Here is a 72089-nt window from a genome sequence, read left to right as displayed (position 1 = left end):
TCGCGCCACTCTTGGCGGTACACTCCCCCCCCCCCCCCCTCCAACATGGAAAATTTGAAAATCAAAGTGTATTAGGATACTGTGATGTGATATTTGCCTGTAAATTTGCCTGTTTCCTAATAAAAATGTTAAAAAAAAAAAAAATTAGGTAAATACAACCTCAGATGAACAACAACACATGACATATTACACTGTGTCATGATTTATTTAACAAAAATAAAGCCAAAATTGAGAAGCCATGTGTGAAAAATTAAGTATACCTTATCATTCAATAGCTTGTAGAACCACCTTTAGCAGCAATAACTTGAAGTAATTGTTTTCTGTATGACTTTATCACATCGTATATATATATACACAGCTGAACCATTTATAACACGGTGCTCGGGGTCCACCCGATGCTACCGTGTTATAACCGGGATAGCGGGGAAAAAATGATTGCTGCGATCATGGGTTCCGCGTCTGCCGGAGGGAGAGAGCTGGGATAACTCTCCCAGCTCTCCCTGAACCCGGCGTCGCAGCGGCACCCCCAAGCAGCATTACCCGGCATCTGCAGCAGCAGGTGATTTGTGTGCTGTTCAGGAGAAGCTAGTGAGTCTGCAAGAGGGGGGGAGCGGGGGGAGGATCTCCTGCAGCCTGGTGAAGCCGGGATGTCAGCTGCCTGTGTGAGTCCCCCGGCCAGGAACCAGCTCCCTTCTCTCTTCCCACCCAGCGGAGGTACGGGTGTGTGTCAGTGTGTGTATGTGTGTGTGTGTATGTGTGTGTGTGTGTGTGTATGTTTGTGTGTATATATATATGTGTGTGTATGTGTGTGTGTGTGTGTGTATGTATGTGTGTGTGTCATTCAGTAAGTCAGTTTGTGAGCATGTGTGTGTGTGTCAGTGTGCTGCTGCGGTGCACTCTCCCCCTCTCCTGACATGAGCTTTTAAAGTCCCTCAACCGGGAGCAGCCCCCCCCCCCCTCTCCTCAACTGGTGGAGCTGCTGCACTCTCTCCTGACATGATCTCGAGGAGATTTTGTAAGGTGGGGGGGAAGAGTACGTGGGGGAGGGAGGAAAAGGAAGCTAATTTAGCACTGAAAGCTACAGGAATCTCAGACAAGTGAAGGAGCAGAGCAGCATACATTACTGAGAGGGCAGACTAGTGACAGAGTGCTGTAACAGAAAGAGAGTGATTGAGTGAGTGAGTGTGAGTTGACATAGCATTGTTCATTTAACAGGCTTTTTTGGGTGTTGTACAGTATGTGTTTCTGATTCCAGTAAGGGCAGGTGGTGAAAAGCTCCAAAGCACTAGCACCCACATTTATTCTCCTTGTGAACTTTTTGGGGAGGTAGGGGGGAGGAGGTGGGTCTCTGTAATGTCTAGAGGCTGCACACATCTCACTCCACTGAGGAGGGGGAGGAGATCTTGTTGGAGTGGTGGCACAAAGCGTGTGTGTGTCAGCAGCAGCAGCACCAAGTGGGAAAAAAGGTACAGAATTACCTGTTATTAAATGACCCATCAGGCTGATATATATATATATATACATGCCCAAGAAGAAGTCTAAACTCAGAGGAAACTAGTAGGGTGAGGATCTCTTAGTAGATTTCCCTTTTTTCTGTTGTATTCAGTACTTTTAACTGTGTTTCTATTTGCTGCAAAGCCTTATTTAAAGACTATTGGGAATGTTATAGCAATCTCAGAATTAAGCCCTGTGGCTAATCTCACCGAGTGAACAGAGCCAGCGGTATCCCCATTAAGGGGAGTGATGTCACCATCAGAGGCCCCACGCAACTGCTGATCACAGCTGAGCAGTGACGCTTCCGCGTCCAAGCACACAGACAGAGTGAGCGGTTCCTGAGAATATCAGCCCCTTTGAATCAGCGATCTGAAAGCATTTTACTGATATGCCTTTTATTTCTGCTACATTGTAAGTATCCTCTGTTGCTTGCGCAATAATTTTATTCATAAACGTACTTCACCATATTGGTATCTTTTTCATCTATAGGTACATCTCGTTTTGGAATTCGAATATAGAACTTGTTCACGTATTTATTCTTCAGGTGTTGTAATCCATGCACCTGTGTCTCTGATTTGCGCCTTTTGTGTTTTTTTTGTACTTTGTATTTCCTTTGGGGTGGTGTACACCCATTACATTGTGGCAGCACTCATAGACATCATTGCACACCCTACACCTTACACTTTTTTCTTTATGTGTGTGTGTGTGTGTGTGTGTGTGTGTGTGTGTGTGTGTGTGTGTGTGTGTGTGTGTGTGTGTGTGTGTGTGTGTGTGTGTGTGTGTGTGTGTGTGTGCGCGCGCATTCCTTCCTCTCGGCAAATCCTGGAGGTTGCTGGAAAAAAAATGGAGCCACACTCACACTGCGTTAATGCGGATCCGCATTGTAGCGGATCATGCTAAAACGGGGTTGAGCTGTATATATATATATATACAAAACACGAGATCTTCAGGGCACTCAAATAGACCAAAAAAGTAGTACAAATCCCTTATCTTGAAATCAGGGTGCTCGCAGTGCAGCCAGGATCACCATCCAGCAACAAAATAGGTTGAACAAGAATAAAAAGAATCCACAGCACTCACTGGTCAGGTAAATAGTAAAATATGGTTTAATTAATCAGACAAGCATCAGGGGTAAATACAAGAGAGAAGGGAGCGACGTTTCGGACCTCCCTGTCGTTTATCTAGCTCCTATACCAATGTACATCACACTGGGTCTACATATAGTGATGAAATCAATCTATTTTGGTGCCAAGCCTACCTACCTACAGTATGGTGCCTCAGAGAGCTCAGCCCTCGTAGCTAATGCACATGTGCCAATGCATTTCCCAAGCCTACTGTGATGTCAGCAGTACAGGGTAGATGAACAGTAACATTTCTAGCTGAATCTAGCAGTTGTGTGTGCGCGTGCGCATGCCTCCATCCTCCAGCCTCCATCCTTCCTAAGTTTTTGTTGTGTGCCCCAGTGTATGCATGCGCGTGCGCAGTACCGTGGGAATCATCTCTAGCCGCTTCTAGTATACGTTCATGCGTGTGCACATGCGCAGTGCACCCTGCTCCAAACTGTATATTCCCCTAGATACTGTTATCTATGTTTATGTGTACATACATGTTTATGTGTGCATGCACAATGGGACACAAGCCTAAACGTGAGACCTAAGTCTCCAACGTAGTCTCATAGTGCTGTCAATCCTGTGTCAAGCCGTGGGGGACAAAAGCTGGAGCTTGTATGAATAATCAATGGCAGCAATTGCTGCCTGTGCTTCAGCCATCAATGTTCAACGTTCCAGATGGGAACACCCAGTGTAAGAAAATAGAAAGCGTCTCAAGCATCATGCAAGACCATGTATTTTTACCTATTAAACTTTCTGGATACAACAGTAACACTGAAAACTGGCAAACTAAAAACATCTATATACAAGAAACCTATAGACAGATGCAGTTACCGCCACAACTCCAGCTTCCATCCCACTCATACAAATCAAGGCATCATACGCAGCCAGGCTATAAGATACCACCGCATATGCTCTGACACTGAAGACAGAAAAAGACATCTCACAACCCTGACCTAATCGTTCAGACAGAAGGGATAAAAGCCAAAGACTATTGCCAAAACTATTACATCTGCTCTAAAAGCCCCACTTGAACTACTATACAGACAGAAAGAACCTAGCACACGCATACCACTAGTGGCCAAATACAACCCTACCCTAGAGGGAATAAGAAAAATAATCAAAGATCTGAAACCCATGCTGGCAGAGGATCTGACATTAAAAAAAATCTTCCCCAAACCTCCCATTCTTGCTTTCCGGCACCAACCAAACCTCGAACAGAAATGAGTCAACAGAAAACAATAACGAATTTAAAGACACTGATAATGGCACAAAACCATGCAACAACACACATTGCAAACTCTTCAAACATATATGCCAAGATCCCAAAGCCAGTCACAATCATGGAACATTCAATGTTAAAGGATCATATTGATGCACATCCAGGAATGTAGTATATATGATTGAATGTAACAAATGTGACCACTGGGACATCATTTCTCACAACCAGATCATTCCATAAATTATTTAAAAATCTAAATCCTCAATGGAATGTTTAAACGCACCCAAGAACGGAAAGCATTTGAACTCAGAATGATAAGACTCTTTGACACCAAAACAAGAGGACTTAGGGGGTCATACACTAAGCTCCGTTAAGTCACTTTTAGAGCGCAAAGTTCTCTTAGAACGTGATATTGCGCTGAACCCGATGCACTAAGCAACGCAAACAGGCACTTTGCGCTCTAAAACTGACTTTTTTCTGGAATTTATTCAAAGTCAAACTTTGCTCGTTAGTAACCCTGTTTGCGTTAAATTCTGCCCTTAAGCGGGATGCACTAAGCAACGCAACCTTAGCGTACGCGAAAGTTGCGTTGATCAGAACACGTCAGCTCAAGGTAGACGCAAAAAAAGCTGGACTTAGAAAAAATTATTTTTGCATGTGCAAAACCCATACAACAGGCCGGCGGGTGTCCCCGGCTGACCCCGCAGGGGTCCCAGAGGGAGCCCGGGGGTCGCGCGGGTGTCCCCGGCTCACCAAGCGGGGGTCCCCACGGGAGTCCCGGGGTACCCGCGGGCCTGCGGTACCAATGTTGCGCCTCCAAAAACAATAAACAATATTTATAACTAAAAACACCCCCCTAACACATTATACAGTAATGGGCAAAATTACTATTATCCACATAATAATGCATTTGCCCATTTTAAATACATATAACATTCAATAAATACAGTAAAAACATATTACACTTACCTTTTACAGACACCCACGATGAAGGCGTCTTCATCCTTATCTTCATCCTGCCCATGCCCCCTCCGATGCTGCAAAACATACACAAGAATAAAAACATCCAATGTAATGTCCCCATACCCCTTATTATTAACCGCTACAGTCATTAAGGGGTTAACCCACCCTCACCCACCACTCGGGAGGCCTACATACCCTCCTCCACTCCCCCCCACCCCGTGAGGCCTAACCACCCTCACACACTACCCAGCCTGGAGGCCTACCCACATACCCTTGGGGCCAATACCCCTTTCCCCACCCCCAGTACCCACATCAAAAACAATACACAGCCCCACAATAAACATCATTCTATTTATTAAATACATAACCCACCCCCTGTGCCCCCCCATAAATACATGATTTATTATTTTACAAACAGGGTTCATACCCCAGGCCCACGGAGTCCCCGGTGGGCCTGACGGGTCACCTCACAGACCTACAGGTTACCAGCAACTTATTTCATACAGGTTCTGGAGGCCTGTTGGTGGGTCCCGCCAGGCATCATGGCCCACCAGGTGGTCTCCGCGGGTCACCATGGGCCACAATTGGGTCCCCACGGTAGGCCCACAGATGTCTGGGGGCCCGGGTCAGACCCACAGGTGTCTGAGGGGCCTCGGGTGGTTCCCACGGGGGTCTAGGGACCCACGGGTGGTCCCTATGGGTCCGCGGTGCCCCCATAGATATGGGGCCACCAGTTCTTCCCCTGCAGGTGTCCCCCGTGGACCCGACAGCCTGTTACCCGTGAGAAGCCCGAGGAGACCTCAGGTGGTCTCCAGAGGTCTCTCGCAAACCAAAAGGAACCAAACCTGTATGTAAAAAAATAAACCGGCCCTATACATTAAATACATACATCCGCCCCCCCCCCCCCCAACACATACAGTACAATAATGTGTAAAATAACTATTATCCAGATATGGATAATAGATTATTTGCCCATTATGAAACACATAAGACATGCATAAATCAAAACATGAATTTTTAATCTTAAAATCACCACATTGCATGTTACAATAAATCCAGCATCAATTGTAAATATAAACCAACAAACCAGCAGCTACACAAATGTATATGAAATGTCACACAATTGCATGGAGTGTGTACATGATGCAATTAATCTGTGCATCATGTAACACTATGCAAAATATATGTAACAATAAAATACACTATGAACAATATCCCCTAACCACCAATGCCATCATGAAAATCAAATAGAAACTAAGCAACATCAATACATTTACCATCAATTAATTAATCCATTTCCTAAAACAATTACAATACAATACAAATCAATTATACAATTCCCTATTCAATTCCTAAAGCCAAACCATTGCCAAAAGAATTCTAATCTAACTACCAGAAAGAAGCCATTAAAAATAACCTGTAACTAAATATAAATTACATTATTCACACCAATGACAAAATAAAGCTGATAAACACATTAGCCATACATGAAAAGAACATAAACATTAGCAAAACAATTAATTATTATCCCTGTATGTCTATCCATATAGATAGATATACATAACATACAGGGCAATAATAGAGCCTAAAAAACAATGCATTTATATACAAAAATCACATAGAATACACCCATTCAGTGTCCGTGAATGTGTGTATATACATAGATACATTCACGGGCATTAAATGGGACTGAAAAAATAAAAGACATGAATCAAAAATCCAAAAAACCTGTAAAAGTAAAAATAATACACTTTTCTTTTGTTTACTTACCATTAGATGCCCACTCACCGAAATCCAGGCGACCCGGAACCACTGGAACCAATCCACAAGTAACCATAAAAAAATAAACTCTTACAATCCATAACGGTGTCTTCTTTCTTCTATTTGTAATCCTTCCCGTCTGTCTTGGGGTCTTCTTTTCTTCTTTGGGGTTTTCTCCGTCTTCTTCCGTCTTCTTCCATCTTCTTCTCATCTTAGGAGGGGAGGTGTTCCCTCCTCGGCGTCTGGCTTCAAAATGAGGCGACATAGGCTTTTATAGGCCTATGACATCACATTTTGGTCAAATGTTTCCCACTATCCTGATTGGGCCGTGATAAACATGTGATTTGGCCGTGGAAAAAAGATGACGTCATCAAAACAAAGATGGCCGGCGACACATGATATGGTAGCCAATCAGAGAGTGGGAACTCCATCCCAACTCTGATTGGCTCAAGCAGACCATTAGACAGAGGCTTTTCTTCAAATGTGACGTCATAGGCCATACCGGGGCCTGTAACTCGGGAAGCAGGGGGTCTCTGAGGAAGAAATCAATGCGGTTCAGCTCAGGTGACCCCATGCTCCTGCACACTAGTATCAAAATGTACATTAATGCAGCTTCATTGCCATAGCGGATAGCCGCTACGGTAATGAATTATTGTTTATTGTTATGTGTGGTTTAATACTAGTGTAGATGTGCAGGGGGTCTCCTGAGCTGAACTGCATTGGTTTCAGCCTCGGGGACCCCCTACTTCAGGAGATACAGGCCCCTTTATGGGGTGCCGGTATCCCCTGCATAATTTAAATGTCCTGGTCACGTGACACGGGAGCTTTAGAGTGCAGGGGATACCCGCACCCCATAACGGGGCCTGTATCTCCTGAAGTAGGGGGTCCTCGGACCTGAAACCAATGCGGTTCAGGTCCTGAGACCCCTTGCTCATGTACACTATTTTTAAAATGTATTTATTTAGTGTACGATCGCCTGTAACAGTCTTGCATGGAGATACAGAATCAGCTAGCGTACGGGAAGGTTAAGAACGCTAGCAGAGGGGAAAAAAGCATCACGTACGCTGTGGCTGTTCTGAGCTATTTTGAGCAGGTACGTTAAAAAATGGGCTGAAGGCCTTATTGAATCGCGTCCCTGGCCTCACTTTTTAATGAACCTGCTTTTTTGGAAAATTAGAACGCAAAGCCATTGAGCTTAGTGCATAGCCCCCTTGATGCGGATATGGGGTTTCTCACACATTATCACAATTGTTTGTAATTATCCTGCCTGCCTCTCTGCAAATGTTCTTATCCATACCTCCCCCCCTTACCACAGCATCCCCTTCCCCCCCCATGCTGTTTCTTGTCACCGTATTATTACCCTTCCAATGTCTTCAGACATCCTTTTCTCACCCAACCTTAGCTACATCTTTTTTTTCCTGCTTCCCTAACCTCTGTTTTAGCCATAGATTCCTTTGTAAACCAGTATTGCTGACCTGAGGAAGAGAGGAGAACTCTCGAAAGCTTATCCTATGGTATAAATTGTTAGACCAAATAAAAAAGGTATATATATATAGCACCGTTGGGGGCATGCCAAAGTTTTCCTAGTCAGTCCCACTCACTATGTCAGTTGTCTAGCCACGTCTTGCTTCAAGAAATTGCTTGAAGAGTCACCCTGTAGGGGATGGCTCTGTGTAAGTATGGCCACCCTTTAATTTGCTCAGTAACCGAGGAGGTGGGCAAAGGCTAAATAAAGGCAGGGTTCAGGCATTTTGCCTCAGATCCCAGGAGGTACCAAGGGGAAGGGGGTCTCCAGGCTCACCTTGCCTGTAAAGGGATAACAGTTTTATTGTTTTCAAGGTTAGGACAAGTTTACTAGTTTAGTGCCTTAGAGACACCGAACTGAGGACTAGGTTATCGTAGGGAACAGATTTCCATTGCAGGGCTTACAAGAGGACCTGAGTGGAACTTTCAGGAATTTCAGGGAGCAAATTCCTAGATCTGTCTGGTGCAGCAGCAAAAGCCTTGAGAATGAGCTGAGCTATCTGCAAACCTTATGGTGGAGAACACCAGCATGCACAGGGTCTATTACCATCTTGAAAACCAGTCCTGCTATCCCCTGAAGTTAAAGTTACCTGTTAATAAAGAGTTAAAAGTTTCTGGCACCCTCTATTTTTATTTACAGTACTCCTTGTCAAGAGCCTGCACAGATATTCAGCACCTTGAGATAACAAAGTAAACTGCTGAGCACCCACACCCACAAGCAAAATTTGCTTAAAGAGACTGTAAGATACTTTGGATTGTTTCTTTTTGTTGTGGCAGCTCATTTCTTAGCCGGGTAGAGGAGGGGGAGATGGATAGGGGTGTAATATATGTAAAATCAGTTCCAGTATATACACTATATTAAATTGTAGAAATTGTTTAAAATAAAATGTTAACAGATTAAAATAGCTGTTTCCTAAATAAATAAGAGTTTCATTTGTTATGTATGAAGAATGTAAAGTCTTGTTGCATAATCTGGTTTATCCCTGCCTAGTACTTTAATGAAAAAAAGTAAAAAAATCAAACGGGTTTTAACACTGCCCTATCTGAGATGTCACAGTCACTGATGCTTTCTACTGTACTGTACTGTATGTCACTCAGAGTCGAAAATGTGTGGAGAATCACAGACACCAAGCTTGCATCGGCAGTGCACATTACTGGCAATATTGTATTCTCATGTGACTTTAAAACATGCCCTGCAAGGGAAATGTGACAGCAAATTATTTAGGAGCAGGAGCAAGGAGGCTTACAATAGTTTTGTATAAGGGTGACATTATAAAACTCATGTTTTTGGTGGCATGCTGACAATCTTTCCAAAAACATTCTCAGCTAGTTACCAAAATGAAATGTGTGCTAGGCCCAGTTCTCCAAGGAGAATTGTAATTAGTACATATTTTTTAAAAGATGTATCTTTTCAGTCACGATGTCATCTTGTATAATGGGAAATCTGGTGCATTTTTACACCCCATTTAGCAATGTATCATATAAAGGCATTTTTACTAGAATCCTGGTTTTATGTTAGCACCAATATATACTGTCTAGTTCACTTCTGCTCCGCAATTAAATATGTTTATTAGTTTTAAAGCAACATCATCACATCAAACGATTCCCTTTGCTTGCATGTCATTGCTTTTGGGAGTACGCAAATAAATGATATCCTAAATCATATTTGACAGCTGGTGAGTATAGGAGTTTAAACTGTTAACATTTCCAACAAATATTGCTTTAATTGGCAGAAAGTTGATTGTGTATTGATTTAATATTTCAGTGAAGTGAGACATAACGCAGTAAAATAAATAAGGTTTAGCATGCTTAGTTAATCTTTAAAGAATTGACTGATTTTTAAATCATATCAGTAAATTACAAATCAAATCACAAATCTATTTTTGAATCTTCTGATACAGAACAACAATACAATTTCCAATTTTAAGCCTAGGAATGACAACTGTAAATTGTAAAATAGATCCATTTGTTGAATGATTAGTGAGAACCATAATCAAAAGGTGGTCTTGATTGTAGATTGCTCATTTTAAATAAGAATCGTATAGTATTATAAATGATTTTAGATATATACATAGATATACATAGATATATACATTTATATACATAGATGTAGTTTAAGACTTTGGAAAACCAGAGGGAGCCCAAGGGATCCAACACATACTGCTCTCCGATTATTACTCTGCAATGTACGTGAGGCATTTTAGATGTAGGGTAAAGAAGAACTTACAGTACAATTAAAATTACATAGTTACATAGTAGAGGTTGAAAAAAAAACCATACAGTATATCCATCAATGACAGATATTTATCCTATATTTGTATTTACCGTATATTGATCCAGAGGAAGGCAAACCCCCAAAAAACAGTGAAACATTATGCAAAAATGGATTGGAGGGTTTGAGGTCACTCCATTTTTCCAGTGCACCTTCTTCTCATTACAATTGGTCACTGTTTATTGGAGTGCTACATATACTCCATTCTTTTTTTTATTATGCAACAATGTCTCATAAGGGTAAAAAATACATTCCTTTCCAACTCCACTAATTGCAATCATATTTCTCCCTGGATCAACATCCATCCCATTTGTACTTATTTGGTATATCTCTGTATACCTTTCCTTTCTAAAAAGATGTCCAATCTTTTTTAAAGATCTCTATTGTATCTATAAGATATGTATTGCCACACACAGGCACAGGTCAGGCCTGGAGAGAGGCAAGTTTAGTGAGGTCTGAACAGGGTCTGGAACACAGCAAATGTAAGTAACAGAAGGAAAAAAAAGCAGGGCTGTGCATAGCATAAAGACTTGGCTGGTGACTTTTAAAATCTGCCTTTCTAAAATTGTAAGTCTTTGAATTTAACCGTGTAATAGGGTTTTTGAGAATTTATTTCAAATAAGACCATGTTATGATCCCTGTTACCCAAATGTTCCCAGACCGGAATATTTGCTATTACTTCTATATTGTTTGATATCACCAAATGAAGTAATGCCCTTCTCCTGGTTGGTTCCTCAATAATTTGGGTCATATCATTGTCTTTTAGCACCCTCAAAAACCTGTTTTCTTTAGTTGTGATGTTAAACTTATTGCTCCAGTCTAACTGGATAGTTTAAATCACCCATTCTGCAAACATTACCCGGTTTGGCTGCCTTCTCCATTGACAAAGTATTTTGGCTTCCTCAATCTCACAGATATTTGGTGGTTTATAGCATATCCCTACAAACATTTTCTTTCTACTTTTATCTCCACTGCAAATTTCTATACACAAGGTCTCAACATTTTCATCATTCCCTTCATATACATTATAATAGGTTTTCGATTTGATTTAATATATAAACATACTCCAACCATCCAAAAAAAGGACAAGCCCTCTAAATTTGCTGCCCAGTCATGAGTTTCATCCCACCATGTTTCAGTAATGCCTATGATAACATACTGCTTCCTTGTAGCTATTAATTCATGCACCTTGATAAAGGGCCACAAGCCCGAAACGCGTAGGTGGTCTGTTTGTCTTAGTTTGATCCAATAAACTTGTTCATTATGGGAACGCACCTCTGTGTTTTTTTAAGCTAGCAGTGGAATCAGTGCTTCGTTTTTTCTCTCCTTCTCCTTATTAATTCATGCAGCACTTATCATCTGAAATCTGACTACAAAAGACTGTTCATGGTCTCAAGTTTCAGCAAAGTATCCGGCCGCTCCTCCTTCTCTTACCGTGCACCCCAAAACTGGAACAATCTACCGGAGACTCTCACTTTCGCCACCAGCCTAAATTCTTTCAAAACTAAAGCTGTCTCACATTTTAATCTGGTCTGAAACTGTTATATATGCCTATAACATATATTATCTTTACTGTGCATGCAATATCTTCTATATAATATTTAACCCTTTTCACTCATTGGGGCCAATTCACTAAACTCCGTTAAGTGCCTTTAAGAGCGCAAAGCACCCTTTAAGCCCAATAAAGCTGCATTGTGATTCACTAAGCAGTGATAACGGCGCTTTATCGGTCTTAAAAGGTATTTTTTTTGCCCTTGGCGCAAAATGCGCACGATCAGCCTATTGCGCTGATTTTTGCCAGTACTACTGATTCACTAAGCAGTGCTAAGTGAATCGGCCTTAAAAAATGCGCCAGCAAAAGGCAGGCGCAAAAGAAGCTGGACTTATAAAAAATGTAATTGTTTACCTTTTTGCTGGCACACCATCCATACAACAGGCCCGCGGGGGTCCCCGGGTGTCCCCGCGACCGTCCGGAGGCGTCCGGGGGTCCCCGCGGGCGTCCGGAGGAGTCTGGGGGCCCCCGCGGGCCTGCGGTACCAATGGTGTGCCCCCAAAAATTAAACAAGACTGTAAAAAAATACCCCCGTCCCCTAACACACACAGTACATTAATGTGCAAAATTACTAGTATCCACATATGGATAATAATGCTTTTGCCCATTAAATATACATTAATACATTAAATACATGTTGTTCTCACCCTTGTCCGGCACCCACGATGAAGGCCAGCTGCATCTTCCTCCTCATCCATACACTGGGGTGCTGAAAAATATACAAAATAAGAACAAGTGCCAAACTAATGTCCCCTAACCCCTTAATGACCTTAGCGGTTATTAACTGCTACAGTCATTAAGGGGTTAAGCCACCCTGACCCGATACCCACTTATTTGTACAGTGGCTTCATCATGTATATATACATATATATATATATATATATATATATATATATACTGTATATGAATGATTAACCAATATACAAATAAATACTGTACATGGCCAAATACAAATTGACAAAGGCAAGGCCAATGGATATAGCCAATAAGAGGCAATAGGCATAAACAATATAATATGTCGATATTTGGGCACTTTACTAAACACTTAGGCCCTCCTCATACCCCATGGTTGCGTTACCGGTCTATGTATTTTGCTCCCCCTGCTCTGTATTTAATATATATTATTCAGACCTATTTTAACTATGGTGTCTATTTTTATAAAACTAATATTGTGTTTCTTTTATTTCAGAATGTTTTTAAATATTTATAACATGCTCCGTTTTTAGTTTATTTGTATTTTATCGTAATTGTTAATAAAGTTGTTGTTTTATAAGTAATGCTCACATTTTCCCTATCGCATTGACTATTACCTATCCCAGATGATTGGTCTAGCAGTTATTGGCTGACCAATGGGATACTTTTGTGAGGTATTTAAGACCTCTGGGTAATGGCTTAATTATTCCCTGAAGAAGTAGTTAGTACTACGAAACGCGTTGGATGTTATATTGTTTATGCCTATTGCCTCTTATTGGCTATATCCATTGGCCTTGCCTTTGTCAATATCACCTCTGTGTGCATTTTCGGGCTGTTTAGAGACTCTAACACATTCCTGCCGATCTCATCACTGCTGCGGTTACTGTGACGTCATCACACAGCGTCCCGTGACGGAGAGGCAGCGTGGCACGCTGAGTTTGTTCCTGTAAACAGTGGGCTTACCTCCATGTGCAATGAATTCAACTGCGGAGCTATACGAGCTGCTCCAGCACATTTGGAACTTTTGGTGGACCCTCTGAGTGTGATTACCCAGAGTGGAGCCCAGATGTTTGAAGGGAAACCCCCATTGGAGTTGCCGACCATCGGATGAGCAGTTCCCGCTGAGAGAAGCAAGCATCAGACCTCCATGCCAGCAGTCGACGAGTGGTAACCAGTGTTACATACACTAAATGCACTTTTTTACCTATATGATGTACGCAGAATAATTACCCTTTATTTTAATACACATTTGTATTTACTTGCTTCACTATTTGGCGTTGTGCGCTGTTTCTTTTGTCTCCATCTCTTTAGTGTGTTGGGGGGTGCTGAGCCACCCCCTGTGTTTACAGCAGGAGACGCCCATATCAGCTATTACACGGTTATGTAATATTTTTTTCATTTTTTTCACTGTGGTTTTTGTGGTTTTATGTGCCACGAATTTGAAAGGGTTTCAGTCAATGCACTGTATCACTTATATTTTAAGGGTTAAATAGTAGCGCACAGTATTATTTTTGTTTTTTCACAGCAATCAAGGGGAACCGGAAGCACTGGAGCAGCTAATCCAACAACAGGAACCACGCCCTGGTCTTCTTTCTTCATAGGAGGTCTTTCCTCCTCGGCATCACGCCAGAAAATGAGATGACATAGGCTTTTAAAGGCCTATGACGTCACATTTTTGTCATATGGTTCTCACGGCCCTAATTGGGCCGTGAAAACCATGTGTTTTGGCCGACAAAAAAAAATGATGACGTCATTTAAAGGCAATGAAAGCACAGCCAATCAGAATTGGCTATGCTTCAATTGCCTTTAAGATGACGTCATGAACTGAAAGATGGCCGGCCTCACATGGTACGGTAGCCAATCAGAGCGTGGGAACTTCATCCCAGCTCTGATTGGCTCAAGTAGACCATGTGACAGAGGCTTTGGGGAGAACGGATGTGACGTTCTTGAAAACCTGTCACATGGTACTTGAGCCAATCAGAGTTGGGATGTATTTCCCACGCTCTGATTGACTACCGTACCATGTGAGGCCGGCCATCTTTCAGTTCATGACGTCATCTTAAAGGCAATTGAAGCACAGCCAATTCTGATTGGCTGTGCTTTCATTGCCTTTAAATGACGTCATCATTTTTTTTTCCGGCCAAAACACATGGTTTTCACGGCCCAATCAGGGCCGTGAGAACCATATGACGAAAATGTGACGTCATAGGCCTTTAAAAGCCTATGTCATCGGGGGCGCATGCGCGGCTGGCTGGTGATGGACGCTTAGTCAATCAGCTCCACCAACCGCCGGCATAATAAAGATAATAAATAAGACTAAAACCGACTTCGGATAAAAGCAAAAAGGCAATACGTGAACGTAAATACACCCCGATCCGGCAAATCAGCCCTAGACCCTGATGGCGGCAACGAGGCAGAAAGCCCGACGCAAGTCGGATGTCAGGGCCTACTTCACGGGACAAAGTAAGGCAGGGGCCGCGGAGATGTCAGCGGTGTCGGATTCCGATTCCGCCCAGGATGCTGAGGGATCAAGAGCAGCGGCAGAACAATCTAAAATTATTAAAAAGGAAATCTCCAGGCTCTTGATGGATCTGAAATCCTTTTTCAGGGGGGAGGTGGAGGGGCTCCGGCATGATCTTATGCAGATCGGGACCAGAACCAACGACTTGGAGGAGCGCATGGAAGCTAGCGCTAATACACAGCAGGAAACAAACACCCGTATACAAGCCCTAGAACAGAGGGTGATGGAATTGGAGGCCCGCCAGGAAGACGGAGAAAATAGGGATAGGAGGAACAATTTGAGAGTCAGGGGGATCCTGGAGGAGATCTTGGACCCGGAGGCGCTGCTGACACGCTGGATGGCCTCCATCCTGCCGGATAAGCCGGAATCTGACTTCAGGATGGACAGGTGCCATAGAGCCCTGCGCTCTAAGCCACTGGCCTCAAATCCCCCTAGGGACGTGATCCTCCGCCTCCACTACTTCTCCGTAAAGGAGGAGGTGGGAAGGATAGCCCGGGCCACCCCCCATATCACCTTTGAGGGGGTCACCCTCACGGTATATCAAGACCTGTCTCCCCTCACTCTGGCTCGGCGAAGAGCTGTAGGCCATGTTACACGGGCACTCAGAGACAGTGAAATAAGATACCGCTGGGCTTTGCCCTGGTGGCCACGAAAAATGGAAGACCCCATGTTCTCAAACATCCTTCGGAGGGGGCATCCTTCCTGAAAAAGCTTGGAGTGCAGGGAAATGTGGCTAACACCACAGAGGGGGCCCCACAAGGTCCCAATGCGGACTCCCCGCCAAGACGTCAGGGTCCCTCTCCCCCGAAGGATAAGAGCCTAAACAGAAAAGATGGGAGCGGGAAAAGCCCTTAAAACAAGGAAGGGAATAAAGCCAGCACAGTTTTGTTACGCTTGTTGCGTTTTTTCTTTCCAACCAGTTAATACCCTTCAAGTCTGCCAAAATGTTACCCCAAGGACTACTACGGCCGGAGAGGGAGAACAAGGCCAGAAGGCCTCAAATGGCGGCCGTTAATCTCAGCAGGCACAGATCTGGAGGAACCAAGATGGCGTTTCCTTACCTATTTGAGCGGGAAGGTGGGGATGAAGCGCGAAAACTTCCATGGCGGCGCAGCTCTTGGCGGGATGGAATGCTCCGGCAGCGGGACCCGCCCAGGGAGCTGCCCCCGGACCAGCCCTCTCTCCTCGGAGGCCCGCCTGTGAATGAGAATGGCACGCCCAGCTCGGTGACGTCAAAGCGTTGGATCTCGCGAGAGCGCTGGAAGGGAAGGCATCGGAGTGCCGGGATGGAGTCGCAGTGACGTCAGGAGGACGTCGACGACCCGGATATGCTGCGGGGCTCCTCGGCGGAGGAACGCGAGATCCGCCGCCGGGGAGAAGCTCCGATACAAGAGGGACAAAGAGACAAAGGGGTCTTGAGCGATGGTGGGGGGCAGGGGAGTGGAGGTCTCGAGGGCGGACGGGGGGGTCCCAAGGGGGAGGGGGGGAAGGAAAGTAAGAGGCGGGCGGTATGAAAGAAGGCAGATTCCACCCGATAGCATGGAGCCACAGAGGGACGCTAAGGGCCACAGAGTCCACTAAAAAGGATTAAGTCCCAGCGTTAACAGGCGGCCAAGGTAAAAATTATCCCCGGGGGAGCAGCGAGGGATAGGTAGGGCACAAGAGTCTGCAGGTGGGGATAGCAGAAACGGAGGAAGGACAGAATTGAAGGGTTAAAGTAGTTCAGAGTTTCGGGAAGTAGTATAGAGAATGTCGAGGGGGAGAGAGTAGAGTATAGAGGTTAATTAGGGTTTACACTAGGTTTGGGGAAAGGGGATTTTGGGGAAAAAAAAAAAACACAAAAAAATTGCCCAAACACGACAGTAGTTCAGAGTTTAGAGGTTAGGTTTTAGTTTAGCATAACTGCCGGCGAGGGGGGGGAGTACCCACCACTCTGCCTGCAGGCATGTGCATCCAATCCAGGAGATGGGATAAAACCCACCTTCCTGGCAAAGACCCGGTTGTCCGTGGCTGGTCTCAAGAGCCACGGAGGTGGACCAAGTGGGTGAGAGGTCCAGGAAGAAAAGATCACAGCCGGGCATTGAACCCGAGGTCTATTAGGACCAATACGGTTCTTGTTATTTCTATATGTGATGTATATATGTTATTTTCCCTCATGTTTTCTCCCCTCCCCATCCCAGCCCCAACAGGCGTCAGACGGAATCCGTTCGGGAAGGGCAAGCACCACGGCTCGCAAGCCCATCAGGAGCCCCAGGACAGGGGTAAGAGTAATTACGCCTATACACCCTATCTGCACACACAACTTATCTCAATATGGCGGTAACCTTTATATCACAAAACGCCAAAGGGCTTAATAGTCCGCACAAGTGGAGAGTCGCCTTCGCGGAGTTCAGGAGGAGAGGGGCTGAGGTGGTCTTTCTTCAGGAGACACACTTCAGTTCTAGACACAGCCCTAAATTTATAGACTCACACTTCCGTCAGTTTTTCTTAGCTTCAAGGGAGGAAAAAAAGAGAGGGGTAGCTATATTAATAAACAATAACACCCAATTCCAGGTCGAGAAGATCAAAAGGGACCGCGGGGGCAGGTATATCGTGCTGATAGGGCTCCTCAAACAGACCAGAATTACATTGGCATGTATATACGCGCCTAGTGAAGGACAAACAGATTTCTTTAACGCTTTCTTTCAAAAGCTGCAACAGTAGGCCGAGGGTCATATTGTATTGGGAGGGGACTTTAACACGGTACCCTAAGGTCGATCGCACAACATCCCAACAGTCTAGAAGGCAAGTAGGTAACACCGCACTTCTGAGGGGACTAAGACAAACTGGCCTAGTAGATATTTGGAGAGAGCAGCACCAAGGTGAACGCAGCTACTCCTTTTATTCCCATCCCCATGACAGTTACAGTAGGATTGACTACTTCTTTGTATCGGGCAGAATGGTCCCACAAATCTCCGACACAAACATACATGATATTACATGGTCGGACCATGCATCGATTGAGCTAAGATGCACTCAAATTGGATTTGTCAGGCCGGGAGCAAATTGGAAGCTAAACGAATCAATAATTAAAATCCCGGAAATACAAAAAAAAGTCAAAACCGAGATATCAGCCTACTTCAGGATAAATAGTGGCAGTGTGGATTCCCATTCTCTGTTATGGGAGGCTCATAAAGCCATGATCCGTGGGGTCTTAATCAGCATAGCTTCAAGTAGAAAAAAGAAAAAGGAAGCCAAATTAACTCACCTTTATAAAAGGTTACATGAGCTCTCTACACTACATAACCGGACAGGTAGAGAGGATACCCTGAAGGAGTTGAAGGATGTTAGGATTGAACTGAACCTCCTCCTTACCTCCAGGGCCGAGAAAGACATGAGTTGGACTCAGAGGAAGTTTTATAAGAAAGCTAACAAACCGGACACTATGCTGGCTACCAGACTCCGAAACCGGAAACCAAATTTTAATATTCAGTCTATCAAAACAAGTGGGGGCCAGTGTTCCTCAAACCCTAAAGTGATAGTGGGGGAGTTCGCGAAATTTTACGCACAGCTATACAATGGGGAGAAGGTGGTCCACAATGCGAGGACAAGTAGTAAGCTACGGAAATTCCTGGCAGACGCGGCTTTGCCACAATTGACCAGATTGGAGCGAGAGGCACTACAGAGCGACTTTACGAGGGAGGAATTGGAGGCGGTAGTAAAAAACCTAAAAGCGTCAAAAGCCCCGGGCCCGGATGGGTTCTCCAATCTGTACTATAAAAAATTTATTGGAGTTCTGGCTCCTCACATGCTCCAGTTATTCAATGGAGTGCTAGCAGGAGAGCCCTTTCCGGGACAGATGCTCCAGGCGTCAATTTCAGTAATTCATAAAGAGGACAAAGATCCCACTAGCTGCCAGAGTTACAGGCCAATCTCATTAATAAATACAGATGTTAAAATCTATTCTAAATTACTGGCCAATAGATTAAATATAATCCTGCCGAGGCTTATCCACCCGGATCAAGTTGGCTTCATAAGAAATAGACAAGCGGCCGACAACACTAGAAGGATTGTTGATATCATAGACTTTATAGGAGCCAAGGAGATCCGAAGTGTGGCCCTAAGCCTAGATGCGGAAAAGGCCTTTGACAGGATTGATTGGCCATACCTGGATTCCACGCTTGGAGCATTTGGGTTTGGGGGTATATTCCAACAGGCAGTCAAGGCTTTGTACACGGCACCAACAGCTAGGGTGGTCCACCAAGGATACCCATCAGATCCTTTTCCAATTAAAAGCGGCACGAGGCAGGGGTGTCCGCTCTCGCCCCTGCTCTTCGCCCTATGCATCGAGCCACTTGCAGCACAAATTCGGAACAACGCTGATATCTCTGGGGTGCAAATCCACTCACAGGAGCACAAAGTGGCTTTGTACGCAGATGACATCATTCTAACCCTTACTAAGCCGCTCGTCTCGCTACCCAATCTGTTCGAGCTTCTACTGCACCGACACACTTTATTCGAGCAAATACCCGGTATGTACCTGGCAGATACCTGGAATGCGCCACTCCTGACCTCTGACAAGCCCCGTTGCATTTGCCTTCCCAGCCTGGGTTCATGCCTGGCTGATGGGCGGCTGATCTGTTAAATGATAATGATTAGGATTTAATAGGCTGCAATGCTTCGCGTGTCTACCAGATGGCATAAATTCATGAATTGTAATGCAGTTTATATATATATACTGTGCAGTATTGCAGCCAGAGGGAATAAAATGCTTCAATCCCTGCTTGGAAAATAACTCAATGCACTCGGGCAGAAAACAGTCACAAACCTCAATACACCCGGGTATACCCGAATTCGTGGGACTAGCCAAGCTCGAATAAAGTGTGTCGCCAGTGTAGAGCGGTTTGCCCAGATCTCAGGCTTTAAAATAAATCAATCCAAATCAGAGGCCTTAAGCCTCAACATGCCAAGAGAGATGGAGAAGCTGATAGAACTCAATTTCGGGTTTAGATGGCGTCCTTCCTCCATGAAGTACCTAGGAGTGCAGATTACAAAACAGATAAGCTCCTTATATTCGGCTAACTATCCCAAACTGCTGAGGACTCTAAAAAAAGAGCTGCAGGATTGGAAGGCATATGGTATTTCCTGGTTAGGGAGGATCTATAGCGTCAAGATGAACGTCCTTCCCCGGATTCTATATCTGTTTCAAACTCTCCCGATTCCCGTGGTAAGAGCAGACATTACAGGGCTTCAAAAATCAATATCTCAATTTATTTGGAATGGTAGAAAACCACGGATTAAAGTAAAAACGATGCAGAAAGCTAATGAAGCTGGTGGCCTAGCGGTTCCGAGTGTTATATCCTACTACAAAGCGGCACAATTGTGCCAAATTACGCAGTGGCACGGAGATCCTGGGCTGAGGCGGTGGGTGGCGCTGGAGAGGGAGGTGTGCGCCCCGCTGGAGCTCAGGGACCTGATCTGGTACCCGAGGAAACGGGTGAGGGATATTCTCATTCCACTGACCTCTGTACTCAACTCACTCTCGGTCTGGGAGGCTTCCAAAGATAACAGCTCATTAACCTCCAAACATACTCTGATGGCACCTTTATATGGAAACCCGGACTTTGCTCCTGGTCTGACAGATAAGAGCTTCCCGCTCTGGCGTAAATTGGGGGTTAGACGGTTGAAGGACCTGGAGGTTAAAGGAAAGATCAAATCCTTCAAATCATTACAGTCGGAAACAGGCATTCCTAACACGGATTTTATGAAATACCTCCAGGTCAGGGCATATTATAAAGCACACCCGGTGAGACCACCGCTGACGAATTTTGAGAAGCTCTGTGTGCGCGGGACAGGCACACGGGGACTGATCTCTGCCTTGTACAGAGAGGTGGTAAATACTGACACAGACAGGACAGTCAAACCCCGTTTTATGGTTCAATGGGAAGAGGATCTCCAGGGCCAACTAGAGGACGAGGACTGGGCCGCGGTATTTAAGGCCGCGGCCACTAGCTCCATCTGCACAACATTGAAGGAGAACTCATATAAAGTATTACTACGTTGGTATCTCACCCCAGTTAGATTAGCTAAATTCAATCGGGGATCTTCCCCGCTCTGCCCCAGGCAGTGCGGGGAACAAGGGGATCTGGTTCACATGCTGTGGTCTTGCCCGAAAATAGTGCCGATCTGGACCCAGATCCGAGATTGACTGCAGAGGATCTTCTTAGGGCTCCAAATTCAGCTGGACCCGTGGCTATTTTTATTAGGTAAACCTACGAATGAGGTATCTCGGTCGGGTAACAAGCTGATAGCACACTTTGCTACCGCTATGAGGTGTGAGACCGCAGCATTGTGGAATCAGAATGCGATTCCTTCTATAGACAAAATCAGGAACAGAATTTGGTTCATTTGCCGAATGGAGAAGTTGACGAGTTTAGTCAACGATTCGGCCGATAAATTCGAAAAAGTCTGGTCACTGTGGTTGGCCCAGACCGATATTCAGGGGATGAATGAGGCCACAATATGGCTTTGATAGATGGAAGTGGGTTCTCCTTGGATGCTGGGCGGGGAGTTGCACGGGACGTTCGGACAGCAGGGATCCCCCAGGGTTGTAGTATTATCCCAACGGGAACGAAGTCGGAAAGCGGATGCGGAGTTGGCTCAGGGCTCTCTACGAGGTGGTCAAAAGCAGGGTGATAGCAGTGGCGGCTCAGGTCATCGGATCATCAAATGGTGTGAGTCTCGGCTACGCCTCTCCCTCCCTACCCCCCCTCCTTCCCCCCCCCCTATCTCTCTGTAGATGTTGTATGTCTGTCATTGTCTTGTCCTGTGGGTCTCCCCAACGTGCGTCCGTCATTTGAAGTTTGTCCTTGCAAGTTAAGTGTATACATGGAATAATTATCAACGTAATGTAACCAAATGGTTGTATGCACTAAAACCAATAAAAACAAAGTTGAAAAAAAAAAAAAAAAGCCTATGTCATCTCATGTTCAGGCTTGACGCCGAGGAGGAAAGACCTCCTATGAAGAAAGAAGGCCAGGGCGTGGCGGATGAAGATAAGAAGACGCCGGAAAAAGAAAGAAGACCCCAGAAGAAGACAGAGAAGATGGATTACAAATAGAAAAAAGAAGATAAAGACACTTGTGGATTGTAATGGATTTTTTATTTTATGGTTACCTGGTTCCTGTTGTTGGATTAGCTGTTCCAGTGCTTCCGGTTCCCCTTGATTGCTGTGATTGGTTCATCTAATGGTAAGTAAAAAAAGAAAATGTATTTTAAATTTATTTTACAGGTTTTTTGGACTTTTTTCCCTGACGTCCATTTTTTTTTATGTCCATTTATTTGTCCTGAATGTATGTATGTCACTATGGGTATACATACGTACAGGACAACGCAGTGGTTGTATTGTATGTTCATTTTTAATGTGATTAAATTGTTTTTAGTGCTCTTTTATTGCACCTGTATTTATGTCTGTAAACTATAGATGGACATACATACAGGTATAATAAAAACTTGTTGGCTTGCCTTGTTTGGATGTTTTTTTGAATGGTAATTTGCTGCTTTGTGTAAAAATGTGTTGCTAATGTACATTTAATGTTTGCAAATGTTTAGTTAAAGGCTGGTTTCTATAGATTATTTTATTGGCATATAGATGTTGTTTGATGGTTACTTAGTCATAGATTAATTTACACAATGGTTTGATTGTAGGATTTGAAGTGTGTAATTGAATTGGATTGTAATTGATTGGTGATTGGATTAATTGATGGTAAATTAATTGTGTTGATGCTTTGTTTTTCATTAATGATTGTATCTGTATCTTGTTTGGATTAGTGTCTTTGATTTGGAGCATTGTTTGACATAGTATATATGATGCAAAGATTATTTGTATCGTGTACACATTGTCAAATTGAGTGTTTGTATTTTGATTAATTAGATATTGATTGAGCTTGGTGATGTTAGATATTGGGAGAGATTTGTATTTGGCCATGTACAGTATTTATTTGTATATTGGTTAATCATGCATATACTGTATATATATATATATATATATATATATATATATATATATATATATTAGAATATATATGTATATATACATGATGAAGCCACTGTACAAATAAGTAGGTATCGGGTCAGGGTGGCTTAACCCCTTAATGACTGTAGCGGTTAATAACCGCTAAGGTCATTAAGGGGTTAGGGGACATTAGTTTGGCACTTGTTCTTATTTTGTATATTTTTCAGCACCCCAGTGTATGGATGAGGAGGAAGATGCGGCTGGCCTTCATCGTGGGTGCCGGACAAGGGTGAGTACAACATGTATTTATTGTATTTATTGTATTTATTGTATTAATGTATATTTAATGGGCAAAAGCATTATTATCCATATGTGGATAATAGTAATTTTGCACATTAATGTAGTGTATGTGTTAGGGGGCGGGGGGGATGTGTGTGGTATATTGCTATGTCTATTAGGGGCAATTGTCCCTAATAAACATGCGATTATGCCTTAATCCCTTCATTGCCTTAGCGGAAAGCCGCTAAGGTAATGAAGCTGCTTTAATGTATTTTTATTAATATTGTGTGGTAGCAGGGGACACACTATTATTAAAATGTGCATTAATGCAGCTTCATTACCATAGCGGATAGCCGCTATGGTAATGAATTATTATTTATTGTTATCTGTTTTTTAATACTAGTGTAGATGTGCAGGGGGTCTCCTGAGCTGAACCCCATTGGTTTCAGGTCCGAGAACCCCCTACTTCAGGAGTTACAGGCCCCATTATGGGGTGCCGGTATCCCCTGCACTTTAAAGCTCCCGCGTCACGTGACCGGGACATTTAAATTCTGCAGGGGATACCGGCACCCCATAACGGGGCCTGCATCTCCTGAAGTAGGGGGTCCTCGGACCTGAAACCAATGCGGTTCAGCTCAGAAGACCCCCTGCTCATGTATACTACTATTAAAAATCATATTTGGCCAGCACGATCGCCTGTAAGAACCGTGCATTGAGACGCAGCGTCTCCATTCAGTTCTTACAGGCTGCTTTGTTTATAATAGTTATCGTGCTAAATAACTTTTAGCACGATAACAGGGGGGAAAACGGTGATCATGCGCTATGGCCCTTTTGACTAAGGCCGGCCGTAAACGCACCGAGCAGCCTTAGTGAATAGCGCTTATGGCTTCAGCCTTTTTGCGGCCGAGCGATATAACACATTTTAGCGCTAGTTAACGTAGCTTAGTGAATCGGCCCAATTGTAACTATGTATTTGTAACCATATATTTGTCATTATAACTCTGTGCCCAGGACATACCTGAAAATGAGAGGTAGCTCTCAATGTATTACTTACTGGTAAAACATTTTTTATAAATAAATAAAAAATAATTCAAGCTCCCCCATTTTATCTGTCAGGCTTCTTGCATTAGCAAGCATGCATTTAAGGTTTTATTTCCTGTCTGTAGTATTGTTATCTTATCTGCTTTTGCCTTTCTACTCCAATTGCATTTAGTCTTTCGAAGTTTACTAGTATTATCTGTATTTAAAATGCAAGCAGTTGACATGGTTTTTTGTAGAAGAGAAAAACATGCAGACATAGAACTCAATACAGTAAATAATACTATATTTTACAGAGATGTAAATAATATGGTATCTCCTCCCCATCCCTCTTATATTCACTCCTCAAATTGCAAGCTGAAAAATTAAGGACAAAATAGGTAAATATATGGTAAGTAATATATGTCAAAATGCTTTTGTAGGCATTGATACTATGTAAGAATGAATGTCTGTGTTCCATGATGCAAAACTTTCAATGCATATACTACATTAGCGGTGCGCAAACTGGGGGGCGTGAGAATTTCTAGGGGGGGTGCGGCGGTTCCAGAGGCCACGCGCTCTTCCTCACAGCAGTTAAATGAAATGCCGGGGGGGAGTCGTGAGGCCTCTGTAACTCCCTTACCTGTTCTCGGCCGGGTCTTCGGCGGCACGTCGCCATTGCAACGTGCGTCAAATGATGCAGCGGGGTCACATGACCGCGGCGTCATTGGATGCCAAGTCCTTGGAGAGGGGGGGGGGGTGGCGCGCGAAGGCTGCAGCTGCCGGGCAAGGGGGCGCAGCTCATGAAGTTTGCGCACCCCTGTAATACATCATAAAGTTATTAGACTCTAAAGGGTCTAAAAAAAAAAATCTTTAAAACATTAAAATAGTGTAATTTGCATACTGTATATTTCGGAAGCCTCCAGCACAGTATCAAACAGTGCACACAATTGTGTGTGAAAATAACAACAATGTACTGTAATTAGTAAATTGCAGTTGACACATGCAAGCAAAATTTCCAGCAAAATGCCCTTCTTTTGCTTTTAGCAATTTGTATACTTAAATTTGCAAACAGACCACAAGATGTATTGTATTAAACAGGAATTTTGTAGACGATAGTGCGAATTAAATTACAGAGTAGATCCCAGAAGGATCAAAAAAGGCTCCCTCATATGTCGAGCACTCAATGTTGGGGTACAGTAGTAAGACTCACAGTGGTCTATCGGTTTAAATACCGTTGATAGGACAAAATTAGGCCCATCTTGACCGGAAATAGCTTAAGAAAAATAATAAAGTTTTATTCAATTAATTTCAGTTAGTGAGGTTAAAAACACATATAAAACATTCAAACATTAAAAAACCCCATTAGGAAGTGGTAAGGTGAGCAATCAATCAAACAATTAGTATCAATGTAATATACAAGTTTAGTTGCTCTCCACAGACGTCTTATTGCAGAATATAATTATTCCTGGACAAGCAGGTAAGTATCCCTTTAAGCCTATATAGTGAAAAAATTCACGATGTATATAGTTATAGGTAAGGTGGTATCAGAGATGCAATATATAAACCTTCGTTACCAGGTGTACTTGTATGTACCAGCTCAGGAATGATATGCGAATTGCCACACAGTCTAGAATGCAGTACAGCGGGTGCAAAGGGTTCCGCTCCAAAGAAGGAAAGATACAGTAATGTATACTCTTGTCACTAGTATAGTAAGTATGCTTCCCCAGGAAAGTAGGACGCCCCCACTGCGGGCAAAATATGACTTAGTATCACATCAAAATCACAATGTATCCTGTCTGAATACAAGCCTGGCTGGAGTCTCTCTGCTGCTGTCTCAACAAGCAGACGCTACCACTTCAGATGACGTCACCCACGAATTAAAAAGATTTTTTTTTTCATTTTCCAGTCTATGTTAAGTCATAAATCTATCAAAAGTTTAAAAACTAACTGCGTGGAGACTTCCGGTGATGTCAACGGAGATGGTTGTCTGAGAAGGGAGCTCCCGACACCCTCCTTAGCAAACTTTAGTTCGAGCACTTTTCGCGAACCAAAATTCCCCCAGAAAGCTTCCCACATCTCCCCCGAGGCAGACACAATGCTACCAAAGAACAAGTGCACTCAAAACCCGGATACTAAGTTCTTTGCGCCCGCGCAACGCCAGATGGAGCCGGCCGGCGAAATCCAAGATGGCGCCGCGGACCCCGACCACGCCGGGATAAGTGCGGAGCAGGCCCAGATTGAATTGTCGGAGCACGGCCTAGATAAGGACTTCTTTGTGGCCCTATTTAACAAGATGAGAAGGGATTCCAGGAAGACTTGTCTGCAGCCATAGACGGCCTCAGGTCTGATATAGGCAACCTCGCTGCACGTGCTGACGCTCTGGAAGCAAAGGTAGAGGAGGTCTGCCATACCCAATCCAACACAGAGGACGAGGTGAACAGGCTTGGACACCTCGTTAATGAGCTGAGGGAGGCACTTGATGACCAGGAAAACAGACAAAGGAGGCAAAACATCCGCATCAGGAATGTTCCTGAAACAATCCTCCCGGACTCAATACAGGCTTACCTGAGCAAGATCTTCCTGAAGCTGGTGCCCGACCTTCAAGAACACGAGCTGCTGATGGACCGTGCCCATCGGACCCTAGGTCCCAAATCTTCAGACCCCAACCGCCGCAGAGACATCATAGTCAAACTGCATGCCAACGCTGCAAAAGAGAGAATCATGGCAAGCAGAGGGGCAGGAGACCTTCAAATAGGAGAAGACACTCTGCAGATCTTCGCTGACTTGTCTGCTTACACAATCAACAAACGCAAAGACATGAAACCCTTAACTACAATACTGAGGGCTCAAGGCATCCGTTATAGATGGGGATTCCCTTTCAAGTTGGTGGTCCCAAGAAATGGCCGCTACCTAACCATTTCGGATCCAGATAAATCCCAAGAATTCCTCAAGGCTCTCGGAATATCCCCTCCACAAGCCCAACAGCCACCCCCCAGAGCTACCAACAAACCAACCTCCATTGAGACCCCCGTGCCTTAGAACGCCTGGCGAGCCAGAAGCAACACTAAAACCAACTACCCTTATCCCCCATTATGGGCCGGCAAAGTCAAAGTCAACTCCCTCCCGAAACCCACCTACAGCTCAAACCACCGCTACAGACGTACTGTGTGCCGACAGAGACTTGAAAGATGAAAGCTGCTAGAGGAACCCCCCGCTGAGAGCTCCAGATCACCCACCTGTCAGATGTTCCTGCTCCCTCCACTCTCTGCAATTGGCGCCACTGCACTGCATCCCCTGCGGAGAAACGCTGAGACGATCAGCGACAGATCACCCAGTGCACGGCCATCCAGATCTCAGCCAAGCCTCCCTTCCACTAGTCCCTATCCCCCCCCACCCTTACCCTTCCCTCCCTCACTCCCCCCCCACCCTGCCCCCCACCATCCCACTCCCTTCTCAATTCCCCCTCCCCCCGAGTCTCCCCTCCTGCCCTCCCCCCCAGAGTCTATCTCCTCCCAACCTGCCTCTCCTAACCCCCCCCCCCCCCTTCCCTCTACAATCACCGGAGCTTGGGATCCTCCACGGTCCCAGAGGGCGCTCCACCCAAGCGCAGACCAATCCGGAGACCCTGGTGCCCTGTCTTCCTCGGAGGAGACTAAGTCTGGTCCTCGGGAGGGTGTGGTGTCCGCTGGCGAGAGGCCACCCTGGCAGATGCCCGCTTCCAGCTGGCTCCTGGACTACGGTGTTCAGGCCGCTCAGGTCGATTGAGCTGCCGCTGTAGCCGCCCCCCCCCCCCCACTCAGAACCCAGCGATCCTGGAGTCAGAAGGCGGTGACCGCGGTCTGAGGCCTCCAACCCCAGCGGACGAGACACTGCTCCCCCGTGAGAAAAACCCAAGCTCCCGATGCGGACTATGCCTTCAACCCAGGGGGGTTTAGCTACAACAAGTTGGATCCATTTTTTCCACTGATCCTGATATGCCACCAGTAAACCCCCTCCCCCCCTCAGTCCGCCACCGCTACCGCTACCCAGCCACCTCCACCCCTTTCGATCCCCTGTGCCCCCCCCTAACCCCCTCCCCCCAGAAAGGCCCAGACCTAGGTCCCCATCACCACACCAGCTCCCAAACAAGCAAAAAGAGGAATTATATGCTCTTGAAACTGTTAACAAACCATCAGTCTCTCCCCACCCCCCCCCCCCACATGCCACCCTCCCCTTCCCCCACCCCCCCAGTCCTCCCCCATCTACTACCCGCCGCCCCCCCCAACAGAAGACAAAGCTCAGAACAGATAAAACATGACAGGACTCACAGAGAACTTGTCAATACCAATTATGAAAATGTTTATAATTATGTTAATATGTTGGGGTCTAGCCCTCCCCCTTATGCCCCCCCACTCAACAAAAAGGGTAACGCAGCCCCTAAACCCTCCCCTCCCTCCCCCTCCTAGGGCAATTGAAATGTTCCTCATTGTGATGTAATTAAGATATTAAAATTTAAATACGCAGCCATAAAGCAAGGCAACCCCCCCTCCCCTCACCCCCCTCTCCCACCTCCACCCCTTCCCCCCCCTGCCTACCCCCCCTATCCCACCTCCACCCCTTCCCTCCCCCCCTCCCCTACCCCCCCTAAGACAAACGAAACAGCACTCTGTGAGCAGTGAACATGCTATCAAAATGTGAAAACACAGCCATAAAGCAAAGCAGCCTCCCCCTTTTTTTACCTCCCCCCCTCCCTCTCCCCCCCCCCCCCAGTCAAAGAGGCAAAGGAATATGTCAACGTTGATTTTAGTTAAAGGTATTTTGTGATTTGTGAAATTACCACGAGTGACTAGGAAGACATTGGAATGTATAGATCAAAAACCTGTTTAGATTATATAAAAAAACAACAAATGTAGAAAGAATTGTTTCATGTGACTGTATACCGAGATCTTTAGAGCACAAGAAATCTATCCCCCTCTTGCCCCTTCCCCCTCCCCCCCCCCAGTCTATACCCCTCCCCCTCTCAGTCAGCCCCAAGTCCCTCCGCCCAAAGTCCACAAAGCGCCGCAAATCTAGATGAGTAACAGCTCTCCCCCCCACTAGGTCTCCAACAAGCGTAGTATGTTGGATTTCATGGAGGGTGTCGGGCCATATACCCGGTTCCCTCTCCCACTCCAGGGGTGTTTGACCCCGTCACCTTTCTCACTCTCGTGATTAAGGTTATTTTCCTTGGTCCTGACAAAGGCCCGTCTGCTCTTTTCTTCCCCATTGTGTCCACCCTCCCCTCCCCTCCACTCCGCCACCCTAAGGCATCCAATCCATCTCCCTCCACATCGTCCATGGACTTACGTCCTATGACCAAAAAAGGTGCTCTTGACATGGGAAATCCAAGAGCATCAGAGCCTGGAGCTCTGAGAATACCCCCCACGGTACAATGTCTTCCATCAAATTAATCTCACTTAACGTCAAAGGCCTCAATTTAGTAAAAAAAGAGGAGACTAGTCCTTCAGGACCTAAAAAAATCAAAGGGTGACATTGTTCTCATCCAAGAGACCCACTTTAATTCCCCAACCCCACCCAATACATTCAAAGGCGTATTCCCCCAGGCATATTTCGCATCCTCGCCAAGCAAAAAAAGAGAAGTAGCCATCCTTATAAGAAACGGTGTCCCTTTCGTTCTAGCCAAGTCACTCCCAGATCCAGGTGGTCGGTTCCTGGTACTCCAGGGCACCCTATCAGGCACCCCAATTACACTTGTAAATGTATACTCCCCAATGATAACCAACTTTCCTTCCTAAGAACCCTCTTGAATCTTTAGAACAGCAATCTCTCTCATCCCTTATTATCGGAGGAGACTTAAACATGGTGGCCTCACATGCACTAGACAAATCAAACCCTGCACCCACCCCCCTTCCATCCTCTCCCACTCCATATACTGTACCACCTAATCACAAAAGAAAGCTAAGAAATTTAGAGACATCATCGAGGAATACTCACTTGTGGACATATGGAGGGCTCAGCACCAGGGTCAAAGGGACTACACCTATTTCTCCACCCCTCATCAGTCCTACTGGAGGATCGATTATTTTCTGGGTACTAGTAACATCTTCCAGGCATCCTCCCAGTCAAACATAGGTCCAATCACCTGGTCCGACCCCACACCGATTGAACTTACCCTATCCCTACCCTTTGTGAAAAACACCCAATACAATGGAAATTAAATGACTCTATGTTGAACTGTCCTGAAACAGAAATAGCAATACGTCAAAAGCTATCAATGCTCTGGGAGGCCCATAAAGCCTCCATCAGAGGAGACCTGATCTCAATCGCCTCATACAAAAAGAAAATTAAACTTAAGATCCAAAAAGACCTCTTAGATAAGATCACCAAGCTAGAACAGCAGCATAAAATCACGGCTTCTAAAAAAACGCTAAAACAACTAAATCTAGCTAGATCTGCCCTGAAACAGACACAACTCGAAGAAGTAGAGAAAGCACTGAGGTGGTCAAAGCAAAAATACTTCGATAAAGGCAATAAAGCTGAGGGAGTGAGAGCCCTCTATCAAAACCCAAAAGCGTATGTCAAACTATCAGGAGGCTTCTCGGATCCAATAAAAATTAGGAACGGGACCAGACAGGGTTGCCCGCTTTCCCCCCTGCTATTTGCCCTAACCATTGAACCCCTAGCGGCCAAAATTAGAGAAGAACAAAGTATTAAGGGGATCCAAATTGCGGAACAAGAGTACAAAATGTCCTGATTCGCGGACGATGTGATTCTGACCCTCGCTGACACCCTTGCCTCCCTCCCTAACCTTCAAAGGCTACTGACCCAATTTGGATTGGTCTCTGACTATAAGGTTAACATTGACAAGTCAGAAGCCCTAAATATCTCCCTCCCGGCCCAGACATGGAAACTCATCCAAGCCCATTATAAATACAAGTGGAGCTCCACTTACATAAAATATCTTGGGATCAAAATCTCAAACTCCTATAACATCCTTTACCAATATAACTACCCCCCCCTATTTGACCAGATTAGAAAAGAATTGGAAACGTGGAAAAAACACCAAATTTCCTGGTTTGGGAGAATAGTGTCCGTTAAAATGAACGTCCTCCCAAGGTTATTGTACAACTTCCAAACCCTCCCCATCGTGGTCCCACGCCCGGCTCTGAAGAACATCCAATCACTAATACTCCAATTCATTTGGAACGATAAAAGACCCAGGGTCCCAAGGTCAGTGATGCTCTCCTCAAGAGCAAGAGGAGGCATGGGGGCCCCCAACCTAGTCAGATATTACCTCGCAGCACAACTGAAGCAGGCTGTAGTTTGGAATTGCGACCCAGCCTCGGCCAGTTGGCTCGCAATAGAGTCAAATTACGCACAGACCCACTCCATCCAAGTGGCACAATGGATCACAGGAGGAAGTGGGAGTGGACCACAGAGGTTCGACCTCAGAGCAATGAGATGCACGTGGGACGCATGGCTTAAAAGCAAAGGGAAGTATGGTCTGTTAGCTTCCCCCTCCCAGCTCACCCCAATCTTTGGGAACCCCAACTTCCCGCCAGGGTGCTCCCCAAGACAATTTGACCAATTCCAGGGACTTAATATTAGGATGGTTGCCGATCTGCTGCAGAAGGGAGAGATCCTAACTTACCAGGCATTAAAGGACAAATTCCAGATCCAGGACCTTCATCTGTTAAGTACTTACAAGTTAGACACTTCCTACTCTCAATGTCCCCAACCTCCAAATTCCCGCCGCTGACCCGGTTCGAAACCCTATGTATTAAAACACCTACCAGGGAGGCCTGATATCGGAGATATATAAAGCAACGGAACCGACATCAAACCCACCGAGCCACCGCTATATGCAAAAATGGTCGGAGGAATTGGGTCTTCCAATAGACCTGGAGGACTGGGAGGATATCTGGGAGCAAGCTCCTAAAACTTCAATTTGCACGACAATAAAAGAAAATATCTATAAAATTATATTTCAGTGGTACCTGACCCCGGCGAGGCTGAGCCAAGTCTACCCCGGCACACTGGACCTGTGCTGGAGGGGATGTGGTCAAAAGAGGGACATGGCCCACATTTGGTGGTCATGTCTGGAGATTCAGAGGTACTGGACCATGATTCAGACGCTTATCTACGAGATCATGGGACTCCCCCTTCCCCTGGACCCTCTGACCATGGTGCTGAGCAAACCCATCGAAGATCTCCCCCCACCAATGTCACGGCTGATTATGGCCATGTTGACAGCGGCCAGATGCTCTATAGCGGCAGCATGGAAACAGATTAAGGGCCCCTCGAGAACCACAGTAGTTAGAAGGGTCAATGAGGTCATGACTATGGAGAAATTCACGGCTATGCTCCAAAAGAAAATGCCCCAGTTTTGGAACACATGGGATCCTTGGCTAAAGAGATAAAACCTCAAAAAACGGAACCCCCGGACCAATAGTCCCCCCAGACTATTGGAGAGGAAAACAAGGATGTCTCTGGGTGAACCCTCACCCCCCACCCTTCCATTTCCCTCCCCCCCCCCCCACGTTTGTCTCCTCCCTACGCCCCTCCGCCCTCCTCCTCCCCCCTCCTTCCCCTTCTCTCTCTTTCCTTCTACTGAAAATGGAAAACTGTTATTGGTCCCTCTCTGAGTTGAAATGTTGTGGGCCCATGACATTTCTGTATGTTCACTTATATATGAATGTGACCAATAAAAAAATTGTTATAAAAAAAAAATAACTGGGTAACACTTGGTCCAGAAGGGCAAGTGATCCAGTAAATGACCCCTAGTAACAGCACTCAGCATCACTCAGGAAATGAAATAGTAACAATATGACTAGATGAAGCAACGGGACTAAGAACGTCCACTGATGAGAAGTGATATGATATGTATAATAATTTAAAAACTCTTTAATAGTACAGTATGTAAAATATTGGTTGTTAAATCTCCCTGGTGCAACAGGGTGCTGCTGGTATACAGCACTACTTTAAAGTATGACCAATACCTCTAGGAGCAGTGGAAAAATTGCTTAAAGAGCCTGACAGATAGGAGTTGAGACTATTAGGATGAAGGGAGTTTCTAATCCACCTCCCCCCTCCCAGGACCACGCTACAATTGTAACTATATTAATAGTAATCGTATATTATGAAGAGCAAAAATGCAAATGTTGTATTGTGTCACAACAGCTACAAATGCGTATAAAGAAAGGATGCCAGTATATCCCTAAGGTCCAGATTGTAGTACATCGATAATAAGGGCCATATACCGTATTCATACTAAGAAGCAAATATAAATGTTATTTCAGTATCTGACCTCTACTGAAGGATGATGAAACTCCCTGGTCAGATAGCCATAATTGGGAGCAGTATGGTCAGTCTGAGATATTGCCCACCCTGATATCACTGATGGGATCAGAAAGACAGGCGGCATATATCCAAGATTAATATTGTAGGGGTTTATAAAATAGTAGGTCTAGGTCTATAATAAAACCAAGACAGTGGGAACTAGGTATATGCCTGGTCTAAAATAAATGTCAGGCACTGTCCCACATACTGCAATATTACATAAAGATATTAGTGGTGAGTGCTCCTAGTATATAACATCCATAGGGTCTATATAAAACCCTTAGTAAAGGAAGATGGAAACAACTCACTTATCACCTAGCAGTAGTCCAAATGTATCCCCCATAATACGATCAAAAACCTAAATCAGTCTCAGTAACTGGTCCCAAATGTCGAAGAGGGTATATGTACTGCTTAAAAAAGCAGATCTACAGTACAGTTTTACGTGCAGTGAGCCTTTAGTATACTTGCAGTATCGGAATCACAATGTAAGTATCCAGGTGATCGGTGGCTATTGGAGACTCTATCTCCAAGGTATGGTGAAGAGGAGAGTGTGCTGAAGGCAGCACTAAAGTGCCCGCGGGAGTGAGCATCTATCCTGACGGCCGTTTCACATAGCGCTTTGTCAAGGGATGCCGCACTGGAGAGATTTTAACACCCAATATTTTACTATACTGTACTATTAAAGAGTTTTTTAAAATGTATTATACATATCATATCACTTCTCATCAGTGGACGTTCTTAGTCCCGTTGCTTCATCTAGTCACACTGTTACTATTTTGTTTCCTGAGAGATATTGAGTGCTGTTACTATGGGTCTTTTACTGGATCACTTTCCCTTCTGGACAAAGTGTTACCCAGTTAGTTTTTTGTTGTAGTCACTGTTTCCCCCTATTTTACAGTTCCGTCCATCCATTAGTCAAGATATTGCTACTGTAGGAGTGCTGGTATCCAATGTTTGTGTTTCAAAAGTTACCTGTTTTGTATCTATCAAAAGTTACCTAAAAATACTTCAAACCATTTATTAAACATCATTTGGTGACTTTCAAGTAAAAGGTAAAGAAAAACAAAATACTGTAGCCCTAGGAATAGACTTTCGAAAACAGATACAGTATAGTTATGTTATATAAATTAAGAAATGCAGTTGTTACAGTGGGTAAAAAATGACAAAACCCCTCCAAAGTATAAAAATACTACTTGTGAGCACATTTACATGTCTCAGACAGGTTTGCAACCCCTTTATCTCAGCATTGTTACGCTGTGCTCACCACGGACAAGGAGGGACCACGAAACTGAGGTGAGATGGGTAACAAACTGCACCCACAGCTACGGGGACACGCCTGGAAAGTGGAAAATAGGCATCTGGAACCATCTGGGAGTATAAGGTAAAGTAAGATACTCGCCAGACGAGAAGGGAGATTCCAGAAGATAGGTGATACCGAGAGCCTGGGGTCCAGAGCCGGGAGGTAGGTAGGATTCTGCAAACCGAGGTGAAGGGTAGAGAAGTCCAGGAGGTCAGGATACAAGCCGAGGGCAGGAGACGAGAGTGGATCACAGCCAGGCCGGTTCGGTACACAAGGGAACACTAAAGAGACAAAGAGACAGAAACTGAGGCAGGCCCGACCGTGGTAAATACAGGTCATACAAAGCTATATTCAGCCAAAGAATGAATGGCTGAGCAAGGTATAAATAGGAGGAAGGACCAATAGAGAGAGGGGGAGGTACAAGGGAGCGGCCCCAGGGAAGATAATAATAGATAGGGAGAAACTTACCACAGCTGTGTTGAATATGCAGCTTGTGAGCGGTGCACGCGCATCAGGCGTGTGCACCACGCATCAGGCGTGTGCACCGCGCGGGAGAGACGCGCGCGGCCTCAGCTGGGGGCTGGAACTCCTCCTGAGGGAAGACGTAAGGTTCCCCGGCCGTGCGTGCGCATGCGCGAGTTCAGTAGCCGCCACGGGGAGCGGAGGAGAAGGGAGATCCCGCCCGCGGCGGCGAGAAGGCAGGGCTGGCGCAGAGACAGGTAAAGTCTCGGGGGAACCCCCTTAGGGAGAGGTGTTCCCCCGGACCTTACAAGCATACAGTGCTTCCACTGCAGCTAGGGATTCTGGGAAATCACATTCAAATTCACACACATTGCCACCTTTTACTTCTAATCCATTTTAACATGGGCTCCTACAAGGTTATGCCTGAGGTATTACAAAGCTTCTCAGCACAGTCTGGGTTGAAGAATTATGTAGAAACACAGAGAGAATGAGTACATGGGAATGTCTTTTACTAGATAAAAGAGTTTATCAACCACAAATATTATGGAAAATACATTTACGTACTTAAATCAGACATGATTTATTTTTTACTACAGGTATTTACTATGTTTACATATATACTTATTGATGGAGACATACAATGAACTGCAAATTATTCAGCTGGGTGACTAATTAACTAATTAAACACAGAATACTAAATTACAACAGTGCTGATTGGGGCACTACTGTATTTTATAGAAACCCACATTGATCTCAGTGGCACTGCAGCAAACTAATCATCAGATAGTGGACACAAGCATCAGATCAAACCAAAATCGCTTTACTGCAACTTAATAAGCAAAACAATATATTATATTGTAAATATTATAAAATATAATTGTACATACAGGAGGTCATTTCTCTGCAAAAGGACTTGGATAGACTGGAAACTTGGACAGGTAAATTGCAATTGAGGTTAAATATTAGGTTATCCATTTGGGGAAAAAGAGTCAATAGGCAACTTACAAATTAAATGAGGAAAAATTAGGTGAATCCTTGATGGAGAAGGATTTAGGAGTGCTTGTAGACAGCAGGCTTAGCAATAGTGCCCAATGTCGTGCAGTAGTTGGAAAGGCAAATAAGATCTTATCTTGCATTAAACACAATTATGCCCCTCTATAAAGAATTAGTAAGACCACACTATGAATACGGAGTACAGTTTTGGGCACCACTCCATAAATATGACATTATGGTACTAGAAAAAGTACAGAGACGAACCACCAAATTAATAAAGGGGATGGAAAATGTGACTTATGATGAGTCGCTAGCAAATTTAGATTAGTTTACATTAGAAAAGAAGGGTCTAAGAGGGGATATGATATAAATATTTACAAATATATTTTGGGACAATACAAGGAGCTTACAAAATAACTATTCATCCCAAGGGCAGTACAAACTACTTGGGGTCATCTCTTAAGGTTGGAGGAAAGGAGATTTCACCAGCAACAAAGGAAATTATTCTTTACAGTAAGGGCGTGTAAAATGATAAATTCATGACCAATGGAAACTGTGATTGCAGATTGAAGCCTCCAGCACAGTATGAAACAGTGCACACAATTGTGTGTGAAAATGACAGGAATGCAATTAGTAAATTGCAATTGAAAAATGCAAGCAAAATTTCCAGCAAATTGCCCTACATTTGCTTTTAGCAATTTTATACGTAAACTTGAAAAACAGACCACCAGATATATTATATTAAGCAGGCCACACATTCGTAATGCAGCCAGTATTTCGTAAACCATGGGGTGCGTTAACTGGGGCATGAGATTTTCTGAGGGGGCGCATCAGTTACAGAGTTCCCGCACTCTCCCCCAAGTCATTTAAATTAAATGCCAGGTGACCGCTAGAGGCCTTTGTAACTAACTTACCTTGGCTCCCAGCAATGCGTCATCATGGTAACCCAACATCAAATGATGTCGCAGAGTCACGTGATGTCGCGTTGCTATGGCAATGGGATGTCACATGACCCCACGGCATCATTTGACGGCAGAGCTGAAAAGGAAGGGGGCGCGAGCAAGGAAGGAGAGCAGACAGGGGGCGCAGGGGAAAAGATTGTGCACTCCTGTCATAGACGATAGATACTGAGAATTAGACAGATTTTTACATTTTGCAGTCTATTAAATCACAAGTCTAAAATAATGGCACACCACCTCTTATTAAAAACTCTATGTATGTGTAGCCCATTTTGGGGACTACTATTGAAGTTAAGGGGTTAACGGCCTTAATGTGTTAACTGTGTGTGCTCACTCAGGTTACCCCCCTCCCCATCATTTGATGTTGGATGACTATGCATAAGTTATTCACTCCCTCTTATGTCTTGTGACGTATGATGTTACTATAGGGAGTTTAGAAGGTAGATACACTTTGTTTTGGGCCTAGCAGCAGGTTCTTCAGAGTTCTGACTGGGATCCTCACACTAAATCCTGTAAATAGGTTTATGTGTATAGCTAAGTGTATTAAGATGTGTTCTGTCACCATGTAATGTTTCAGTAAGAAACGTGCCCATTAAGTAAACGCCATTAGAAAGGGCCCAAGATTTCTCTCACTATTAAAAAGAGGAAGCATGCTCTTGGTAGGAGTTCTCTGCATTGTAACTCCGGAGTATGTTTTGTCTGACCCAACTGGTGCAATCCTGACCAAATAGGTATGGAAAAAGTATGCAGTACGTAGTACACTTGTTTATTTATTTTTTGGTTTGGTGACCATTCATGGCCAATGTGGTTACCTGTGCCCCATTGGGTGCATAGATTACAACAGTGACAATCAATGCCTTTTTTGGCTAGTGTTTGCTTTCTTTTTATTGTTATGTGTTTTTTGTAAAACAAAATTCTTTAGGTTATTTTTTTTTAGGGTTGCCCATTGGTTTCCATTGTGGATATCTGTGCCCGCGTTGAGGGCATAGATAATCACCATGACAATCAATGGGTTTGTTGCCTACTGTTTATTTGAATGTATTGAAATGTCAATTTCATTTTATTGTGTAATATTTTTTATTATTTATTTTAAACAAATAGGCAAAAGCGCTAATAGTCATATTTGACTACTAGGCTTTTGCCCATTTGTGTGTGTAGTGATGGGGATAGAGGGGGTGGAGGATGGAGGTAGTTTCCCCAGAGAGCGTGTTAGGCCTCCCGAGTTGGTAGTGGGTGGGGGAGGGGGGTGTTAACCCCTTAAATCTCATAGCGGTTACTAATCACTAAGGTAATTAAGGTGTTACTGGCCATTAGCTATTTTTTTTATACTTATAGAATCAGCCTCTAAGATTTCTATGATTGTATGGGGCTTTTCCCCTACATTTTGATATGTGGAATAATGCTTATAACAAGCATTATTCCACTTATCAAAATGTAGGGGAAAAGTCCCATAGAATCATATAAATCTTAGAGGCTGATTCTATATGTGACAAAGCTTCTAATTGTGCCTTTTGCAGCCCAAAATTCCCCATTGAAGTGAAAATCTGGCAAAACTGGGGCGTTTTCAAGTTCAAATTCATAGATGAGCATGTTGGAGGAAAGAGTAAATTATTGTATTACTTATTATATAGTAGAATCCTTATACTGTATGCACTTCAATATACACAATGTACTATACAGTATACTAGACTACCTGACTAATTTAATTTGTGTTTTGGAGGATAGTCAGACACCCATCTCAACTCAACTTCATCCTCAGTTGCAATCTATAGCACAGTCAAATTATTAATACAGTACAGACTAACACCTGATAATTTTACAAAAATATGCACCTGCTGTACAGTATTACAGAAGAAAATACACATGTACAGAAAAGAGAAATTAAGAGATCCACCCACCCAAGTTATTACACACACCTTAGTCACCCACAAAAAGTTAATGCAATGGTAGCCTGTATCGAAGAGACAGAAAACAGGTCCATCTGGTCCATCACCACCCTATTGGGGGCTGGCATGGGGTTGTAGTGGTTGCATAGTGGGAGTAATGTCCATAGTCGAATCGGCACTCTTTGAAAAGTGCAGTGCACTCCGGACTCTGCATACAGAATATGGAAAGAAACACAATTTTAATGCACTGACACTAAACTTACATGAGTACAGTCCTGAACAGGACAATGGCACGGACACTAAACCCAGGGAGGATGTTTACGTACAGTACCTGCCAGAAGTGGAATGTATACAAACCCATACAGGATTCAAATATACATTTGTTGGGGTGGTGCATTAATTCCATATGTGACGGTGCCCGGAAGGGTGTTGTGGGTCCTGTGGGTGCAGCAACTGCTGCAGGTGTTGCGTTTGCTCCAGCTTCGGCAATGCTACAGTGTTGTTTTGTGTGCCGTTCTAGGTGTGGTACAATATTTCTAGACAGTGGGGTTGGGGGGAGTGGCTGGTTGCAATGGAATTAAAGGGACGTCACATTGTATATTGTATAGAAACAAGTTCTTGTGCCATTTAGAACAGGCACGGACAAAAATATTTATTGTGCCATCTGCCAGACTCATACTGAATTGCAATTACAGGCAGTCCTCGTTTTACAACGCTTCATTTTACAACGAATGGCTTATCCAACGCTATGCAATGCATACCTATGTTAATTTTTACAACGCCAAAACGGCTTATCCAACGCTCTTACGACGCTTTGCAACGTTGTTTGTGTATATATATATATATATATACACACATACACATAAACAACGTTGCAAAGCGTCGTAGGAGCGTATATATATATATATATATATATATATATATATATATATATATTTATATGTATATATAATATTATATTATACTATATAATATATTATTTATTATGATATATTATATATATAATACAGTATATACACTATATAATTTGTGTGTGCTGCATATCTTATTGGCTGCGTAAAATATTTGGTGTATTTTAGTGTTAAAAATGCCTCCAGGAACGGAACCTTTCATTTAAACAGTGTTCCTATGGGAAAATGTGTTTCGCTTTACAACGTTTCGCTATCCAACGCAATTTTGAGTAACGCATTGTGTCGGATAACCGAGGACTGCCTGTACATAAATAAACCTAATTACATAAATAAACCCCACAAATAATTATGTTGGCTGCTCACGGCCGGACTACTGTCAGATAGTGACTGGGTCATGGTCAGAAAAGTGTTCCCACGGGTTGATTCTTGCGCCTTGTCACAGTACCGAAAACAGTAAGTCTTGCGGCATTTGTATACTGCCTGGGATCAGTCACACAGTTTTGTTAGCAATAGTCTCAGTAGGCAATAAAATATATTTACAAGGTGTATTTTGTAGCAGGGGTGCACAATGTTAAAACGGCTGGAAACCATTGGTGTATAGTAATAATTCCCCAGGCAATTGAAATGTGTCCTTAAATCTGGGGTTCTTTGCTTTGGAGCCAAAATCTGGAGAGAGGCAAAATTGGCAAATATGAACAGTTACTGAAAAACTTTATTTAAATAACACAGTCACATAAACAAACATAGTACATTAGATAACCATTGATATTTCTACAGCAGGAAAGAGGCATAAATAAGAGTAGAATATAGTGGTGTCTACAGTACAATGCCAAAAGCAGTTGGGTGGTTGAGATGTAGAAGGAAGCAGTGATGACCTTGATACTGTATATTGCTGCAAATCAGCAAGCTTTACGTGCAGTTTCAGAAGGCTGAGCAGAAAATGTTTCATTTGAGATTTCTCCAAATGTCAACTACAGGATAAACAGATAGCCAAAATTATCTAATGTACAATAGATATACTACTACTAATAAAAATAATAAACCTTTTTGACACAACATCAAACCCTTGCCTAAGCCTTTTTGATCTCTAACTAATCTCAACACCAAGAGGCCCAATTCCTATTTTTATGGGGACTTTGTTCTGTTCCTTTTTTTTTATTTTCCCATTCATGTCCTATCTACTCCTCTCTCTTCCACTTCCAGCCTTACGTATCTATTTTACATCTCTAACTAGCTATGATATTTCACAGTACTGTTTAATTCTATTTTAATAGCCCCATTCATTTTTTTTCGTTCTCAAATGTAAATAATTGCACAAGACTTTTACTGTTAATGTCACAATTATAAAAATTTTTTTTTTTTTTAAATACCTAAGCATATTAAACAGAAATTTAGGAAGCACAAAATTCTTCCTGCGGAAGGTTTGAACTGGGTTCTGAGAAAACATAGAGGTGATTAGATAAAGAAAAAGAAAGCGCAAGACCCTCTTAGTGTAGTATATAAAAAATGTATTATATTTATTAAAAGGTGAGATATGTATGCATGTACAAGATGTACAGAACAAATAGGCATTTGGGTATAGTAACAGTATTGCAGAGCCTGTCCCACGTCTGCTGCACAGGATCCACGGATTTCAGTGTACACTCTCTCCCAGTGGCTCCAGTCCTGCTCCCGGGGTGTCTCTGACAATTGCCTCCGTTTCCACTCCTCGGCTGTATAAAATTGTAACTGTCTTCTGTTTATTTGCTTTCTTATCCAAACATGCAGTTATTCATGCCTGTTATTTTTGCATATGGTCTATGACTGACCGTCCATATTGTCAAGATTATGCACCATTGATTCAAATACCCATTCAAAACTATCTTAAATTATTAAATCCTCTGCATCACCTTTAAGTTGTTAAAAGATTCCTCTGGTTATTTAAATTATATTGAGTATGTATTTTGAGTGTTTGTTTTTCAGCAGTAACTTATGTCTGTACTGTTTTTTGCAACTTATATTGAAATGGTCTTTTCTCATTTCATTTTCTAGCTTTATGTTGCATTTGAAATAAGGAACACTGTAAATGTTTACATATGTTCAATCCTGAAACAAATGGGAGTACTGTACTGAAAGCTTCAGTACTCTTTTACCACTGTATTGCTAACATGACATCACAGAGCATACTAAAAACTTGTTATTTTTCCTATATTAATTAATAAAAAAAATGTATAATTAATAGAAATTATTAACTATCTCTCAAAACATAATTATCTGACAGTGAACATAGCCCTGTGCCAAGACTTTTGAATGCACAATGAGTTTCTGCTACGTAGAGTTCCTTCTCCATAGAGCTCCTGCTTCGTAGAGTTCCCGCTTAGGTTGAAGGTTTTTAAGGACACTGTTTGCTCTAACACCTGATGAAGGCTAACCCCCAAACGTTGTGCAGCCTCTCAGTATATACATCACTCTGCATAAACCCTTTTTTCTTCATTCAAATTGCCAGCAGTCTCTGACAATTTTTCCATTTGAGTGCTGCAGACCCATTTTCGTTTAACAAATTACTTCATTCCAAGAAGCAAAGTAACATTAAAACTAAAACTGCTGCAGCCATAAACACAAAACTAGTTCACATTATTTTTTATCTTTCTTTAAATGCTAACAGTACAAATATTAATATTCTTTTACTATCAGTTTTATGAGGTTGTTACCTCAGCTACATACGTTAATTAGAATTACCTTCCCGAGTCTGTATTAATTGTCTTCCTTTCTATCTTTCTACCTGCTAATATAATTCCTTCATTCATTTAGGAAAACTAATTTGACTTTCTGAAATTTTAAATGTTATGCCTAGATAAGCACTTTTTTCTGTTTCATAATAAACCCATTTTTACTTCATCAGTGCAGAATTACCGCTGTGCAATAATGGATTGGTTAGGTACATAGTTTCAATATATTACATGCAATTACATTATGCTCTGTTGATTCCTTGTTACATCAATAGTTTCCTGAAAAATGGAGGAAGAGTTTAATGTGGATGTTCAATGAGCCCATTAAAGATGGGAGGAATATGACTGCAAGATTTCTGAAGTTGCTTTGTTTAAGTCATATTTTATGAATTAGCATCAACTACAAAGAACTGGAGAGGGAAGATGTTTGCAGCAGTTTCCAGACAGGCACAGGACCACTTTAAGGAAATGTTTATCATAAAACAGTGAGAACATTATGGAGTATATTAGATGTAATTTTATTTCAGTATCTGTTGCCAAAAAACAACAACATGAAAGGGATATATATATATATATATATATATATATATATATATATATATATATATATATATATATATATATGCAAATACAACTGTATGCTCATCTGCATGTCTTGGGCAGGTCTGCAACCCTGCCTTTCCCCATCATCACCCAGCATACAGCACTTCCACTGCAGCAAGGGATTCTGGGAAATGACATGCAAATGAGACATGCAGATGAGCATACAGTTGTATTTGCATATTTGCTTTCCTGTGGAGGGTTTTTGTCGCTTTTTTTACTCACCATAACTTAACTATATATATATATATGTCAAAAGGAGTGCTCCTGAGCGTGACCAAATGTATACAACAAAAGACAGAAAAGCCCAATGCTACATCCAATGTGACAAAATATATAGTAAATAGTATATAGTTAAATACTTCAATAGTAAAAATATTCTCATGATTAAGGGTCATTTAGTTAAACCCTTTGGCCAAAGCGTTATAAGCCTGCAAGCCGCGTCACGGCATAACCAAATTTGCAGGTCCTAACACTAAACTGTGACACTTCTCTTTTGCCTCTGTTGGAGGGAGAATGACTGCAGTGAGTCTGTCCATACAGCAAAATGAAAAAAACCTTCCCTACTTTAAAATGTGGGGTGGGGTGAGCTTGAACACTGGAAGGAGGGGCCACTAACCTCCAAACAAAAACTGATGCCAGTTGGAAATTGAAATTAACAAACACACAACCCCAGCAAGCTCTAACCCCAGAACCCACCACATCATATAATATATATATATATACTGTATATATATACTGTGTGTATATATATATATATATATATATATATATATATATATATATATATATATATATATATATGTGTGTGTGTGTGTGTGTAACCCTGGTAAGAAATGGGGCTATAGTTCTATCTTCCTCCTGGTATAATCCCTGCTAAGGGCAGGTCGCCAGGAGTAATCATGGATTTTCCCTACTTCTGACACTGTGCTATGTAAGTGAAGGTAGGTCACGTGACCCTGTGTCCAATCAAGAGACCTAGGGGCGGTGCCTACTGGAGGCTACATAGAGCAGTGTCCCTTACTATTTAGTCAGAAGTCAGAAGACAAACAAAAAATAATAATGAAGGGAACACCAAATAGGTGACCCACAAAAGCACACATTCCTTTGATGTTTTTGTAATCTAAAGTCTTTTTTTTGTGTTTTTTTTTTTTTTTTAAATACAATACGCCTTAAAGTTCACCATTTAGTTAGTGTTAGGGAGGAGAGGAGTGAGCAGCTCATGAGTAGTGCTGATAGTAGCTACTGAGGTGGACCAAATACCTCTTACCCTGCATAGGGGGTAAGGGAAGAGCTAGCCCCACTCTGGATGGCCCTTGGGTCCAGAGTGGAGGCAGGGACCAACACAAAGGAGAACAGCTAGTGGACATTGCATATCAACTGTACCTCTCTGCTGCTGCTGCTGGAGACTGACTAAAGGAGTCTGCTGTTTAAAGGATCATTGTGTGAGACTGGAATCTCTCATCCCTTGGAGGGGGATTTTTGTGGTAGGAATTCCACCCCGTATTCCTGGGGCTTACTACAGATGGAGGCACTGCACCATTGAAGAAGAACGAAGGCATCCACCCAAGTAACCTGTTCCTGTTGTCCCCCATGTCATCATGGGAGACTCAGGCCCTCCTGTTGCCAGCAGGTATGCACCACACCGAGACATGTAGCCAGACCACAGAACACCTTAGGGGGCCCGATCTGCGACCGGGTTGGGGTCCATGGGTTACATATATATATATACAGTGTTCGACAAACCTATACATTTGCACGCCCCGGGCGAGTGGATTTAACATCGTGGCGAGCTCCTATTGGCCCAACCAGCACACGTGTGGTAGTAGGTGGTGAGTAGATTTTTTTGTTCGGCGAGTAGATTTTTTGGCGATTTGTCGACCACTGTGTATATATATATATATAAAATAAAAAATGAAAAGACGATACCGTTCTGTGGCTAACGAAATGCTTTTCTTTATGTGAGCTTTCGAGATACACTGATCTCTTCTTCCAGCGATGTTACCATACTTTGAATAAAGCAGGAGAGGGTTTACTTAAAAACAGTGCATACAGGCATACCCCGCATTTTATTTATTTATTTATAAAATATTTTACCAGGAAGTAATACATTGAGAGTTACCTCTCGTTTTCAAGTATGTCCTGGGCACAGAGTAAAACAAATAATACATGGTTACAAGTACAGTTACATAAATGAACAAGGTATACATTATATACAAGACATTGCATGCACAGTTAAAGAAAATATATATTATGAGCGTATGAAACAGTTACAGACCAGATTAAAGTGTGAGACAGCCTTAGATTTAAAAGAATTTAAGCTGGTGGTGGATATGAGAGTCTCTGGTAGGTTGTTCCAGTTTTGGGGTGCACGGAAGGAGAAGGAGGAACGTCCGGATACTTTGTTAAGTCTTGGGACCATGAATAGTCTTTTGGAATCTGATCTCAGGTGATAGGTACTGCATGTGGTAGGGGTGAGGAGCTTGTTCAGGTTGCTGGGTAGCTTGCCCAGAAAGTATTTGAGGGTGAGACAGGAAAGGTGAACTTTGCGCCTAGACTCTAGTGATGACCAATCTAGTTCTTTGAGCATTTCGCAGTGATGTGTGTTGTAGTTGCATTGGAGAACAAAACGACAAATTGAATTGTAGAGGGTGTCAAGTTTGCTAAGGTGGGTTTGAGGAGCCGAGCCATATACTATGTCTCCATAGTCAATAATTGGCATTAGCATCTGCTGTGCAATACGCTTTCTGACCAGCAGACTTAGGGAGGATTTGTTCCTGTAAAGTACCCCTAGTTTGGCATAGGTCTTGGTTGTCAGGGTATCAATGTGCACCCCGAATGTTAAGTGGGAGTCAAACCATAAGCCCAGGTATTTAAAACTAGTGACAGGTGTTAGGGTGGTGGTAGCGTTGGTTCTAATCAGGAGCTTAGTCACTGGAAGCTTTACAAATTTAGTCTTGGTCCCAAATACCATTGTTACAGTCTTGTCAGTGTTTAAAAACAGTTTGTTTAGACTCCTTAGAATTAAAATCCCTATTTTTATGTCTAGTTCTTTTTTTTGGCCTTAAATTTTTTTATAATATGCCTAATCCTTTCATTTCTCTCCTTTGCCATTCCCTTTTTCCCCATCTCGTCTTTGTTTGTGATATTTCAGATTTATTTACTTTTTATGTTATATAGGATGCATTAGACAGCTTTTATTATATTTTGATTATGGTTTTTGAGTTCGATTTTAGAACTATTTATTGTTACATGTATAAATATTATATCATTTAGTACTCTGTATTATTGTCACTTTGTTCAGATTGATACTTTATTTCTAGACTGAGTAATAATCAGATTGCCAGTCTATCAACCCTGTCTAACGATGTGATTATATTATTCTGTTTTGCCGGTTTAAATTATATGCTATGCTATCTCCCATCTGATAATTTTGAGATATTTTGAGTCTCTAAATCGTGTATAATAACATCTCATGTATAGGAGGATATGTATTATATATATATATATATATATATATATATATATATATATTCAAATTGTTGTAATATTGATATAGACTAATACATTGATTATTAAATGCCTTTAGCTATTCTCATCAGTCACATTACATTATTCAGTGATATTATGTCACTACATTCTAGGTTGATTGTACATTTAATGGTATAAATTAGACTGATTTGAGATAATATGCACTATACCCTTAAAAGTTTGTGCAAATTCAGCTATTATTAAACGTTTAGGCATAATGACTTTTTCAGGATGTTTGGAATAGAGATCATTTCAAAGTTATATTTTAATCCACTTCAGACCATTTGTGGAGATTTTTTGTTATAGTACTATCTCTTGTCCAATCACAGGAGACAGACGTATTTAAAGTGTAGCTGGAAAGTTTCGATCCACGCTCGTGCTTTCTATATGTTCAGATGTAGATCAACTTTTCCTTCTTGCAGCTACTGTGTGTGGAAGATTTCCCCACTTCCACAGAAGACAATCTTCGAGGACAGGACAACCATGGAAGAAACAAACACAGAGCACACCAATGGCGAAAGTAAGATGTATTAAGCAGTCCAAAATATGGCAAGTGTAGATTTACATATAGTATAAGATGTCTGCAATTCAGTGGATCATAAAAAGGTCTGTCCGTGCTGCATTACCTGTTTTGATAGTAATTAAAAAGCTGAGAGGCAGAGTGGATCTTTGAACAGTGTATCCCGCGCGCTGGGATCAGCTGTTTCTCCACGCTGCTCTGCCACTTCCGTGTTGGCGTGACCCGTATGCTGCAGTCAGACGCATTTCACTCCTAAATCTTCTGATTTCTAGCTCAGCGGGCAGCAGCTTCACAGGAGAGTGAATATTACTCTATACCACACCGTGTTTCACACATATAATAAAAGCATATAGGATACATTAATAGCAATATGAAGAACATTGTACATATATCAAACAAATATCAAATATTATGTATCCAGTGCATAAATATGTAAAAAAAAACACACACAAACATAAAAGACAAATGATGATTAAAAACGGGGGGGGGGGAGGAAGAAGAGGAGAGGGGGGCCAAAGGAGAAGGTAAGGAAGGGAAAAGGGAGGGAAAGGGGAAGATGCGGGGTAGGAAGGGGAGGGAGAAATTATAATGGGAAAAATGCAATTGTGAAAATAGGTATAGGGGTGAAGATGGGCTCAAAATTGCTGACAAGGATAGCACAAATTGCAAGGGACTAATTGATTTGGACTGATTGATATTTTAGGAGGTCAATGTAAAGTCTGGTAGTTGAAGATAAAACTCCTGAGGAAGCCATGAAGCATTGAAACGCGTAGAGTGTATCCGATTGCAGAGATGCTTCCTTCCTGCGGCATAACATCAAGGGCCCAGATCTAGAAGTGTAGAGACCCCGTGTCAGATGCCGGTGTCCGAAAGAGATGCAGAGGCAACGAGAGTGGACCTATCCGTCATACCAAGATCTTCAATGGTTTTATTATATGTGTAGCCCTTTTTGTGAACCGGCCGACCCACCCAATCTCACATTGGCCCCTCGTGGTCTAACCGGTTCCTTTCCCTGCAACACACCTGCTCTAAGGGACTACTGGTAACTGTATCACACCTGTGGCTCCAGGAGATCTGAGCCTCCGCTAGCTGGGAGCCTGGGGAAACCCTTACCATTACCTGGTGCAGCGCCTCCACTTACCCAGGATCCCCGTTATGAAAGATAGCCCTGGGTAAGAAATACAATAACACACGTATATAAAATACTAACACTTTACTAACACGACATGTCACACATCACATAACATAACATAACATAACCTGATGCTCTATCCGCATCACCTCAGCCCAATGTCTGGTGTTCCCACCCAGTGTCCTGTGATCCCCCACACCCAATGTCCCGTACTCCTACGGAGGTCGTAGGTGACTGCGCAGTCACTATGTGAATAGGCCTGTTGGTGCACTTATAATACTGAAGTACCTTCCGAGCACTCCGATGCTCGGGACCGCAACACACTTCTCAAAGGGTCAGACGTCCGTCTGATCCTTTCCAGGTACTTCTGCCATGGACCCCAACGAGGGTCCCACCGCTCCACGGGAACTCAACCGTCTCTCGGTAACACCAACCGCATGGGAACAGCAACCGCCGCTATCCCTAACTAACCCTATCAGGACAGGAACCCTAACCTAGGGCCTGTCCCTGATGAACCGCAACCTGGGGTGGCTTGGGGAAAACTCCTAGGGCCTGTGGAACAATAACCTGCCCCCCTCCCCTAGCTACCCAGTCCTATCTGTCTCACTAACAACTAAGAGCCTGCTGCAGACATACAGCTCTCACTGTCAGCCTGCAGGCATTCACACACGCTGCACACACTGCGCCCAGCACATGCAGCAACACACACAGAACGATACACACCATTCACTGGAACCCGCAGCAAATCCACTGCTTGCACGCTGTGCCTATTTGCCAGTGCACACAGCCCTATCCGCTGTGGCACTGCCAAACTGCACCTTCCGCACCTAAGGGTAACCTCCTTATCTAGGGCCGTCCCTTTTCAGTTACCCCCTGCCCTTCCCAGGAATTGGGGCCTGCCTGGGGACCTAAGGAGAACCCTTACCTGGTGCTGGAGCCATGCGCTCCCTGCACCCTTCCTACTCCTTCCTTCTCCTCGTGCAGACTGACTCTGCAAAGCCCGGGAAATGTATCTATATTCCCGGGCTGAGCTTCCTCCAACCCTATTGGCCGCAAGGGAGCACCTGATGCCTGTCTCCCTAAGCCTCCTGGGAATTGTAGTTCCCAGGGGGCTGCCTAAACACTGGGGCCGCGTGCGCACTTGCCCTGCGCATGCGCGAACCCCTAATGGTCGCCTCAACCTCCCTCTACTCTTCCCTACTCTCGCGCGATCTCTCCCTGCACTGGGGATCCTACCTTGCACTTTCCGGTCCCTGCGCATGCGCGAACCTACGCGCAATGGCGGCGCACTCTCCTCCAGCCGCCGAGCCGGTGGCAACGTGATCGCGGCCCTAGCGACGGCCCGATCGCGTCCCCGGCAACCGTCCTGCACCAGAACACCGCAAGCTGCTCCCTGCTCTGGCCCCCACCCTCGCGAAGTGCCGGCGGGTCCGTCGCAGCCTCCGGCGGCACCCGCTACCACACGGCACTCGCGGAGAGGGGCCAGAAAGCTTAAATTTACCTCAAGGCTACATTCTCCCCTTCGCAGAATCCCAACGCCCTCGCTTGGGTAGCAACCATACAGTGGATTATATAATGGAAAATGCATTGTAACCTGTACATCAAACACAAGCAATTCCCCATTTGTACCCAACATCCCCGCATGGATACCCGAGGCCAGCTGAGTCTCAGAGTGGAGTGCCCCTAACAGACTGGGTGAGGGTATCCCACCTTGACTCCTGTGAGTCTTTTGGAGCTCAAGACCTGTCCCTTGCACCAACCCACCTTCTCCCTCTCGCAGAAAAAAATGTACGGGGTCCTGGGTATTGACCCTTTCCGGATCCTCCGGTCTCGTCTCACAGGAGACAGGAAGGTTCAGTCTCTTTCCTCGGTCCACCACATGGCGAACATAGCGCTCCATCGTGCACCTGGGAGAGGCCACAACTACCAGAGCGGTCTCAACAGAGTCTTTGTCCGCTCCAACCATCCCTTTAACGGTGACTTCTTCCGCGGACGGCACCACTTCTTCGGGTAGGCCCGGGTCTTGAGAAGGCCAAGCTTGGAGACTCCTCGTGCAGGAGTATGTGTCGCTCCGGTCCGCTACACCGGATACCTTGGTGAGGTCGAGTTCGTTCCACGATCTGCAGAGATCTTCTGGGGGAGACACCTCCACCAGGACGCGATGACGGGGTGAGCCCATCGCCCGGGTGACCCTACCTCTGGAGTCACCAGGCTCCACGATCACCGGGGAGCTCACACCCGACACCCCTGGGGCAGTCAACTTACCCCTATCGTTGTCGCCAGGTACTGATCCCAAGCCTGGGACCGCTGGTACCTCTGTGGTAGGCCGGACTGGCCGTTGCAGGGCACACGGGCCCACATCATGGTCTGCATCGGTTGAGGTGGTTGCCTCGGTGACCTCACTGGAGTGGTCCGCCGGCAGGCGCATTACCACGCTCGGTTGGTCGCTAGAATCACCACACATGGGCGGGGGTTTAAACACCTTACCCTGGCCTTCCGGGATCTGTGGTTCTGGTCTCGGTGGTTCCTGCTCGGGAACCGGGTCTGGAACCGACATCTGGGGTTCCAACATCTGGAGCTCCGCCTCCAGTGGCTCCGGCTCAGCATCTAGAAAGTCCATTTGGGCACACGGCCCCTCCACCACCTCCATCGCTGAAGTGGAAATATTAGTAGCGGCTTCACCCACCTTGGCAGCACCATCAGGCGCATCTTTCTCCGTAGGTTCCGCCATCAGAGGTTCCTGCTCTTCCTTCTCAGGGAAAGAACAATCCAGTTCTGCTACAGTGTCCTCCCCCCCTGGCAGCTCGGTAGGCTGCGGCAGTTTGGGTTGCAGGAACTGCGCCACACAGTCAGGGCACTCGGGCCCTCGGGTCAGTTCACCCACAGGACACTCACATTCATGCAGACGGCCGTGCAGGCATTCTTCCCCGTCTACCACGGTCATCGTGAGGGTGACGGCTAACTCAGTGGACCCATCCGCCCAGCCACCAGTCGCTTTCCAGTCTCTTAATGCACACGGGCACACCACCATTGGCAAGACTAAATGGGGGGCCCGTACGATTCTATACAGCCAAGGGTGTTTTTCTCGGCATCCCTTGCTTTCCTTAGGGGGAACAGAAATTTCTGATTTCTGCTCAAGACACTCCCTCCCCCTGGTGGACTCTATAGGAGGAGCAGCACAGTCTTTCAGGGAATGTTGCGAGCTCTGTTCTGAGTCACTCACAGTGTGGGGGCGGGGCTCTGGCTTTCCCGCCAGTCCTGGGAGAAGGTTTGCAACATTTTCCTGTGCATGCTGGCAGTCAGCCGCACACGTGCCATTTTGATTTGGCGGGAGCCGCTATTTTAGGTGGGGCTCACGGTCAATGTCTATAGGGCTCTCGGTGCAGGTAGAAACTGCCAAGTCAGGGTAGATAAAGGGGCACCCTTCGGTCGGACCCCCGGGCAAATTTAAGAACTTAGGGCCATCTTCCTCGCTTAGGGTCTGGCCTACATATATCAGGACAGTACTCCATTGCACGGTGTCATCATACCTTCGCCCTCTGACCCACGTACCCGATAGTCCAGGGAGATTCCGAACCTGCGCCTGGACTTCTAACAAGGGCACGCCAGCCGGGACTGCCCCCACGGCAATCACGCGGTTAGGAGTCACGTTCACCTTCAAGGCCCAAGTGTAGACCTCCTGCTTTGAGAGCACCCACATGGTGGAACAAAAATAGGATACAATTTAGCAAAAACATGTACAGGGCACCCCAGGTCTGATATCTCAGCAGCGCCTCCAAATGTAGCCCTTTTTGTGAACCGGCCGACCCACCCAATCTCACATTGGCCCCTCGTGGTCTAACCAGTTCCTTTCCCTGCAACACACCTGCTCTAAGGGACTACTGGTAACTGTATCACACCTGTGGCTCCAGGAGATCTGAGCCTCCGCTAGCTGGGAGCCTGGGGAAACCCTTACCATTACCTGGTGCAGCGCCTCCACTTACCCAGGATCCCCGTTATGAAAGATAGCCCTGGGTAAGAAATACAATAACACACGTATATAAAATACTAACACTTTACTAATACGACATGTCACACATCACATAACATAACATAACATAACCTGATGCTCTATCCGCATCACCTCAGCCCAATGTCTGGTGTTCCCACCCAGTGTCCTGTGATCCCCCACACCCAATGTCCCGTACTCCTACGGAGGTCGTGGGTGACTGCGCAGTCACTATGTGAATAGGCCTGTTGGTGCACTTATAATACTGAAGTACCTTCCGAGCACTCCGATGCTCGGGACCGCAACACACTTCTCAAAGGGTCAGACGTCCGTCTGATCCTTTCCAGGTACTTCTGCCGTGGACCCCAACGAGGGTCCCACCGCTCCACGAGAACTCAACCGTCTCTCGGTAACACCAACCGCATGGGAACAGCAACCGCCGCTATCCCTAACTAACCCTATCAGGACAGGAACCCTAACCTAGGGCCTGTCCCTGATGAACCGCAACCTGGGGTGGCTTGGGGAAAACTCCTAGGGCCTGTGGAACAATAACCTGCCCCCCTCCCCTAGCTACCCAGTCCTATCTGTCTCACTAACAACTAAGAGCCTGCTGCAGACATACAGCTCTCACTGTCAGCCTGCAGGCATTCACACACGCTGCACACACTGTGCCCAGCACATGCAGCAACACACACAGAACGATACACACCATTCACTGGAACCCGCAGCAAATCCACTGCTTGCACGCTGTGCCTATTTTCCAGTGCACACAGCCCTATCCGCTGTGGCACTGCCAAACTGCACCTTCCGCAACTAAGGGTAACCTCCTTATCTAGGGCCGTCCCTTTTCAGTTACCCCCTGCCCTTCCCAGGAATTGGGGCCTGCCTGGGGACCTAAGGAGAACCCTTACCTGGTGCCGGAGCCACGCGCTCCCTGCACCCTTCCTACTCCTTCCTTCTCCTCGTGCAGACTGACTCTGCAAAGCCCGGGAAATGTATCTATATTCCCGGGCTGAGCTTCCTCCAGCCCTATTGGCCGCAAGGGAGCACCTGATGCCTGTCTCCCTAAGCCTCCTGGGAATTGTAGTTCCCAGGGGGCTGCCTAAACACTGGGGCCGCGTGCGCACTTGCCCTGCGCATGCGCGAACCCCTAATGGCCGCCTCAACCTCCCTCTACTCTTCCCTACTCTCGCGCGATCTCTCCCTGCACTGGGGATCCTACCTTGCACTTTCCGGTCCCTGCGCATGCGCGAACCTACGTCCAATGGCGGCGCACTCTCCTCCAGCCGCCGAGCCGGTGGCAACACGATCGCGGCCCTAGCGACGGCCCGATCGCGTCCCCGGCAACCGTCCTGCACCAGAACACCACAAGCTGCTCCCTGGTCTGGCCCCCACCCTCGCGAAGTGCCGGCGGATCCGTCGCAGCCTCCGGCGGCACCCGCTACCACACGGCACTCGCGGAGAGGGGCCAGAAAGCTTAAATTTACCTTGGGGCTACATATGTTTTAAAGAACAAACACAATGTTAATTTTCATTTATAAAGAATTTTCTTACCGTCTGCACTATTGCCTTTTTCTCTGCTTTCTCCTGCAGCGTTCCACTTTAGTCAGACTACCACTGCTAAGATTTGCTTTTGGAATTGGGAAATATGTGAGCATCACTCTAACCACCGGACCCCAAGAAGTCTAATTTTAAGAACATATTGCAGTATATTTTGTCTATTTTCTTGTGTTATCCAGTAACTACATTACTGATTTATTCACAGTTTGTGTGAGATGAGGAGCTCCATTTGTAGCATTTCTTTGATACTTTGAAGATGAGCCTGGGGACTTCTTTCCTACCAATATTTTTGTAGTCAACTCATTCTTCCTCTAGGCATGGAAAGAAAAGGCTTTCAACATGCCCGCAGAGGAGATAGACAATTCAGATAAGAAAGAAATGTATGAGTAGCAGCAGTAGTATGAATGAGGCTAAGAGCACTGTAACAGGGACTTATCACTGTTGAGAAAAACTGTCTCTAAATACAGCAATGTGCTGGTTAATTGCACAGGCAATCAACCAGACTCCACCTGGCTGATTAAGACTGTGTTAGAAGAAAAAAACGGTTCTGAGAAACGGGAAGTAGGAGTAGGAGGAGGGGCCTACCGGGCCTCAAGCCTTGTGGGTGCTGCTCCAGGGAATGTGCCTGCTATGAACATCATATGCTGTAAATAAAGACTCAGTTGAACTATACTTTGTTACTATCTGTCTGGGCCATTATCTGAGTTGCCAGTTGGGACCATCCTGGCTGTACCTGGATCCTCACCATCTGGAGGCATTGCACCACGGAAGATCATCACTGAGAACCTGTCCTGATGCCTCCCCACACCACCACGTAGTTCTCAAGGCCTCCTGTTCCATCACACAGGTATGCACTGCATCAGAATACATTGGTAGCGACACAATCACCCTTTAGGGAGGGTGGGGGGTGGATAAAGGGTGCTACATATATTTATATATAAGCTGTAAAACAAAACAAAAAGCAGGGTGGTCGCAGATAAAAGCTTTGAAGGGAGATGCAGTTTCTCTCTGCACAGCTCTTCCAGGCTTGAGGGAAATCGCACGGGCATACCGCATGTAAAGCTAATTCCAACTCGTGCTGTATGCCATTTTTGTACCAAATGGTATTTACTAAGCGATATATCTTACTGAATAACATTTTTTCACGAAATTCAAACTGTTCTTTAGGAACATGCAAACAAGTTCAATGTTAAATTGATATCATTGAATCTACCTGAACAGGTACTGTAGGAGGACATGTGCAGAGGTACACAATGGAGACTGTTTTACGGTGAAATTAAAACAAGGCTTTATTGTGCTTGTCGCTTTAAACACAGCAAAAATCAACATAAGAGAATAAGCCAAACAAAAAAACCTATCTCTGCTTTGGAGACTATCTACACATGTAGCTCAGCCCTCTCTGACTGGGTTGGTTAGCTAAGCTATTTACCAGCCCCAAATCATGGAGACATTTATCAATACACATAGACATAGATAATAATATTATACGAAAAGTCTTATCTGTTAGCTGGGCTGCTGTAGGGGAAGCTTCTCTGCTCTCTTGGAACCGCACCCTTGTGTGCACAGGAAATGTCAGGCTCCAAGTTTAGAATCTTGTCCCCTTTGTCTTGTGGTCAGCTTGTCGCTCAAGACATCTGTCCTTCCATGGTTCAACCCAGTTGTGGACTAAGGAATCTCTGCTCTGTCTCCTAGTTCAGCTCAGGTGTGAGCTAAGGAGTCTCTCTTCCTGTCTCAAAGGCAGGCTTTTTCTACCACCTGCAATCAGCCAGGTGGTGTTAGTTAATTGCCTACCAGCAGTTAACCACCACACTGCTGGATTAGAAGCACATTTGTGAACAGGGATAAGTCCCCTGTTACATACCTCCCCTGTTTGTGGGAAGCTCGGGCTTACCACGGCCAAAGCCCATCCTTCCACTCTCATTCGAGATCTTTCTGTGACTTGAATGAGAGTGGATGGAGGAAGAGAACCCTCTGTCCCGCTGGGATTGGAGCCCTTTCTCCAGTTTATTTTTGTCTCCTCCCGAAGGTGCTTGAGATCAGCACTCCGCAGTCGCTCGAGGAGGATTTTTTCCAAGTAAAGTCTTTTTACCGAGTGCTCGGTCATGAGATTTCCGTTGTGTCGGGCACTCATCTTTTTGTAGACAAACTATATGGCAACAGTTGTAGAGCAGTTAGGACTAGCCCTTAGAGTTTTCCGCTCTTGAAGCGGTTTTTCTGCAGCTCCTCCACACAACGGAGTCGCCAGTTCAGCTTCTTTGGGACTGAGTTGCACCTCCACCTCCCTTTCCAGAGAACGTCCTATCTTTTCAGCTTCCTCAGCTAAGGATCCTTCTGGCTTTGATTCTGCACTCCTACCTCTGTTTGTTGCCTGTTGGGCAGCTGTAGGTTTAGCTAGTGCTTTCTTAGGTGGCTCAAACGTCGTAATCTTGTTTTGAAGGTGAGTGGAGTCCCCAACTCTCACTGTACCCTTGTCCTCACTGGCATTACTTACTGTGGGATACTGGTGCTTGGGCAGAGCCAATACCTTTTTCTGTATTAGAGGAATCTGTACGTTACTGGTCTGCAGAGTCTCACTCTGTTTGAGTGCGTCTTGCAAGTCTCTTCTCAGGTGATTTATCTGCGCACTTTGCTTTCTCTGAGTCTGTATCAGTGTCTCCTTCATATTCTGGAGCTCTGTAATGTTTGTCGTCAAGGTTGCCGCTGCGTCTGTTTTCTCCTTGGTGTACTGACTCAAGGGAATGGAACAGTCTCTCTGTCTCTCCAGCTCTTGCTCCAGTTTCTGGGCCTTCTCCCGCTCCCTCTCATACAGAGTCACCTGGTATCGAAGCTCCGCCTCCAATGATGCTCTGGTGATATGCAGCGTGGCCTTTAGCTCCTCATACTGCTCTGTGGGGACGTACTGGGTATTCACACATTCCTGCAGCGCTTGTACCTCTTTAGCCGCCTGCAGCTTTTCTTCCTGCAGCGTTTGCTGCTTTTCCTCGGCATACTGGAGGTGCATACGCAGACCTTGCAGTTGGTTCTGCAGTGGGTGCTCTGCTTCAAACTTTTCATCTTCCAAAAGTTTATTTATTTCTTTAAGCTCGTGCACCTTTTCATTCGTTCCCTTGACGTGTTCTGTCAACTCAGAATTTTCTTTTTATAATCTTAAATTTTCTCTTTTTTCAGTCTCTGTACTATTCAGGGCCTCCTTGCAGTCCACCTTCCATTTTTGCACATCTGCTTGGAGGTGGGCTGTCTCCTGGCATGAGACTTCCATCTCCAAGTTTAGGTTCTGAAGCTCCTTCTGAGAGACTTTGAGATCTAAGTTAAGATGTAGGATAGTTTTCTTTGAAATGTCCAGCTCCTCAGTGAGACTGTGAAGTTCCTTTCTGGAGACTTCAAGTTCTGTGCGGCAGCTGTTGATCTCATGATGTGAGGCATCCAGTGCTCTGCGAAGTGTATGAACCTCTTTCTGAGATACGTCTACCTCTGTCCGGAGACTGTTGACCTCCGGTTGTGAGGCATTCAGCTCTATGCGAAGAGTGTGCATCTCTTGCTGGAAGACTGTCATCTGCTTCAGTGCCTACTCATACTTCCGCTTCAGCTTAGCCATCATTTTATCAGATTGGCTCTGCTTTCCATCTTTTATTTATTTATAAAATATTTTACCAGGAAGTAATACATTGAGAGTTACCTCTCGTTTTCAAGTATGTCCTGGGCACAGAGTAAAACAAATAGTACGTGGTTACAAGTACAGTTACATAAATGAACAGGGTATACATTAGCAGACATTGCGTGCACAGTTAAAGAAAATATATATTATGAGTGTACTGTATGAAACAGTTACAGACCAGGTTAAAATGTGAGACAGCCTTAGATTTGAAAGAACTTAAACTGGTGGTGGATGTGAGAGTCTCTGGTAGGTTGTTCCAGTTTTGGGGTGCACGGAAGGAGAAGGAGGAACGTCCGGATACTTTGTTGAGCCTTGGGACCATGAATAGTCTTTTGGAGTCTGATCTCAGGTGATAAGTGCTGCAGGTGGTAGGGGTGAGGAGCTTGTTCAGGTAGCTGGGTAGCTTGCCCATGAAGAATTTAAAGGCAAGACTGGAAAGGTGAACTTTGCGCCTAGACCCTAGTGTTGACCAATCTAGTTCTTTGAGCATTTCGCAGTGATGTGTGTTGTAGTTGCATTGGAGAACAAAACGACAAATTGAATTGTAGAGGGTGTCAAGTTTGCTAAGGTGGGTTTGAGGAGCCGAGCCATATACTATAGTCAATAATTGGCATTAGCATCTGCTGTGCAATACGCTTTCTGACCAGGAGACTTAGGGAGGATTTGTTCCTGTAAAGTACCCCTAGTTTGGCATACACTACCGACACACTTTATTGAAGTGTGGTCGGTACCGCAAGCCGGGAAATCTCCCGGCTTGCTAGTGGCCGCCCCTCGGCGTGCCGCGCGTCATAGACGCGCGGTCACGCGTCATAGACGCGCGGTCACGCGTCATCGGGAGCGTGCGCCCGCTGCACGCGTGTCCAGGGGCTCCCCGAGGGAGCCCTGGTGTCCCGCGATCGCGGGACAGCGGCAGGGGGTTCCGGGGGACCCGGCGGACCCGGCAGCGGTAGGGAGAGCGCCCCGATCGGAGGGCGCTCTTCCGCTGCTTCGGCGTGCGCCCGTCACACTCGGGCGCGCGCCAGGCTACTGCTGTGGCACAGAACGGGCAAATGCTCGAATAAACTGTGCCGCAGCAGTAGGTCTTGGTTGTCAGGGTATCAATGTGCATCCTGAATGTTAAGTGGGAGTCAAACCATAAGCCCAGGTATTTAAAACTAGTGACAGGTGTTAGGGTGGTGTTAGTGTTGGTTCTAATCAGGAGCTCAGTCACTGGAAGCTTTACAAATTTAGTCTTGGTCCCAAATACCATTGTTACAGTCTTGTCAGTGTTTAAAAACAGTTTGTTTTGGGAAATCCAGTTTTCGAGTCTCAAAAAGTCAGACTGAAGTATGTGTGGAAGGTCAGAGAGGCTATGACTGTGTGCATATAGGATTGTGTCATCTGCATACATGTGTATTGAGGCTTCCTTACAAGCTGTGGGAAGATCATTAATGAACACTGAGAAGAGTAGGGGCCCCAGAACAGAGCCTTGCGGGACACCACAGGTGATATCCAGGGGGTTGGAGTTAGAGCCTGAGATGGACACATATTGGGATCTTCCTGATAGGTAGGACTGAAACCAGTTTAAAGCATGTTTCCCTATTCCAGAGCTCTGGAGTTTGTTAAGCAGGATAGCATGATCGACTGTGTCAAAAGCCTTTGCAAAATCTAGGAATACTGCACCAGTGAGTTGTCCCCGTTCCATTCCACACTGGATTTCATTGCAAACTTTTAGCAGGGTAGTTACGGTGGAGTGTTTGGGGCGAAATCCAGATTGGAATTGGCTAGGGAAATTTGTCTTGGTGTAGAAATCGCTTAATTGGGAGTGGACACATTTTTCCATGACTTTGGATAGAATTGGGAGAAGTGAGATTGGCCTGTAGTTTGAGATAGTGTTTTTGTCCCCACTTTTGAAGATTGGGACAACTCTGGCAGTTTTCCAGGTCTTAGGGATATGGCCTGCAGACAGGATAGAGTTGACTATGGACGCAATTGGTTTGGCAATGGCTGGGGCACCAAGTCGTACTGTAGGAACCTAGATTGTAGTAAGTCGGGTCCACATTGGCTGCTTAGTTTTAGTTTGAGGAGCGCTTGTATAATCTCCTCTTCAGATACTGGGCCAAATTGAAAATTGTGGGCAGTGTTGGGAGGGGGTGGGACTGTAGGGATACTCCCAGGATGAGAATCATGTTTGGGGTTTGTGCTGCGTTTCGCTAATAAGTTAGTGGCACACCCCACAAAGTAATCATTGAATGCATTTGCGATGTCAGTGGGGTTTGTCAGAGTAATATCCCCCTTAGTGATATTACTTGGTTGTTGATGGTTAGGAGGCTGGAATATATGGTTGATAACCTTCCAGAAGTTAGCTTGGTTTGATGTATTCTGGTGGAGATTGTCAGAGTAATATTGTGCTTTTGCATGCCTTGTTTGCCTTGTGCACATGTTCCGCATGCATCTGTAGTGATTGAGATCCTTGGTAGTTCCAGTTACTTTGTAGCTTTTCAACAAGGCATCCCTGAACTGGTAGAGTGCTATAAGGTCAGGTGTAACCCATGGAAGGTGGGCCCCCCCTAACCCTTATTTTGCGTAGTGGAGCATGGGTATCACAGAGTTTTAAGAACTCGGATTGGAAATAGTCGAGCGCAGAATCAGGGTCGGGAATTAAATCGATTCTGTGCCATGGGCAGTTGGTAAGGTCATCCAGAAACTGTTGTGGGTTAAAGTTTTTAAATGTTCTAGTGAGGAGAACTTTATGGCTTGAATGGGGCGGTTTAATTTTCCTTACACAGTACACTATTGCATGGTCACTGAAAATATCAGGAAGGATGCCAGAGGATTGGATTCTGCTGGGGTTTGAGGAGAGAATCCAGTCTAGCAAGGAATGGTTGTGCGATTTCAGGTTTATCCGTGTGGGTTGGGAGATGAGTTGCAATAGGTTAAGTGACTTGAGTTGTATCTGGATTTTGTGGTTTTTCGGGTCAAGCCAATTGAAGTTGAAATCCCCAAGAACTAGCAGGTCACTCTTCTCATTCAGAGAGGAAATGGAGCCTATCTATGCCGGTAATAGTAGAGTTTGCAGTATCTAGCTCAGTCTTGAGATCGTACAATTCTGTCCTGGCCAAAGAGTACATTGTGAGCACATCTTTCTGTAGCTTCATGTTATTTTACCGTAGCCGATCACAGTCACGCCTGGCAACCTTCAGGGCATCCCCAGGGCTGGTCAAGGGATTGTCACTCACCGGTTCCGGCTCCGCTTCCCTGGGATAGTTGGTTGAGGTTTTTTCACTATTAGCACCGGACAGACACTTCTTTGGGGTACACGACTTCTGCCTTGGGCCCTCTGGATATTTGGTCATCCGCGGGACGACTTATCCATTTTCTCTAGGCTGCAGGGCCTTTCGGACCCCCTTTTCCTCCGCAAGATCTGCAGATGTGTCTGTTTCTTCCACGGTAAGTGAAGAACTGCTTTTCTTTTTTCGCCTTTTTGTTTTGGATGACACCGTCCCCTCAGGGATACTGGGGTCTCCATCTTCATTTGAAATTTTAGCAGCGTCACTGGATCCACCTGGCTTTTCTTGCAACTGTAATAGCTGACGGAAATATTCGGTGATCCACTGCTCCCGCTCTTTCATTTTCGTCATTATAGGGAGCGGTCTTTTCGGTTCGTACCGAGTTCAGGCACCCCCACCATTCTTGGGGTGTTTTGTGGGTGTGACTCGGTTTGGGTTCCCCATAAGAGATGTCTTCCTCCTCATCAGACTGGAAGGGCCACTCTTCTGTGGGGTAGGGTTCATTACAGGAACGTTGTATTTTGTCCTCCATTTTGGGGCCATCAGGTATATTTTTCTTCCTGACCTCAGGAGATGCTATTGCAGCTGTTGTCACTGTATTTGGTAGAACCCCAAATGGTGATAGTCCTACAGGTGGGCATATTTTGCTTGTAGAGGTCGTAGCTCTCACAGGCCTCTCTGTAGACTTTTTCTTCCCTTGGGTAAGTTTTATAACATTAGCATTACTGTGCATGCATTTATTCTCATCGTCTGAATAAGGCCTGAAGGGACACTGCTCCGTGTGGTGGGGTTCTTTACACCAGGAACACATTTTCTTCCCTATTTTTACAGAGTCTGTATTTGACTTCAGCTGGTGGCCATTTTAAATTCCCAGGGTTCTATTTCTTTAAATACAGTGCTTGCTAGCTGCCCATTTTCTGGCTTCAGCAAAGGCATTTGCTTTAAACTATTTACTTGCTATGTCCAATCCCTCCGCTTTCGCAACAGAATTTGGTTTTCTGCTTGAGTTCAGTAATTTTCAGTCTCATCTTTGGGTATTATGGCATTCACATTTCACACTTTGGGTGCCAGTTTTACTCCCAAGATACATAGGCAGACTTTTTTACTTGCAGGAAAAAAAAACATTCTTTGCAGTGGAATATTTCTTTCACTCCCGGCAGGGTGACTCAACACTCAGCAATTGGCTTTGGAATACCTTTTACACAGTTCAGCAATCCCTTTTTCCCCGGTAGGGCAATTTTACACTCAGCATTTGTTTGCTAAAAATTCCCCTGCTTCAGCGCAGTCTTGCATCAATTTTCACACTTTTCTGCATATACTCCATTCACAGCTGGTAGTCCTATGCGGTGTGGCAACCTTTATTTGCAGAATCAGTACCGCTCGTGGGTCACCATCTGTATTCACTGCTTCAGTGAAACATTTGAAAACAACAAACGCCTATCCCTTTTAAGGGCTAACTCACATCTTGAACCCTGACTATGACTGGAAGGCAAAACCCCTATTTCAATGACCATTTTACACTTTATTATGATAGGCAAATAAGGTTTACCTGCTTCAGCAGTCTCTCTCTCCTCTTGGGATTGGGAAAAAGAGTCCATCTGTGGTTTTGTGAGTTTCAGTGCAATGTAAATTTCCTGCCTGGGTGTGTCGCTTTAACTCTGATCTCTGCTGCATGTGATTGTTTATGTTGCTCAGGCTGTTTGTAGGCAAAAAGCACAAAAAAAATTCCACAGGAAATCTCCGGCACTTTTAACTTCAAAGGCCACCTCTCCTCCCAAACTTCTGACACCATATGTAGGAGGACATGTGCAGAGGTACACAATGGAGACTGTTTTATGGTGAAATTAAAACAAGGCTTTATTGTGCCTGTCGCTTTAAACACAGCAAAAATCAACATAATAGAATAAGCCAAACAAAAAAACCTATCTCTGCTTTGGAGACTATCTACACATGTAGCTCAGCCCTCTCTGACTGAGTTGGTTAGCTAAGCTATTTACCAGCCCCGAATCATGGAGACATTTATCAATACACATAGACATAGATAATAGTCTTATACGAAAAGTCTTATCTGTTAGCTGGGCTGCTGTAGGGGTAGCTTCTCTGCTCTCTTGGAACCGCACCCTTGTGTGCACAGGAAATGTCAGGCTCCAAGTTTAGAATCTTGTCCCCTTTGTCTTGTGATCAGCTTGTCGCTCAAGACATCTGTCCTTCCTTGGTTCAGCCCAGTTGTGGACTAAGGAATCTCTGCTCTGTCTCCTAGTTCAGCTCAGGTGTGAGCTAAGGAGTCTCTCTTCCTGTCTCAAAGGCAGGCTTTTTCTACCACCTGCAATCAGCCACATGGTGTTAGTTAATTGCCTACCAGCAGTTAACCACCACACTGCTGGATTAGAGGCACATTTGTGAACAGGGATAAGTCCCCTGTTACAGGTACCCATAGTAATGTAGCAGAAAGATAATCTATTTGGTATCAAAATAGACTGTGCTTATCTATACCCAGAAAGGGGCAGTCAATGGGCACCTCAAAAAAATACACAATTAAATAATATACAATCAATGTGTTTCTTACCTTTGCTGTCTTCACTTCCGTTCTACTCGGGCACCATCTCTTGGCCCACGACGCAATGCTCCTCAACAGCCGATGCGAAAAAGTCCATGATCATATGTTGATTGAAGAGACGTCTCCGGTAAGTTATTTTCTTGTTTCTTTTCTTCTGTCTTCACTGCTGTATAGTCCAAAAGGGGCTGGAGATGTTGCCCCGTCATTTCTTGGCTTCATATAAGGCCTGTGACATCACATTTGATTGTCAAATGGTACACCCCCAATCCGATTGGCTGGTGTACAATATGACAGGTTCCCTTTTTTTCTTAGGCAAGGACCTCCAAGATAGTATTTTCTGAAATACTACCAGTGCCATGCGCTACCGCAGGGAGACAGTCAGAGATCAGGGAGGTTAATGCATGGCTAAAAAAGTGGTGCAGGAAGGAGGGGTTTGGGTTTTTAGAGCATTGGGACTCATTTTCTGAGAGGTGCCATCTATATTCTAGGGAAGGATTGTACCTCAATGAAGAGGGATCTTCTGGGCTATGGGGGAGAATGCTAAAAAGGTTGGAGGAGATTTTAAACTAGGATGGAGGGGGGAGGAGAATGAAACAGATAATGAACTAAATGGAATAGAGGAGGATACAAGGTGGTATGGAGGTAGAATGAGTGCAAGTGCGAGTTTGACAAGCAGTGAGACGCCCATAGTAAATACAGATAATACTAGAAAACTTCTAAAGACTAAACCAAGTGGGCGCAGAAAGGAAGGAGCAGATAAGATAATAGTACAGGCTAAAAAAAAACTTAAATGCATGCTTGCTAATGCAAGAAGCCTGACAGATAAAATGGGGGAGCTTGAATTAATAGCTGCAAGGGAGCAGTATGATATAATAGCATTACTGAAACATGGTGGGATGAAACTCCTGACTGGACAGTTAATTTAGAGGGTTATTCCCTTTTTCAGAAGGATCGAACAAATAGAAGGGGAGGAGGAGTATGTTTATATGTTAAACCGGATCTAAAACCTATTGTAAGGGATGATGTTTATGAAGGGAATTATGAAAATGTAGAGACTTTGTGGATAGAAATTAGCAGTGGAAGTAAAAGTATTAAGAAAATGTTTGTGGCAATATGCTATAAACCACCAAATATCTGTGAGATTGAGGAAGCTCAAATACTTTTGCAAATGGAAAAGGCATCAAAACTGGGTTATGTTTGCATAATTGGGGATTTCAATTATCCAGACATAGACTGGGGCAATGAGATTAGCGTTATAACAAAAGGAAACAGGTTTTTGGGGGTGCTTAAAGACAATTATATGACCCAAATTATTGAGGAACCAACCAGGAGAGGGGCAATACTGGATTTAGTCATATCAAACAATGTAGAAGTAATAACAAATATTCAAGTCCTGGAACATTTGGGTAACAGTGATCATAACATGGTCTCATTTGAAATAAAATATCAAAAAACAGATTACTTGGGTTCAACAAAACCTTAAACTTTAGAAAGGCAGATTTTAATAAACTGAGGTCTAATCTAGTAGTAATACAATGGGATGATGTTTTTGCAGGGAAAAATGTAGAAGATAAATGGGCAGTCTTTAAAACATTGTTAGAAAAGCACACTTATCAGTGTATACCCTTGGGTAATAAGTATAAAAGAAATAAGTCAAAACCAATGTGGCTAAATAAACAGGTAGGGGAGGAAATGTACAAGAAGAGGAAGGCGTTTAGATTCTTTAAGTCAGAAGGGACGGAGACATCGTATCAGAATTATAAGGAATGTAACAAAAATTGCAAAAGGGCAATCAAATTAGCAAAAATGGATAATGAAAAAAGGATTGCAATAGAATATAAGGTCAACCCTAAAAAGTTCTTTAAGTACCTTAATAACAATAAATGAGAAAAGAAAATATAGTGTGAGATGGGTAGGCAGATTATAGTGTGAGATGGGTAGGCAGATTATTGGAGATAAGGAAAAAGCTGAGGTATTAAACAAATTCTTTGCCTCTGTGTTTACCAGGGAAGAATCAAGTTCAATAGTAGTGCTGCAGGAGGAAGCCACAACCTCCATATTAATGAACAATTGGTTAACTGAGGAAGAAGTTCATAAGCGACTTGAAAAAATTAAAGTAAATAAGGCACCTGGCCCCGATGGCATACATCCAAGAGTTCTCAAGGAGTTAAGCTCAGTAATAGCCAAACCATTATAATTAATATTCAAGGACTCCATGTCCACAGGCTCAGTACCACAAGATTGGCGTAAAGCAGATGTGGTGCCTATATTTAAAAAGGGAGCTAGATCACAACCGGGAAATTACAGACCTGTAAGCCTGACTTCAATAGTAGGGAAACTACTTGAAGGTTTAATACGGAATAATATTCAGGAATACCTAATGGAAAACAAAATTATTAGTAATAGTCAGCATGGATTTATGAAGGATAGATCTTGCCAAACTAACCTTATTTGTTTCTTTGAGGAGGTAAGTAGGAATTTAGACCAGGGTAATGCAGTTGATGTGGTCTACTTAGATTTTGCAAAGGCTTTTGATACAGTTTCACACAAGAGGTTGGTGTACAAAATAAAGAAAATTGGACTCAGTAATAATATATGCACCTGGATTGAAAACTGGTTAAAGGACAGACAACAGAGGATTGTCATAAATGGAACTTTTTCAGGTTGGGTTAAAGTCATGAGTGGAGTACCTCAGGGATCGGTACTGGGACCCCTGCTTTTTAACTTGTTTATTAAGGACCTTGAGTTTGGGATCGAGAGCAATGTCTCCATCTTTGCTGATGATACTAAATTGTGTAAGGTAATAGAATCAGAGCAGGATGTAATTTCTCTTCAGAAGGACTTGGAGAGTCTGGAAACGTGGGCAGGTAAATGGCAAATGAGGTTTAACACAGATAAATGTAAGGTTATGCATTGGGGATGCAAGAATAGAAAGGCGACTTACAAATTAAATGGAGATATATTGGGGGAATCCTTGATGGAGAAGGATTTAGGAGTGCTTGTAGACTGCAGGCTTAGCAATAGTGCCCAATGTCATGCAGTAGCTGCAAAGGCAAACAAGATCTTATCTTGCATCAAACGGGCAATAGATGGAAGGGAAGTAAACATAATTATGCCCCTTTACAAAGCACTAGTAAGACCATACCTTGAATATGGAGTACAATTTTGGGCACCAATCCTAAGAAAAGACATTATGGAACTAGAGAGAGTGCAGAGAAGAGCCACCAAATTAATAAAGGGGATGGACAATCTAACTTATGATGAGAGGCTAGCTAAATTAGATGTATTTACATTAGAAAAGAGGTGTCTAAGAGGGGATATGATAACTATATACAAATATATTCGGGGACAATACAAGGAGCTTTCAAAAGAACTATTCATCCCACGGGCAGTACAAAGGACTCGGGCCATTCCTTAAGGTTGGAGGAAAGGAAATTTCACCCGCAACAAAGAAAAGGGTTCTTTACAGTAAGGGCAATTAAAATGTGGAATTCATTACCCATGGAGACTGTGATGGCAGATACAATAGATTTGTTAAAAAAAAAAGTTTGGACATCTTTTTAGATGGGAAAGGTATACAGGGATATACCAAATAAGTATACATAGGAAGGATATTGATCCAGGGATTAATCCTATTGCCAATTCTTGGAGTCAAGAAGGAATTAATTTTTCTCCTTAATGTGGTTTTTTGTTTGCCTTCCTCTGGATCAATAAGTAAGTATAGATATAGGATAAAGTATCTGTTGTTTAAATTTAGCATAGGTTGAACTTGATGGACCTATGTCTTTTTTCAACCTCATCTACTATGTAACTATGTACAGTAACTATGTAACATCGTCAAAACGGGAGGAAAGCCAGCCAATCAGGAAGTATATGCCTGCCTCCCTTTAAGATGCATCACTTCAGCAAAAAAAAACAAAATGGTAGCCATCACATGGTTAGCAACCAATCGGATTGGTGCATATATCATGTGATGCCTTTCCTTGTGACGTCATCAAAAGGGAGGTAAGATAGTCAATCAGGTAGCATGCCCCCTCCCTTTTTGATGCTGTCACACCACTCCAAAAAGGGAGTTTTCTCCTTCCTTTTCTATGGTCTGATTTTGTTTATTGCACTTATTTTATTATAATTCCCGGTATTGATTTGTCTCTTTTGTAAAGCGCTGAATACACAGTGGACCCTATATAAATAAAGATATACATACATACAAGATAAATGTATACAGGAGTTTTAAGATAAAATACAGGATATTGAAGAATATATTAAAGTTAATTCATCCTTAATGATAGCAATGTGTTGTTGTCATGTAACGTCAGACCGCCGTTACCCAAGAGAGCTTCTTGGCACATTGAGTCTTTACCAAGAATCCGCAAGCCAAGATAGCTCCTTAGTGCTATTGACAGTAAGGAAATGCTGCCCTGGCTATGGCAAAGCTCTCACAAAACAGTAAAAACATTTTTTGGATGATAATGTTTTATCTCTTAGAACTGCTAGTGAAGATACCCCAGAGCACTGCCAGAACCTCTGCCATATTCAAGAGTGCCTGCGATATACATAGGGTACCCCATCTGTTCCTGAAACCCTACAACTCTCTGGGAGGGATGTGCACACCAATGCAAAAATGTACCTAGTGGTTTCTGGGGCAAGGACACCTCTGACAACTTAGGGGTCAAAAGGCTACCAGGAAGCACAACAAAAAAACACTTGCAAAAATATAGCAAACTCAAAAATAGTGTGTCACGGTAGACCAGGTCTCTTAGCACATTTATATTTCTGGGATCATTCAATAGACAAAACAAAGCAGTGAAATAAAAAGGGTTTTATTTGGTTAAAACCTTGGAAATACAACAAAACACAAAATACAGAAATATACACATGTACTGGGGTCTGGGGTCTGAGATTTAGCCTTTCTTTGATGAAGGGCGCCCGCTTGCAAGGGCTTACCCTGATCGGAACCTTGTTCTGGACGTCCAGGACCGAGATTCAGCAGAAACACCTGACCGGGACCTTACCCTGAAATTCCTGGAACTATTTTCGGCCGAAACACATGACTGCAACCTCTACGTTCTCAGATGAGAACTTGGTCCTAGCGTCTGACTTAATCTCTGCAGGGCAGACTTTCCTAGCTTCAAAACGAAGCTGCTTGCTCTGCTATTTGGGACAGAGCAACTTTGAAAAGCCCGCCCTACCTTAATCGACTCAAGTCACAAAATCATCTGTATCTCTGACTGGGGCTTCCCTTTACATAACCTCCGCTGAGCTATGTCCAGCAGGGAGGAAGGAGGAGCGACCAATCAGAGTGTGGGAATTCCTGCCAGCCAATAGAAACAGGGTCTCGTCTCCGAGCTGACGTCAGAGGAGGAGGCAAGCCAAGCTGGCTCGAAAAGCCGGGTGAGCGGGGTATATGATTTAGTCAATGGGAGAAGCGCCTAAGAGCTGTATCTCCCTCAGCTATCTCATTGCCACCCTCTGGGCAGGATCCACCAAGTCTGGCAGATACAGAAGGTGTCCCCACAGGGTGCCCTTAGTTCTCTGGACTTGGCCATTCGCCCTTCCTCGCCCACCAAATTGTCTTCTCACCTCTGGACATCCTCTTCTCTTTGAACTACGGACTCTATACAGACATGCTGGCGTCTATGCTGATGCCCTAGCTGACTGTATAGAGTCTTATAACAAATGTCTAACATATTGTAAGATACACTTTAATAAAGTACATACTTTGGGGAACCTGATATTTATACGGGAAATGGATTTGGGATATATATCCAGGATTCTGTTGCACTGAGTTGCCCCGGTGTTATTCACCCCATGTACCTGCAAATAATGCCTGGTCGCCGGGGAGAATGAAAGGACTACCGGTAACTTCGGTCCCCGAACTCCAGCAAACAAACTAATTGCATATCTACCCAAATATCCCCCCTAAATCTGACACACAAGAAATCTCACCATTCTAGGGCCAAGGGAACATGAAAACTGAAAAAAGCAGGGGTCACTTTATTTTCTACATGTATTATCCCTTGTCCCTGGCTTATGGTGCTTATGTAGCTACCAAAGACCCCACAGTTTCAGGAGTAACCAGAGGGCTTAACCTTTATGATTCTGTAGCCTGGTTACCCCCTACCATCATATAGTGTCACAAACCACGTGAGTTAACTCTCAATAAGACGAGAGTTATTAAACTAATAAGATTAATAAAAGGAGTAAAGTGCACACAAAAATGTTTTACATATAATTAGCAATTAGTCTTGAGAAAGCGTTACCTATGTACGTTGGCAGATGATTATGTTATCAGTGAGGGCACCCCGTAGCACTTCGATAAGTACATTAATGCACTATAAATGCCCTATTAATGCGACATTGAATGTGTATGGCTATAACAAGTCGTGAGGTAACTGAAAAAATGCCCAAGCTCGCATGTTGTGCCAGCAACTGCTATTCACTAAACTCCGATATGCACATCTTACTACAAAAACGTGCATTCTTTTCTCGCCAGCTAACGGGAGGTGAAATCAGATTTGCAATTTGCATAACAAGGAGTTTCTTTTATTTTTACTGAATAGGATAGATACCGGGTGACCTCCGGAAGTATCCAGGAGTCCCTGAAGGTCCCCAATGATCCCCGGAGCTTACCCGTATATTTATTTAAGCTCCAGAGACCCCCAGATTCAATCCAATGCAGTAAAAATAAAATTACAGATAGTTTCATTACCTTAGTAAATGAGTTAGCAGTGTGGCACGTTACAATAATCCAAACAGGAGAGGATAAGGACCTGCATTTGAGTTTTTGCAGGAGATTGACATAGGAAAGGGTGGATCTTGGCAATATTATGGAATTATTATCAGTTAAATTCATATCCTCTTTAGATGCTAACGCAACTCTAGATTATGAGTCCTCTTAAATTTAAAAAGACCTACAGTACTTTCAGATCCACATCATCTTATTTAGAAATACTGTAAGGACACAAATAATAAGTACAGTACCTCTTTTAAGTAGGTTCTCTTCATCTAAAGTTAATATATGATTGAATATGTTCATTACTTTTGGGGGTTCAAACTAGCTCTGTGATCATAACTCGGGTCCGTGAACTTGTATAGTACTCTTATTTCTCTTCTTTCCTAGTTGGTCTCCATGATTTTTCAGGTGCCCTTCACTCCTTGCATGCCCGTAAAAATCTCTTGCAGTGGAAGGTACTTGTTAAGACATATACCATAGGTATTAGGTATGGATATAGATAAGCAGGAAGAGGTGAACTCATTGGTACTGCAGTAACTAAGGCAGGAGTTCTCAACTTCAGTCCTCAACCCCCCCCCCCCCTTCTTGTTTTAAGGATATCCCTGTTTCAGCAATGGTGGCTCAGTCAGTGGTTCGGTCAAAAAATCTGCTTCAACACAAGTGCCTCAACCTGTGCTCAAGCAGGGAGATCCTGAAAACCTGAACTATTAGGGTTCTTGAGGACTGGAGTTGAGAACTCCTGAACTAAGTGTAGCCCCGGTGCCCTCCAGCTCCCAGAGACCCCCCTCCTTTGGATCAGTGCGGTCGCGGGTGCCGCAGGAGTCAGCGACGGACCCGCCGGCTGTTTCCAAAGGTGGGAGCCGGAGCAGGGAGCGGTCCGAGCCTTAGGAGGCTCGGCGGTGTACCCGGCTAGCGGGGGCAGCCATTGTGGATACGCGCGCATGCGCCATGATCATGCATGCGCGGTTCAAGCTATGGAGTTGCGGCGGCCATTAGGGAGTTGCGCATGCGCAGGAGAATCGCGCACGCGGCCCCAATATAGGAATAGCCTCCTTGGGACTACAATTCCCAGGAGGCTAAGGATGGAAGGCACCAGGTGCCTCAGCACGGCCAATAGGGCTGGAGAATTCCCCTGTCAGAGAGATGGCTACATTTCGCAGGGTTTGGAGGAGGGAGGCAGTCAGCGCCAGGAACAGCTAGGGGAATGAGGTAGGGTGCAGGAGTCAGTGACTCCCTGCACTAGGACAGCAGCCCCCGAGGTCCCAGATAGCCCTGAGCCACCCAGTAGTGTGAGTTGTGCCAGGGACAGGCCCCAGTTTAGGGACCCTGTTCCTTACTATTCAGAGCCAGTTAGGGACCCAGCGGACGCGGCGCATTCATCCAGAGGTTTGGGCTTAGACCGTCGCTGTTGCTGCAGCAGCCATCCGGGTGGGATCACCCCGGATGGTAGTTCCTGTATTCATCTGCCATCGGAGCCTTTTCGAAGCTCCTTGGCAGGCCCGGGCACTGGAGTGCTCGGCAGGTAACCCTCACCAAGTGCACCAACGATACTATATTAGATTCACACGGGACCAGTGGCTGCGCAGTCACACATATCTATCTCA

The 72089-nt window shown here is 44.4% G+C and overlaps 1 long non-coding RNA gene across 1 annotated transcript; it reads left to right on the top strand.

Annotated features, from left to right (window-relative positions):
- Positions 1-23236: 23236 nt before the first annotated feature.
- Positions 23237-48524, top strand: LOC142494365 (uncharacterized). Its single transcript, XR_012801397.1, has 3 exons — positions 23237-23393; positions 47494-47591; positions 48295-48524. It is a non-coding gene; the product is annotated as an uncharacterized LOC142494365 (long non-coding RNA).
- Positions 48525-72089: the final 23565 nt, after the last annotated feature.

The sequence above is a fragment of the Ascaphus truei genome, chromosome 5 (genome assembly GCF_040206685.1).
Source record: "Ascaphus truei isolate aAscTru1 chromosome 5, aAscTru1.hap1, whole genome shotgun sequence".
Classification (NCBI taxonomy): Eukaryota; Metazoa; Chordata; class Amphibia; order Anura; family Ascaphidae; genus Ascaphus; species Ascaphus truei.
The sequence above is the reverse complement of the archived record's forward strand: the minus strand, read 5'-3'. Positions and strand labels throughout refer to the sequence as shown.